This window comes from Lissotriton vulgaris, chromosome 7, assembly GCF_964263255.1.
Source record: "Lissotriton vulgaris chromosome 7, aLisVul1.2, whole genome shotgun sequence".
In the NCBI taxonomy this organism is placed as follows: domain Eukaryota; kingdom Metazoa; phylum Chordata; class Amphibia; order Caudata; family Salamandridae; genus Lissotriton; species Lissotriton vulgaris.
Window position 1 is genome coordinate 1,670,902,482 of NC_141695.1, and position 72,089 is coordinate 1,670,974,570.

The 72,089-nt window shown below is 44.7% G+C and overlaps 1 protein-coding gene across 1 annotated transcript; it reads left to right on the forward strand.

The window, feature by feature from the left end:
- The first annotated feature begins 21,604 nt into the window (after positions 1-21,604).
- On the forward strand, positions 21,605-32,057 carry NRSN2 (neurensin 2). Its single transcript, XM_086932715.1, has 2 exons — positions 21,605-21,778; positions 23,993-32,057. Exons 1-2 carry the CDS (start codon positions 21,605-21,607, stop codon positions 24,311-24,313), a joined length of 495 nt encoding a protein of 164 aa, XP_086788841.1. The 3' UTR covers positions 24,314-32,057.
- Positions 32,058-72,089: the final 40,032 nt, after the last annotated feature.

The following is a 72,089-nucleotide window of genomic DNA, read 5'->3' on the forward strand; positions in this document are numbered from 1 at the left end:
AGGTGCGAGGGGGTCAGGGGCAACAAGCTGACCACATAGGCAGGTTGGAGGGGCTGTGGCAGCACAGAAGACCATGCATGTCAAGCGGGAGGGTCAGTGCCAGCACAATGGCCATGGTGGGCAAGAGGGAGGGGGCAGGGGCATGCACAAAGGACCGTGGAGGACAGAGGATAGGGGTAAGAGATGGACACAGACAAAAGAGGGCAGGGGAAGGGGCTTTACATCAGACCACGCAGGGCAGGCAGGAGAAGCAGTTGCAGCACAACAGAGCATGCAGGGCAGAAGGGAGTGGCAGCAAAATGGACCATGGAGGACAGGGGGGAGGGGATTGGGGCATAAAACCTGGATAGGGAGGGGGCGGGGACACATGGTAACCATCAGACAATGCTAGGCAGGTGGGACGGGCAGTCGCAGCTCAATAGAACACTCAAGAGGGGTAGCTTCATGGGACATGGTGGGCAAAAAGGGGGTATTGGGGGCATACACACAGACATCAAAGGGCAGGGGGAAGGAGAGTAGGCGCAACAAGCTAAGCACAGAGGCTAATCAGGAGGGCAATGATGGGACATAGAATTGGGCAACAGAGGGCAGGAGATATGGGCAGAGACCTCAAGCTAAATGGAGGGCAGTGGCAGCACATCGGATCATGCAGGGCAGGAGGGAGGGGGCTGGTGCAGGGACTCCTACAACAGAGGGCAGGGAGGAGTTGGATGGGGCAGCAAGCTAACTGTTTAGGGCAGGCGGGAAGAGCATTGGCAGAACAACGGCCACACACTGCTGTAATGAGGGAGCAGGGTCATAGGTGTGGCCAATAGATGGCAAGGATGTGGTCTGACGGCTAAATTGCCGACTTTGGAGCTGGGAAACCAAGGTTCGAGCCTCGGGTTGCATCCACATCCTGTGATTCTGGGCAAATCACTTAATCTCCCCGTGCCTACCAAACAAATGAATGTGCCCATGTGTAACGTAACCGGTGCTCATGTAAAGTGCTCCAATACCTTTGGGTCGAGTTTGCGCTATATTAATCTGCAAAACAAAAGGAGGGGCAGTTGCAGCAAGCTTGTGTGGGGACAGTACAATGCCAGGCTAGGCCCTGCGCCCAATCCCCCCGACCATGCATTGCAATGAACATCTTACTTGACTTTAAAATAAAGCCAGAAATTCACTGAAAGAAACAAAGGTTACAGGGACATTATAGTTAGGAAATAGAATTTAAAAAACTCAGAAATTTACTGAAAAAAACAAAGATTACAGGAATGTAATAGTTAGGCTCAGATTTCACTCGTACAAAAAAATGAAATCCAGCAGTTATATTTACCTGAGCTAATGATAACTTATGCCCCTGCAATGCACTGCTTATGACCTTATAAATTACATCACTCATGACATGGTCAGTGACATCACTCATGACATCTCAAATTACATTACTGATGACATCAGTGATGACATCATCCACAGAACCACTCACACATGCACTCAGACACCCACCCAACCACATATGTTCACCCAAACAGCCAATCACACACCCACTCACTAATCCATCGAGCCATTCACAACCCCAGTCACTCACCCATACAGCCACTTACACAACCACTCACTTCCCATACACTTACTCACACAGCCACTCACCCATAGTCACACACACAGCCAATCAGTCACCCATACATCTACTCACACCCACTTATCCACCCTTACAATCACTCACACACCCATACAGCATTTCAACAGAGCAACACACTCACCCATATAACCACTCAAACACCCCCCCTTGTGAGCACACACGTGCACTCACTCATCCATACAGCCACTCACATAGACGCTCACTCTCCAATACAGCCACTCAGACAGCCAATCAGTTAACCAAACACCCACTCAAATAGCCACTCAGTCACCCATACTGCCACTTACACATACAGTCACTTACACAGACACTTAGTCACTGATACAGCCCCTCCCCTATCCACTCACAGACCCATACAGCCACTCATACACCCACTCACTCACCTATACAGACACACACACCCACTCACTCATCCATAGAGCCACTCACACACCTACTCTCTCACTAATACAGCCACTCACTCATCAACACAGCCAGTAACACAGCCACTCCAATACCATTACTCACACACCCACTTATTTGCCCATAGAGCCACTCACACACCCACTCACACACCTATATGGTCTCTCAGACATCCACTCACACACAGATACACATTCATATAACCACTTACATAATAATGTTAGAAATAGTATCACTCATTAGTAGAACACAAAGTACAGTAATTTAACTTTTGCAGTAGCTTAGTATATATGTTTAACACTCATAAACGTTTAAAAAACTCTCAAAATCACTGGATGATATAATCAGTGATATCATGAGTGATGTCATTTGAGATGTCATAAGGGATGTCACTGACCATGTAATGAGTGATGTAATATGCCAGGTCATAAGCAGTGCATTGCAGGGGCGTAAGTTATAGTTATCTCAGTTAACTATAACTGCTGAATTTCACTAGTTTTTTATGAGTAAAATCTGAGCATAACTATAACGTCCCTTGTAAGCTTTGATTTTTCTAGTGAATTTCTGAGAGTTTTTATAATTCTATTTCCTAACTATAATGTCCCTATTACCTTTGTTTTTTTCAGTGAATTATATATATATATATATATATATATATATATATATATATATATATATATATATATATATATATATATATATATATATAATCTACAACATCCAACTCCTTCACATACGAAACCGGACACCGACACGGGGAGATTTTGGCAATAAAGTCCTTTATTCCAATATTTTGCTGCGACACGTTTCGGCAACAACTGTCTTGATCACACAGTGATCACTCCATGTTATGCATGCATTTAAGTCAAAACCAGCAAGGTGACCCGATCACATGACCGAAGTTTTCCAATGGATATAGAAGGCAGTCTTTCCTATTGGCACATCAAAACAGTTGAAATCACTCATCTTGTTTGAGCACGATGCGCTCAGTAGATTTGGCGATACATTGATAATCTATTCCATCATAAAAAATATATTCAAATACATATAACAATTAAAATTTAATTGTTGAGTATTTTTAAGGTTGGGTTGAAAAGTGCATGTGCAAAAATACATTGTCTTTCCTGATTTCTACATGATTATTTTTGTATATGTATATATATATATATATATATATATATATATATATATATATATATATATATATATATATATATATATATATATATATATATATATATATATATATACACACACACACGCAATGTAAAACGATAGACTAGAGCCTAAAATCCAATGTTAAAACCCACATCAGAGGCACTTATTTATATATAGTCGAATTTGTATTGCGCATGGCTGCCCGAGCAACGGGGCGTCCCAGTGCCACCAGAGACCATGAGCGTGAGCATGGAGGGAAAGAGTTAGAGTTAGGCCGGGAAAAGCCAGGTCTTTATGGCTTTGCGAAATGCAAAATGGTTCTGGATCTCTCTGATAGAAACAGGAAGCGAATTCCAGAGTTTTGCAGCAATATTGCGAAAAGAGTGGCCTCTGGCTCTAGCTCTCAAAACTCGAGGAATACTGACCACAGCTTGGTCAGCAGACCTTAAGGTGCGCTGCAGCACATAGAACTCTAACAGATTGGCCAGCCCCAAAGGTGCCTGTTGAGTCAAATTCCTGTGAGACACACAGAGAGTTTTAAACTGGATTCGCTTTTCAACAGGCAACCAATGTAATTTAGGAAGAACATGGGAGACAAAGCACGATCTCGGAAGTGCCACCAGAATGCGTGCCGCTGTGTACTGGATTCTCTGCAGGTCCTCCTTCAACTTTTCCAGGTTGACACTACATTTCTTAGAGAAGGCGATCACAAGTTGGGTGTCGTCAGCATACGACACCAGTGACAGCCCTCTTCTTTTAGCCACCGATGCAAGGGGTCAAACATAAATGTTGAACAGTAAGGGGCTCAGTACTGAGCCCTGAGGCACCCCCTGTTGCAAGGCAAACTCCTGCGAATAGAAAGGTGGCACCAAGCCTAGAAAGATCTCCCCTCCAAAAAGGACCAAAGCCAGGCCAAAGCCAAACCCCTGATTCCAATTTCCTGTAGGCGCTTTTAAAGTATCCAGTGAGACACAGTGTCGAACACAGCACTTAGGTCCAAAAGAACTAAGGCTGCGGTATCGCCGACATCCAGATTCCCCCGGATTTCTTCTGTCACAGCCAACAGAGCAGACTCTGTGCTGTGGCGCGCTCAGAAACCGTTCTGCGAAGGATCCAAGATGGCATTGCGCTCAATAAACAAAATTACAATAGAATCTAAAAATAGAACAATAGAATTGTGCACATCATTCTATCTACAAATACAGCATAACAATTACATCGCATTTTCATTAAAAATCATGAAGTGTTGTACATCATACTACTCAATCATATTAACATTTTTGACAATAGAAGGAGAAATATCCAAAACCCAACCAGTGGCTATTTCATACCGTGAAAAAAATTGAAAACATTGTCAAACATTTGAAGGTCGAACTCTTGAACCCTCACAGTGAAGCGAATTTCGGGTGTCGATCTGGTGTAAATGTGCAGCTTCCCATATGCCTCCTAGGGGTGTTTTCAGTTTTCTCATGAATTGAGCATACCAGGATCTGAGGGGAACGTTTTAAAATTTAAGATAAATAAATACCAATGTTGAAAACCTGGTTTACAGTTCAGTCCAAATTACTTCCCTGTCTGATAATGCAAAATTCTGCAATAAAGTGCTAGTGCATGACAGTACCAACCGAACAATCATGTAACTGCCAATATTCCAGTGTCTGGTGCAAGTGCAATCCATTTCCTGTTTTATTGGCGTTTATGAACAGGGCAAACTAACTTTCCATAATAAAGTGCTAGTGCATCACTTTACTTGTTATATATTCTAAAAGACCAGTTATTTCATTTCTTTATACTTCTCTACAAACCACAATTAAGACATTCAGAAATCATTGTTACTCTTTCTATTCCCCAATTGGGCAGAACCTTTTGCTTCTAATTACAAGATATACATCTTCACTTCCAACTCCATAGGGTACAGTACGCCTCAACAGTATCAGTTTTCAAATAATTTCTCTCACTTGTTTCGTTTTCCCTAGTACATGCCTTCCTTCACCCAACATACGACTGTCACTTTGCTTTACAACAATTAAAATCTGAAAAAAGGATAACTGATTTAAAATAAATGGACATACAGATCTTCCTCATCATTTAATCCATTTGGCGTCTTTGTATTAAATAATATAATGTACTTCGACTCCAATTGACGAAGTCTACCCTCTCTGTCACCTCCTCTTTTGGGTTTGGGACTTGGTCAATTGCAAAAAAGGACAAATCATTTAAATTCCCTTTGTGTAATTCATTTAAGTGACGTGCTACCATATAGTTCTTGTCATCATTTTTAACAGCCCGTAAATGTTGTAGAATGCGAATATGAACCATATGAATGGTGCTGCCCATATACATTTTTGGGCATGAACACTGCAAGATGTAAACAACATATTCCCTTCTACAATTCAGAAAATGTCTGATTTTCCATGGGCTGTACAGTAGTGGTGACATCACTTGTTTCTCACGTCCGATCTTACACACCTTACATTTAAGAAATCTGTGAAAACCTGGGACACTTTTCAATCAACTTTCTGTTTTGCTGACTTCAGGATCGTTGGATACCCGATCACCTCTCATTGATTTCGCCCTGTTGAAGGTGATCCTAGGCTTTCATGATACCATATCATTTAGGATTGAGTCTCTTTGTATTAGGTGCCAGTGCCTACACAGACTGTCTCTCACTCTAGACCGGTAGGCATTGTAACCCGTTATCATCCTTATTTGATTCCCTGCACTAGAAGTCTTTCCCTTGATCTTCTGAGCATCAGGTTTCAAAAGAGTCTGTCAGGGTTGTAGCCTCTCTCGACAAGTCTCTCGGTCAGAGAGTTCCTGCTCTTCTATTAGTGCTTGAGCCTCACTACAGTTGTGTTTCATCCTCAGATTCTCGGCATGAGGAATACTCATTTTGAGCCTTTGCGGATGAAAGCTCCCAGAATGAAGAATTGTATTTCCTGTGGTTGCCTTCCTAAATGCTCTAGTGTGGATCTCTCCTTGTTCAACATATACCTCCAAGTCCAAAAATGCCACTGTTGTCTTACTGATGTTTTCTGTAAATTTCAGATTCAGATCGTTGGCATTGATGTCTTGTGCAAACCTCTTTGCCGTCTCCCAGGACCCATCACTGATCACAAATAGGTCATCTATGAACCGGGTCCTGTTACAATTTTGGTAACCCATGTTTGAGTTTGAGCACCTGCTCCTCCCTCCAGCCCATATGCAAATCGGCATAGCGGGGCGAAGCAGGTGCCCATCGCCGTGCCTTGTAACTGCCTATATGTCTCCTCACCAAACATAAAGTGGTTGTTCATTAGGCATAGCTTGCACATTTCTATCAGCATCCCTGAAGTTGGTACAAACTGATAGGGCGTGTATTCAAATAGTGTCGGGTTGCACGGAGACCATCATCATGAGCTATATATATGAAATAGCTTCAAAGTATGTAGTGGTATGATGAGTAAATATATATTTTTCTATATATACTTACCTTCTTGATCAATGTTTGCTGCGATAAAATGATAACACAATATTTTTAAAAACTTAATATTCTTACATGTAATCACCTCACCATCATTGTCTGAATAGCCTTGGGCTTGTTTGTTTACCCTTCTACTGGGGGTAAACCAATGAAGTTTAGATGTTCTGGGTTTCCTTGACAGGAATAAATGCCTTATATCTGCTGAGGTATGATAGCTCACTCCTAAACATGTTTAATGACCTATATGCACATACCTTTTGGCATAAACAGGTGATCAGGGCGCAATTTGCCTTCAAGGATAGAATCATAGACCTTATTTTAACCAAAGTGTCAATATAGTAAATATTGAAGGCTGGCCATTAGCACAGTCTGATCATCCGAAAATTATTTTTAAACTTCCTGTCCACATGTGGCCGATCAAGAGGTATCCCTACCCTTGCTTCTCTGAGAGACATGTTCGTTGGCTCATCACTGCAAAAGCCCTGACTACTGCACTGGGAACACCATTACCTCCTTGAGCTTCGGAGAAATTGAAAAGTGATCATCAACCACAAGAGATAACCCTTGAAATAGCCCTGGGAGACTATGCATGTGCGGCGGACCAAGTATTACAAGACACAGAATGAACCTCAAGCACATTAGATGTACTACTGATAACCTGTTGACACTAGCTCATTGAGCTAAACATCTAAAGGCATGTATGCATGCAAACCCTTAGGGAAGACCCCTTGACTTGCTGGGCAAGGTTTACTACAACATTTTCAAACCAGCACGGAAAACCTGTCCTTGCCAAAAAGAAGCACTCAGCCCACTACGTGTTCTCCCTCCAAGGAAGGGGGAATAACCTCTTGATAAAAAGTGCTAAAAGGAGGGTAAATCTTCTGTGGGAAGCACTCAAATGGTTGCCAATGCACTCTGTAATACTGCACAACCCATGGGAGGCAAGAAAATAGATCAAAAGGAAGAGTCAAAGGGAGTTTTGAAATTACGTCGGGGCAAAGGTGCTGGACGACATCAAGACAAACAACTCCGCAAACTTTTGGTGGACAATAAATGGATAACTCCCAACTAAAGCTTCCTCCAACATCTCAGAGCCAACCTGGTATCAATTCCTGCTCGACCACTTTATTTCAGCTGCACAGCTGGATCAATCTAGTGTACTGGCAGATGACTCAGATCCTGCAAAAATCCTGACGAAACAGCATATGCAAAGCAACCGTAAATTAATTTGGTGCACTGTCTCCACAATTACAATACAGAAGAAAATTGCAAAGGGCCACAGAGATGGGGCGCCGGGCCCGAACGGAATCCCACCAGCCATATACAAGGACGACCCAACATTCAGGGCTATACAGCCAACTCCGCTTTTTTCAGCCATCTTTAAGCTTAATCGTATCTATAAACAATGTTGCCAAATACTTCTCAGGAATGTTACTGGAAAAGCTACAGCATAGGGCTGAGGTTAACACCACCATACAACCAAATCAAACTGACTTCACCAAGCATACAGGGACGTCAGTTAACATCATGCACTCACCCTAATAACCGACTCAGCAAAGACCAACAGCCATCCAGTCTACTTAGGCCTTAACGACTACTAATCTGCATTGAACAGGGTTGAACGGGAGAGGCTTTAGGGGATATTGGCTAATCTAAACATCTCGGATGGCCTGCTAAGGGTCCTGGAACTATTGCATGCATATACAAGGGTCAGAATTAAAATTGGGGATGGCTCCCATTTATCGAGACAAATTAAAACTATGCAAGGTCTGAAGCAGGACTGTGTCCTCGCTCCAACTTTATGTAACCTGTTCTTATAAGATCTTGCACCCATATTAAATGCAGTGAACTCCCAATCACCTAAACGAGGGGGCTTTCAGCTCTCAAATCTATTGTATGTGGATGATCTAGTCCTGATTTGTAGAACCAAGGTTAGCTAGCAATGCCTTCTTGACGCAACATTGGCCTACTCATTAAGTAATGGACTGACAGTCAACAGAAAGAAAACAAAAATCTTAGCAGTCCAGGGAATAGATCTCAAAAGCCCACATGATTTCTGGGCCAAGAAAATTTGGGTTGACATAAAGCTTCAAGTATCTCTGAGTCTATTTCAACGGGAACGGGAGGCACAGTGAACAGCTTGAAGAAATCAGAAAAAAGTGTAATCCTTTGGCCTTCGGCCTAAGGGCTCTTGACAATAAATGTAAAGGCCCAATGCTCACACCGATTCTGCAAGTGGCCCTAGCAAATGATCTTCCAACTTTTACCTCTGGAAGTGAGGCTCTTAGGGGGAGAGACAGGGCAGTACTGGGCAAAATGATACTTAAGGTGTATAAGTCAATCTTACTCATCTCCATCTCAGATTAGGCTGGAGTTTGGTATTGCCAAACAGTCACTGGCCCAGAAGGAGTCCTTCACAATCTGCTGCCACAAACTAAAGCTGGCCATGGAAGGTTCCCTGGGCCATTACCTCTGGTCCAAATTGGAAGCAAAGCTTAGCTCTCTGGCTTTGAGCATTCTTGGTTTAACCAGTGCCTGGGAACTATAAGTCACATGGAGTTTACAAACCGGTTTAAAACAAACACACTTGCTGTCATTGCTTGAGGACAAAGACTGCCTGACTAGAGGTAAACATGGATGAATGACTCTCCATAGTTATTCCAAGCTGAAACCACATGGCTATTTTAAAGTGTCCTATAGTGATTGAATTAAGGTACAGTTCCTGAAGTACAGGCTGGGGATACTACTGATCCTAAGTTACTATCCCCCATCTCCCTCCTCCCTTACTTAGGAAAGATCTTGGAGACCTATGTCACCCGCTGCCTGAGCTCCTTCATAGAGAAATCCTCCTTCCTGGATGCCCAACAAGCTGGCTTCAGACCCCTCCATTCCACCGAGGCGGTCATAGTAGCAGTCATGGATGCCCTCAGGAAAGGTGCCGACAAAAACATCTCTCAGGCCCTTGTCCTTTTAGACCTTTCGGCAGCATTCGACACGGTCGATCATGCCATCCTGATCGACCGTGTCCACAATGCTGGCATCCAGGGAGTGGCCCTTGACTGGCTTAGATCATTCCTTGACCAGCGATCACAAGCAGTCCACCTGTCCACCTTCTCTGCACCCTACACATCCCTAACCTGCGGTGTCCCACAGGGCTCTGCACTATCCCCCCTTCTATTTAATTTGTATTTGCAACCCCTCTTAGCTTCCCTCCGTAATACCCCGGTCACAATCTTCAACTACGCAGACGATCTTCAGTTAATTTTTCCCATTGATTCCCTTCCTTCCTCCCGTCTTAATTTTCAGTCCATCATGTTGGCCATCGCAGAGTGGATGTATCATAGCCAACTGAAATTGAACCCCACAAAAACTGAGCTAGTACTCGTGGGGGGCCACCTTTTGGCCATCATCCCTAGGGGCGGCACCCACTCCAGTGAGCACAGTGAAGAGCCTGGGGGTGATTATTTCCGAAGACCTCTCGATGAGACCACAAATTAACTCAGTCACCTCATCCTGTTTTTTCCATCTCAGGCGGATCCGCAAAATCAGTAGGTTTCTCACTAGAGATGCCCTGATTCAAGTCATCATCGCTCTCATTACCTCCAGGCTCGACTACGCCAACATGCTGTATGTGGGGATCCCCGCATGCCACCTCCACCGGCTGCAACTGGTGCAGAACCAGGCTGCCCGCCTGATTTTCCGCCAGCCTAAACATCAGCATGTTACCCCCCTTCTTTGTAGTCTTCACTGGCTCCCTGTTTCCAAGCGCTGCACTTTTAAGCTGGGATGTACAGTTTTCAAGGCCCTCTCTGATGCAGCCCCTGCCTTTATCTCATCTGTTTTGACGCGCTACATCCCCCACAGAGCTCTCCGCTCAACATCTCTTAACTACCTCGTGGTCCCCAAATTCAAACGTAAAAAGCACGGTGGTTTGAGTTTCTCTGTTCTGGCCCCCTCCACCTGGAACTCCCTGCCATCCACACTTCGTCTTTGTCCCAGTTACGACTGCTTTCGCAGACGATTAAAAACTCTGCTATTCCAGTCTGCATACGAGTAACTCCCTCACCCTTGATCACTGTACTTTGTCAAGAGCGCCATGAAACCGTTGGTGAAAGTGCGCGGTACAAATATTTTAACGTAACGTAACGTAACGTAGAAAAGACTGGAAGGTCAAAACATTTGTCGGCTATGCAACCAGGGCCAGGAGGACATCATACATAAACTCTGCCTGTGCAACTCTCTTATGGAGGATTGGCGGACGCTCATGCAAAATTTTATGACCGAGGAATAAGGTCCTGCAGAGAGGCACTGATGGCCTGCTTTGAATCATCGGACATCGGGTTGAATTGCGCAATGGTGAAATTATTACGGAGATGCAGGAAAATGGCCGAGGCCAGGGCTACGGTAGATACAGGGGGGTGATTAGCTTATATAACTTAATAGCTGAAACAGTACAGCTTAAAGTATTTCACCTACACTTTAGACCAGTGGGGTTGCAGACCTTAAATCACCTGCAATCCCCCCAATCCCTCACCGTTTCATGATCAGGGAGTCCATGGCTAAATTTTCAAAGTCGCCTGCCGGTGTCGCCCGATGCTGCACTTAATACCACTTTTTATCTCATATGAACTTACAGGCACTACTGGCACTAAGGGCCATATGTATCAACACATTTCCCCATAGACACAGAATGGGCAAAACCCTTTGATACATGTGGGCCTAAGGCATTTAAACTGCTACACTCACACTTTGCATCAATAACACTTATTGCACCTTAATTGCCACATTTGCACCTTCACGCTTCTATAGAAAATAGTATTCGCTAGCAGTGCGAGTAACGTTCGCGTCTGGGGAAGGGGAGGCACTTCTAGAAAACCATCTTCACATTACAAATGTATTTTATTCATAAACACCTACTGCCAAGCCACTTTGTCACCAAAAACTCTTGGGGAAAACCTATTTTAAGATAGATTTTAAATCATCTTGGTCAAGAGGGTTTTATGCTTTTTAGTACTGATGGTGATAGCACCATTTGCACGTTTAATATTTTATGTATTTTAAATGTGTTTTACTGTGCATTGCATTGCAACTGTTTTAATAATCATGCTATCAACCTTTACTGGAAAATATGGGTGTATAATAAAATATATGCACCAAATGACTGCTTGCTATAAGGACAATGGTGTGTTTTTCTTTATAGCCCTGTGTCCCTTCTCTCCATTTCCTTGCAGGTCTTCAAAATACTATTCGGTTCTCTCTTTTTCGCTACGTGGTCCTCAGGTATATCTCTGTCCATATCCTGAGGGGTCTTAGTCTTGTATTGTTTGTGCTTTCTTGTATCTTCCTTTCTCTAATGTCTTTCTTCATTTTTAGTCTCGATTTTTGGTTTTGCTTCATCTTTCTTTTATGCCTGATCCCCATAATTTCTAATGTTTCTCTCTTTCTTCCTAACCTTCCTTGCACCAGTCTCTCTTTAGAAAACAGAAACTGAGGTTAGCTTTTGTTTCTGTCTACTCCACTGCTTTGTGTGTTCTACTCTTTATACTAATCCTTTCACCAGTAGCCTTTCTCTCTTAGTCTCTTCATCCCCCCCAGTTCCTCTCTCCCCAGCCTCCCCTCCCTGATCTTTCTCCTCCAGTTTCTTTCTTACTCCCCCCTTTCTGTAATGTTTCTCTTCCTCCGCCTTTTCTTCACCGTTGCCCTTTTTCATCCTTGCTACAATATCCCTTTTCCTAAGAGTTCTGCATCACTTCTCATTTGTCTCCTATCCCCAGTGTCATTGGACCTTATTCACAAACTGCACTTTGTAGTACGTTTTGTAGTAGTAGTGCTATAAAACTTGCTTCAAAGTGCTATTCATAAACTGCACTTTGTAGTAAGTCCTTAAAATAAAAACGCACAGGAAATATTGTTATATTAAATTAGGTTATTTAAAATAGTTAAACATATAAATTAATATTAAGAAGTATATATAAATAGTACACATTATTTAATAATAAACTATGTAATAACATATTTTTGTTTAAAAACCTAAGGCCTAATTATACGTTGAAAGTACGGGTACTCAGTTGCAACGGTGATGGAATACCCTCCCCGCCAACATATTAGTCCACCTGCCAAATTTAAAACGGCGAACCATAGATAAGCGACAGCAGAGACTACTCAATCTCTGCTGTGGATACACTTCTCCGATGACCTGACAGTGTAGGGGCATCAGAGAATTGACTATGTGTCCTCCCACCCATTTAGATGGGCGGAGATATCGCCGTTATTTGCTGCCTGTCGCTGCTAGCAAAACCATAGCAGTAAGTAAAAACATTAAAATGGGCAGCTCCTCTTTTGATGTTTGCGCCGCCAGGTTATGGAACACTCTCCCCCTGCACTCAAAATTAGAACCAGCTGAGGCCCCCTTTAGGAAATATCTTAAAACTTGGCTGTTCAAACAAAGTAATCTTTCCTACCGTTCTAGCACTAGATCCTATGTGGTCCCTTGTCTTTTTCTTCCTTTTTGAGGTCTCTTTTCAATCTTGACCACCTTCTGATTCTTTTTGTTTCTGTCATAATAGCAATCCTAGCACCTGTACGCTCCAGCTGGAGTAAGCTGGGTACTTTTGAAAACTTTTTAACATAACAAAACATAACAAATGCTCCTGTGCCATAGGAGATAACTCACTTGGTGAGGGGAAAATGGTTTATTTTTAAAAACAACTTCACACTTTAGGGCTTTGTTTTTTAAAATAAAAAACGTTGTAACCTTGCTGTACGGTTCTGTCGTGTTTGATGGAGCCCTATGTCAAAGTTAAAATGAATTCACAGGAATCTCCTTGATTGTCCAACAGGTATTTTTTAATTTAGCAATTGGGACTGCCACCAGGGTGACAGCATATTGTACAAGGTCCCTCTGGCGGAGGACGGCCCAACCACAAGAATCTAAATCAGGGCTTTAATGTAACATTATTTTTTCAAATAATGACATTAATTTTGATTACTTCTGTACATCACTTTTAATAATTATTCATGTATATTTAAAAAAAAGATTTACAGGAGGCACCACATTTTTCAATCTAAACTTCAGAAAAATAATTTTAAGGTAATATATTTCCATTAATTAATATTACAATTCAAAATTAATAGTGATGTAGCATGGTATACTGTTACAAATGAGGGTGGGGTCGCACACTACTCACACACCGGCGGTGTCGCCCCTAAGGACTCTGGTCAATGTAGGAAAGTGTTCGCGATGCATCATCTTTCGATCTTCTGCAATCTTCGCTGTCTTCGCCATCCCTGGACACGTGTTTCGGGGTATTACCCCTCATCAGCAGGGATAGGCAGTGTTCTGGGGTTGCCGATGGCTGCCAATATCTGCCAGGTATAGTACCACTCCGGCGCGTAGGTGCGGGATCCCAGGCTCGTCAGCCCGCTGCTCAAGGGAGCTTTAAAGTTACAAATGGGGGTGGGGTCGCACACTACTCACACACCGGCGGTGTCGCCCCTAAGGACTCTGGTCAATGTAGGAAAGTGTTCGCGATGCATCATCTTTCGATCTTCTGCAATCTTCGCTGTCTTCGCCATCCCTGGACACGTGTTTCGGGGTATTACCCCTCATCAGCAGGGATAGGCAGTGTTCTGGGGTTGCCGATGGCTGCCAATATCTGCCAGGTATAGTACCACTCCGGCGCGTAGGTGCGGGATCCCAGGCTCGTCAGCCCGCTGCTCAAGGGAGCTTTAAAGTTACAAATGGGGGTGGGGTCGCACACTACTCACACACCGGCGGTGTCGCCCCTAAGGACTCTGGTCAATGTAGAAAAGTGTTCGCGATGCATCATCTTTCGATCTTCTGCAATCTTCGCTGTCTTCGCCATCCCTGGACACGTGTTTCGGGGTATTACCCCTCATCAGCAGGGATAGGCAGTTTTCTGGGGTTGCCGATGGCTGCCAATATCTGCCAGGTATAGTACCACTCCGGCGCGTAGGTGCGGGATCCCAGGCTCGTCAGCCCGCTGCTCAAGGGAGCTTTAAAGTTACAAATGGGGGTGGGGTCGCACACTACTCACACACCGGCGGTGTCGCCCCTAAGGACTCTGGTCAATGTAGGAAAGTGTTCGCGATGCATCATCTTTCGATCTTCTGCAATCTTCGCTGTCTTCGCCATCCCTGGACACGTGTTTCGGGGTATTACCCCTCATCAGCAGGGATAGGCAGTGTTCTGGGGTTGCCGATGGCTGCCAATATCTGCCAGGTATAGTACCACTCCGGCGCGTAGGTGCGGGATCCCAGGCTCGTCAGCCCGCTGCTCAAGGGAGCTTTAAAGTTACAAATGGGGGTGGGGTCGCACACTACTCACACACCGGCGGTGTCTCCCCTAAGGACTCTGGTCAATGTAGGAAAGTGTTCGCGATGCATCATCTTTCGATCTTCTGCAATCTTCGCTGTCTTCGCCATCCCTGGACATGTGTTTCGGGGTATTACCCCTCATCAGCAGGGATAGGCAGTGTTCTGGGGTTGCGATGGCTGCCAATATCTGCCAGGTATAGTACCACTCCGGCGCGTAGGTGCGAGATCCCAGGCTCGTCAGCCCGCTGCTCAAGGGAGCTTTAAAGTTACAAATGGGGGTGGGGTCGCACACTACTCACACACCGGCGGTGTCGCCCCTAAGGACTCTGGTCAATGTAGGAAAGTGTTCGCGATGCATCATCTTTCAATCTTCTGCAATCTTCGCTGTCTTCGCCATCCCTGGACACGTGTTTCGGGGTATTACCCCTCATCAGCAGGGATAGGCAGTGTTCTGGGGTTGCCGATGGCTGCCAATATCTGCCAGGTATAGTACCACTCCGGCGCGTAGGTGCGGGATCCCAGGCTCGTCAGCCCGCTGCTCAAGGGAGCTTTAAAGTTACAAATGGGGGTGGGGTCGCACACTACTCACACACCGGCGGTGTCGCGCCTAAGGACTCTGGTCAATGTAGGAAAGTGTTCGCGATGCATCATCTTTCGATCTTCTGCAATCTTCGCTGTCTTCGCCATCCCTGGACACGTGTTTCGGGGTATTACTCCTCATCAGCAGGGATAGGCAGTGTTCTGGGGTTGCCGATGGCTGCCAATATCTGCCAGGTATAGTACCACTCCGGCGCGTAGGTGCGGGATCCCAGGCTCGTCAGCCCGCTGCTCAAGGGAGCTTTAAAGTTACAAATGGGGGTGGGGTCGCACACTACTCACACACCGGCGGTGTCGCCCCTAAGGACTCTGGTCAATGTAGGAAAGTGTTCGCGATGCATCATCTTTCGATCTTCTGCAATCTTCGCTGTCTTCGCCATCCCTGGACACGTGTTTCGGGGTATTACCCCTCATCAGCAGGGATAGGTAGTGTTCTGGGGTTGCCGATGGCTGCCAATATCTGCCAGGTATAGTACCACCATGGCGCGTAGGTGCGGGATCCCAGGCTCGTCAGCCTGCTGCTCAAGGGAGCTTTAAAGTTACAAATGGGGGTGGGGTCGCACACTACTCACACACCGGCGGTGTCGCCCCTAAGGACTCTGGTCATTGTAGGAAAGTGTTTGCGATGCATCATCTTTCGATCTTCTGCAATCTTCGCTGTCTTCGCCATCCCTGGACACGTGTTTCGGGGTATTACCCCTCATCAGCAGGGATAGGCAGTGTTCTGGGGTTGCCGATGGCTGCCAATATCTGCCAGGTATAGTACCACTCCGGCGCGTAGGTGCGGGATCCCAGGCTCGTCAGCCCGCTGCTCAAGGGAGCTATAAAGTTACAAATGGGGGTGGGGTCGCACACTACTCACACACCGGCGGTGTCGCCTCTAAGGACTCTGGTCAATGTAGGAAAGTGTTTGCGATGCATCATCTTTCGATCTTCTGCAATCTTCGCTGTCTTCGCCATCCCTGGACACGTGTTTCGGGGTATTACCCCTCATCAGCAGGGATAGGCAGTGTTCTGGGGTTGCCGATGGCTGCCAATATCTGCCAGGTATAGTACCACTCCGGCGCGTAGGTGCGGGATCCCAGGCTCGTCAGCCCGCTGCTCAAGGGAGCTTTAAAGTTACAAATGGGGGTGGGGTCGCACACTACTCACACACCGGCGGTGTCGCCCCTAAGGACTCTGGTCAATGTAGGAAAGTGTTCGCGATGCATCATCTTTCGATCTTCTGCAATCTTCGCTGTCTTCGCCATCCCTGGACATGTGTTTCGGGGTATTACCCCTCATCAGCAGGGATAGGCAGTGTTCTGGGGTTGCCGATGGCTGCCAATATCTGCCAGGTATAGTACCACATACTGTATACTGTTTTGTTCTTCTAATCGAAGGTGGGGGAGATGGAATGTCGATCCATTCACTTTCCAAATTAGCATATATTAATCAAAGGAGAATGGATCACTTGTCCTGCTCAACCTTAGGTATACAGGAAAAACGGAGGATGTCCCAGTATAAAAAGACCCTCATGCATGTGATGGGTATGGTGGTATCTGAAGCGGTATATCTTGGTTCTCCGCTTATGGATCACGTGTGTGCATAATCAATAGGTCTATTTTAGGTTATGCAGCCTCCACCAGGAGGTTCTTACCCAAGGTTGAGGCAGGAGCATGTTAAACAAATGCGCGAGGTACCATAAGACCTCCAATACAGAGAAACAGGTCAACAACCTTTTTTCCTTCACCTTTTGAGCACTTTAATTATACTATCTCACGTTATTTCACTAACGGTCCTGAATGAATGCCCGTAAGTCCTAAACCCAGGCAATTGGGGCAGAAACATGTCGCCCAATTTTTAAACACCCCTCACTACCCCTGATCTTTCGATACTCTCAGTGCACCTAATACTCATAGCCCAGTCCACAAGATGCACTACCACAGAGTTTACCAGACCCAAAACCAGGCATAATAAAGAATCCGAGTTTCTGGCTTTTTTTTCTTTTTAAATCCCCTATCACTGGCTCACTACTGCGTCAACCTTGGGTAAGAACCTCCTGGTGGAGGCTGCATAACCTAAAATAGACCTAATGATTATGCACACACGTGATCCATAAGCGGACAACCAAGATATACCGCTTCAGATACCACCATACCCATCACGTGCATGAGGGTCTTTTTATACTGGGACATCCTCCGTTCTTCCTGCATACCTAAGGTTGGGCAGGACAAGTGATCCATTCTCCTTTGATTAATATATACTGTTTTGTTCTACATTTAAAATAAATATGAAAAATGAATTTGTATTCATATTTACCCTATACTTTCCCATGTGGAGATTTGCACCCTATATGTGGAGTCTTCCTTTTGTAAAGTATAGGGAAAATGTGGTAAATGTATTACAATCAAAAATAAACATTAAAATATGTAATTTTTAATAGTATTGGATTTTCCGTGAATAATACTGACAGCCATTTGGTTTTTTAACAGACTGCTGTGAGAATAAAATAAGTAAAATGTGTTAATATTCCTAAATTGTTGTATAGTGGTACACTGGGAATGTTTTCTGGTCGTAGAAAAAACATTTCTGCGTGGAATAGATTCCCAAACTTATATGAACTATTGATGGTTCACCATTAGCTTCAGCAACCACAATTAGAGACTTTTGCTCCATTTAAAGTATTATTTGGGGATCACACACTAGTGTTCTTGTTTTGCTTTGCTGCTCTAGTAATAATACATTCATTTTTGGAGTTACTTGGTTGAAGAGTTATATTCTATTTATCAACTGCTCTACTCGAACAGTATCTTTGTCATCACAGTTTTTTATGATCACTGCTATATCTTTGGAAGTAATTGCCCATTGGGTGATGGGATTCCACTTTGAAGTTATTGGAGGCTAATCTTTATTCTGTACTACTTTAGTACTACACATTTACCCCAGTTGTTTTTTAACCCTAAACTTTGTTTACTGCCTCCCATTAGGTAGTTGGATTGTACCTTACCAATTGAACCTGGCACTGTGGTTCCTTTTTGACATATGTATTCCCTAACTGAGAAAGAGAAATGATTCTAAAGGATTATTTAAAGTCGAATTTGCAGAATAGGTTAATTGTACTCTCTCTGTCACCTGCTGGAGCACCTTTATTATTTGTACACAAGAAAGATCAAGACCTTTGACCATGTATTGATAATAGAGGCGTAAATCATATCACAATCATAGATAGACGTTCTTTGCCTGTTATCAAGGATATTCTGGAGTCAATTCATGGCACACAATTTTTTGTACTAAACCTGAATCAAGCAGTGCTTATCATTTTTCTGAGAGAAAAGTAAAGTGATGAGTAAGTAACAATGTTTTATACATCAGTTGGGAATTTTGAATATTGCGTAATGCCATTTAGGTTGTGCAGAGCTCCTGCCATTTTTCATAGATTCATAGATTTTATATTCTCAGATGACTTGAACCAGTTGTGTAGCTCTGTTGGAACAACATTGTAGTATTTTCAAACTTCATAGTTCCATCAAGGTAATTTAAATGGTGAGGTGCATCTTCAGGGCTATGATGTGACATGTTATCTTGTTCAGGGGGTGGTTGCTATCTTAGATGCATTTATGGGGGTTGTTCTCATTCGACTCCTTTATAATTGTAGTTGTTGATTATTATGTCAATAAAAGAACTTTAAAAAAGAAAATGTATCAGGTAATTTCCTCTATGCTGTCCTTACATTTTCTCCCATTGAGGTGAAATTTCATTAGAAATATGTCTATCTTCTAAATAAATACTTCAACGAGTCTACTCCGGTGAATTCATACAATCAAATCTGCCCTTACCACCCCTCAAAATGATTACGGTGAGAAGATCAAAATCATCCTTCTCTATACTGTTTTCACCTTTCAAAAGTGAGTGGCTTACGAATGGGGTTGCTGGACTTCCCCCATTGGAACTTCCTTCCTCACATTTCCCATCTTGAATCACACATCTATTTTTTATATGTAAACATAAGTCCCAACTTTTCAAAGTATAGGAAAATACCACTTCATAAACCAGCACCACAAGACGGCTTTCTGCATTAGTGTGCTAAATTAACCTGATTAGATTAGTAGAACCATTGGGTTGCAGGGAGCTTAAGCGTACCACAGTTGGAACTGTGTAACTCTTCTGTAATGTCAAACACCAGTGACAGCCATACAGAAAAAGTATTTTGGAGAGAGTCTGTGTAGGGATTTGCAGGGATGTGTTTGGGATGAAAGTAATAGTTCATTGGGTATAGTATACCATTGAGAATGTGTCATCGAATGATCTAGTAGGATGGTATTATGACATTTTGGCAATGGTATAGAGCTGTGGCAAGGATGGTATATGGGTGCACTGAGGAGGATGTAAATATCAATTAAGGATTTTATAAGTGTTACTGTGGATGGTGCATTTGTTGGATATGTGGTTCAGTATGTTTTAGGGACGGTCTAAGGTTGTGCTTGAGACATGAATTAATGTATCGGATATGGTAAAAGGGTACGTTGACAAAAGTGTAATGTGTTATTGTTATGGAGTATGTTATGTTGGTGATGGTGCGATGTCTTATGTGAATTGTGTAATATCTATTGAAAATCGTATGTGGGTTATTGAATAATGTCATGGGGATTTGCTGGGAATGGGATGCCTATGTGTTGGAGGTAGTGCTAGAACGTGTTGCAGATGACATATGGTGTACTAAGGATAGTTTATCAATAGAGTTTCATAGATTTATAGGTAGATTGGGAGAACGAGGAAATACTTTGTTGGTTCTTTTCAGGTCCATATTATCGGAAGAAGGCTGCTTATGGACCATCCAGCCATCACAAAAATGACCCTCTGTCAAGCAAGTACTTTGCAAGAATCACTGCCCTCCAATGTTAAGACCCAGATCCTCTTAAAAGTATGTCTTGATGTAACAACTCAAAATACAGAATTACTTGGTTTATTCTCACCACCATACATGTTTCTAAAGCCATGGGATATGACATAAGAGAATCCTCTCCTTTTGTTAATGGTGATGTCGTATGTCTTAATACGGTAGCAGTGCAAGACAATTTGACTTTCAGCTGCCAATCAGTTATGCCACAGATAAGGCCCATACTAAAATTAGGTATGTTACATTCTCCATAAAACAAATCTTCCATCTCGCAGGGAACTTTCATTTCAAGCATCCAGGAACTGCAGCCCAAACCTCCAGCATGGCCAGCCTAACAGCAGTTGTGTTCCCAAGTCAAAAAACATTGGACTCGGAGGTCCTTCCCAATAATAGGGCTTACCGAGGATGTGCATCATCTGAATGTGTGTCTTTGTCTATTACATGAAAAATACACTATCTATATTCTGTTTTGTCAGCTTGGCTCTTAACCATCCCCTCCGAGCACAAAAGTGTCTATTAGAACCATGTGTCAACGAAAGACCGTGCATTGGCTATTCGGTTATAAGGTCCCCTGTTTACAGTATGCAGAAATGCCTCATCCAAACTAGACATGCAATATAAAACAGCAACTTCAAGAGAAAGAATCAAGAATGCAGGAGAAATGGGGTTTACTTTAAGGTGATAGATCCCTGGCACTATGATTTGCCCACATTAGTGTAATATTTGACAAATGCATCTCAGACCAAAAAAAAGACATAAGGTCTCATGTAGATGTGGGTAGTAATGGTACATCAGATGTCCAGTTGACCGACCTCTTAATTCCCTGTCTCATTTAGAATGTAAGTAGATGTATAGCAGGATTTAAAAACCAGAACTTGTTAAACAATCCCTTGTAAAGCAGAGCAGTATGTTTTGGGGGATATCAAAACAAGACTGGGCTTCTGACTGTTGGGAATATGGATATGTTGGCTGTAGTATAGGGATGTCTTTGGTTAAGGATGTGTTGGGTATAGTACACAGGTGATTTGAGTTTTGAGCAATCGTGTATCCAGGAAGCTGGTTTTGGCTCTACTAAAATATCCATTGTGACATGGGTTGTGTCTCAGTCCCTTTTCGTCTCTATTTACCTGACCCTGTAGAGCCACACATGGCCACCTGTAGCTGCCGAAGGGGTCCCAATGTGGAGGAAGGAAAGTGGTACGGTGTCCGTTCTTACCTACACCTCTTCTACGAAGATTGCGCAGGGGCCATCCCTGACGATGACACAGGCAGTGTCCAGAACTCGCATCTCCATCGTGGCTGCCATGCACTCCTCTGGAAGGTAAAGCTGCCCTCCAGTTCGTCAGGTACTTTTTTCACTCCGCACTGATCAGCATACCAAGGAGAGAGCACCACACTCTCTTCTTCATCTTCAGGATGGAGAGAGGGAGGATGCATGGCATGTGAGGGTTCTGTGGACAACCAAGGTGTATGCTAGTAGGCGAGGTGTCTCCAGAAGACAGACGACTAGTGGTACCACAATAGTGAACAGACAATGGGCCAAGACTAATAACTTGTGCTGCTGGGAGGGGGACTTACAAGGGCACTAACTCACAAGGAAAATACTCCCTGACTTTGGAGAGGTTTTCCAGTTTTGGATTGTCTATGTGTCATGTACTCTTCCAGTAAGTAATTTGATTGGACATCCTTGACTTGGGGCTCATCATGTTGGGTTAAGTCCATGTGTCAGTGAATATGCAATTGATCATCCTTGATGTCTTGGAGACTCCTCGAGAGGTGTTTAATCTCTTTCCTATAGTCTTACAAGGATTGATTGTGGTTATGATCGTCCTTGACTTTGGGATTCCTCATGTGGAGATTAGTCACTGTCTCATTGTCTTCCAGTACTTGATTGAGGCATTTATCGCTCTTAACTGTAAGACTGCTTTTGTTGGCATTCATCATTGTCCCTTTTTCTTCCAGTGATTGATTGTGGATTTGTAAATCACGGAAAGGAGATTGTTCCTCTATGTAGCCAATGCACTCAAGGTTGCTATCTGGCCAGGAATCAAGTCACTGGGAGATCTGAATTTCAGATCATAATGCCCTCACGCACCTGTTTGGGTATCATGCTTCATCATAAGCAGTCATGTGAAGACAAAAGGGACGACGAAGACGCAGAGACAAACGAAAAGACAAAGAAAACCGGATCCACATGATTTAAGAGGAATTCTGACAACGCAAAAGAAGAGAAGCCCACTGATCCCATAGAGGTCTTACACGCCAAAGAACAAGAATTCAGTTCCAGATAAACTGATTATATGTACCAAAGTCCTACGCTGAATCTCCCAGCCCTGAGGAAGATCTCCTGAAAAAAACTGAAAGTAGCCCCCCCAAAAGGGGGGGGGGGGGGCAGGGGACTCCCTGTAAGGTGAGGATGTCTGAATGAAGTGTAGCTGATCATTTGAATATGCAGACGCTGGGGAGATGCGCAGGTGAGCTGACATTTCACGACCTATGCATAGGTGGTCCTTACAGTGGTCGGGTCCCTCCCCTTCGTTTATGAAGTAATGTACCTCCTCTTATTCGGGATCAGCTACACTTCATTCGGACATCCTCAACTTACGGGGAGTCCCCCAGCCCCCCATTTTTTGGGGGGCTTCTTACTGTTGTTTCTAAAGGTCCTGATGAAGTGCCGCCCGACGTCTGGGCTTCCAAGGCATGAAACATGTTGACCATGCACACATAGAGCTACCCTGGTACCTAAGGACCTCCTGGTAGCGCCACTGTTTTTACCCATTTTGAATTAAATTGTTCCTGAGTCCGGTGCCTATTTTAAGTCACCTTGCACACATAGCAATACTCTATCTTTTAGCCCACATGCACCCACCATATACGGCGCCCTCAGATCTGAAGAACTCCGCTAAAGAAGCCACCAGGCCCGTCAGACATTGCAGCGCCAGTCTGACAAGGAGCGCCCTATGATGAAGCATGACACCCTATCAGGTGTGTGTGGGCATTATGATCCGAAGTTCAGATCTCCCAGCGACTTGATTGCTGGCAAGATAGCAACCTTGAGTGCATCGGCTACATATTGGAACAATCTCCTTTCCGTGGTTTACATGAGTACAAGGAGGAGCACAGGAGTAGGACCTCTTAAAATAACTAGCTCTTCCGTCCCCCTTCTGATTTAACGTACATGATTGTGGATTTGATCATCCGTTACTGCTTGGAGACTCCTTGTGTTAGGACTAGTCTGCATTTCATGCTCTTCTATTGAATGATTGTAATGGCATTGATCATTATTGACATGCTGAAATAAGCTCTTGACTCCTCTTTTTCTTCTGAGTTACTCCAAGTTTGTTCTAAGCTTGTCAGTTATCATATCTGGGTGTCTTTGAGCCTAAATTATTTCTAGTTACGGCTCCACATATTTTTCTTTCTATGACCTCCTAATAATAGAATTTGTTACTCTCTTCACTAGGTGTGCCTGCAATGTGAATTTGTTGCAGAGTAGGGAGAGACCTCCTAATGCTTGCTTTTCTCTCTTTACCAGGTGTGCCTCTCCACTGGAATGCTGCTTCTCCTGATTGGTATGGCAGCCTTGGCTACAGGAGCCCTTGTGCCACCACGGCTGGAAGGCATAACCGAGGGGCAGTTTGTGGTGGTAGACCAGAAGGCAGTGGAATACAACCAGGCACTCATGATCTGTAAAGTGGTGGGAATCATCCTGTGCGCAGCAGCCGGGGTGCTGGTGGCCTCATCTGTTGTCTCCTCCATACTGTGCAGAGCAGCACGAGATGCTCAAGAAGAGGAAGAAGAGCAGCTATCCCCCATACTTCGGGAGAGCCTCCCAAAGAAGAAGCCCCACTCCTGACTCCATCAACAGTAGACACTTCCAATTGTAATAGGGTGTGGTCTGTGCTACCAGAGTGGAAAATATGTATTGAAGTCCCTTGCACTGTCCCGTCTTCCCCAAGCCATCTGCTCCAAAAGGAGGTATTGCACACAAACACCTTTGCATACCTATCCCACACATCCTTACCTTTACTCCTCACATTAATCTCTATACCCACACACCTAGCCAGCACTCACCCCTAAACACTCATAGCACTTAGCTAGTACCCCTATTCTTCTAACAACCCAATCTCCTGCAGCTGGAAGTGGTTAAACCAGTGGCGGAATGAAACTTGAGGGGGCCCCCCTACAAGTTACATGGAGAGGGCCCCCAAGCTCAAGACCCTTCAAGTCTGCGGCTCGAGCACAGTAATAGAAGGGCCCCCTGGAGCTCAGGGGGCCACCGCACTTCAGGGTCTGCGGGGAAAATCTTCATGCCTCTGGGTTAAGCATTGATTCCTGCACGCTCCACAACATTTTGTGAGCAGGAAGGAGATACAAGTGAAGATCAGTCTTCTCCCAGAACCCCGTAAGGCGTTCTAGCCCCTCCCGACCAAGCCCTCAGTTTCTGTGAGGTATTTGACAACGATCATTGAGCTGGAGGATAGGTCTGATGTCAGAAAGCAGTAAAGCCAAATCTTCAGCTAAATCAGAATGAAGTTGAGTCCAACTCAAGGCAGGTGAAAAGGCAAAAGAAACTGCTGACTGTATTTCCTCCACCATACTATGTCCCTGGTTTAGAATTTAGTGGACAGGGTACTACATTGCAAATGCAACAGAGTACTCTGCCCACCAAACCGTCAGTCTGTCTGCTTCATTTAAAAATGGAGGGACCTTATGTTTCATGTTGGCGAAGCCCCTGTTGGCTCCGTCGATGGAATACTTCTTCCAGCAGTCCAATTCAATATTGGCTGTCAAGGGAAGTACGTTGCACCCTCCACCCTATTTACATTGGACAGAGTAGTGCCTTTTTTCCAATCCATCACTGCAGGGAAAAATCTGGCAGTTAGGTGCAGGAAAAAATACAATAATGATCCCACATCTTGGGAGAAAATTCTACTTTGGGAGTTTTTTTCTAAAAAACAAAAAATGTCGAACGTTTGGTGAACAGCCATCAGAAAGGACAGCTTCCATCCACTAAAACATTTAGTACATTAAAATAGCCATCATCAGTTCCTGCAGGGTATAGATATTACCACTGAGCCCATGGTCATCTCTTAAATTTGGCGGGTGGAGTACAGTTGAGATGGCGGAGGTAATGTACTCCGCCATACTAACAGGCACTACTATGTCCGCCAAACACTAACTCAGTCCCTATGTCTGTGATGGGGTAAACTCAATTGGTAGGGCCTTGAAATATTTAGAATTGCCTCAGAATATAGGACCCATTTCAGTTACCACCACAATATAAAGAGGCTCTAAATCTGAGCATAAGGGCCCAGATGGTGGCTCACCATGAGGGCTTCTATGAGTAGAAGGCACATAGGTTGAATCCTATGCTGAATTTGTAGAAAAATGAAACGTCGTCTCAGCACTTCTATTTTTCTTCTTGGCTAATATTCACCTCCATAACTCTGGACAACTTTATTGGTCCGAAAATCTTTCTTTACAGGCATTTCAGAAAACTCACAAGTTTGTAATGCACAGAGGTGATGTGCGTGTTTCCAAGTAGCACTATACAGCTCCTCTGGTAACTGTTCATGGCACCTCAAGGGCAGTAGGATCTAGACACTCAGCACAGCATCAAGGTGGCACTCTTACATATGTCAGCACTCTCAGGTTGAAAGAAGCCCACACTCCCCAGGGTCAGAATGCTGACACTTCCAGGAAGTCAATTCAGGGCATTCCAAGTATCCCATGATCGTTGTCAAGAGCAAGCTTATACTCATTCCTACCTTACTGGCAATTTTATAGAGCCATAGGAAAGACTAAGCAAAGTCTTTGTAGAGAAGAGTGATCTACGGCACTGAAAATAGAATAACAATACATCTTCCAATCTTGGCACTTTTTAGAACGAAGGGAAGACACGGATTCCTGAAATTACATTTGTAGCAATTGGGTTTATGCTTTCCCTGGATCAAGAAACTCAAACTCAAATAAGCTTAACATTCATCCCATGTTGTTTAACCCAACTTATCTTTCTCTCACAAGTTTGCAAACAAATGGAGGCTGCAGACAAGATACTATGTAACAGTTGTTTCTCCAGGAAGTCCCTTGACTTTGCTCACCTCCTGCACGGACAGCATATGCCCATATCTTCATTTAAAGACAGAAATGTGTGAGAAAGCCTGCAGGTCTTCTGCAGTCTATAAAGCCATCTAACTTGAAGTTACATACCCACATAAATAAAACATCATCCTCCTTTTAGTAAACCTCCAGCCAGAAGAGTTGAGTAATCGCATCACAGCATGTGGGGATACTAGGCCATTAGTTATAGTGCTAAATGGTCTTAACAAATGGCAAAAGTCAGTGAGGGTTTTATTGTCTATCACTTTATCCTTATACCCTTCCAAGGCAAGGACACTTTGGTTGATCGCTTTCGATCAACCAAAGGATCAAATTTAAGGCCATGCTAACCTCCTTTAGAGCACGGCATCAAAAAGAGCCTTTGTGTTGGCAAAGAAGAGTCAAGATGCACACTCCTGTGAGGGCTCTTCTCTCCTCTAATCAAGGTAGGCTATGCCTCCCGAAGATTCTTAGAGAAAGATCGAGTGGCTGATCTTTCTCATTTCTGTAAACAAAATTACGGAATTCTCTGCCGATTACGGTGAGATTACTTGATTCTGAGCAGGTTTTAAATATGGATGGAAAACTCTTCTTTTCAGGAAATGTTATTTATAGTTTTAGCTCTGCCTTTCTATTGGCATGAGTGTCGGTATGCTTCCCTTCGAAGCAGCTGTGTTTAATACAAATGGTTTTTCATTCAGCCGGACGCACTCAGGAAGGAGTGGACTGTGAACAGTTAGGATATTCAACTTGGATGTGTTTCGCCATGACCATTGTTGGACCATCATTAGATTCTCAGCCGCAGGACACCCGCAGAAGGTGCTGCTGACCACCTCATTTGACAATCAGATATGCCTTTCAGGCACAAGACAATGCCTGTAATTTCTACATGACCTAAATTTCACAATAAGAGATAAGGTTCCTGTAGATGAAGATCCGCTTCTGAAGAGGGATATTGGAGGGTGAGGTGACCGATCAACTCTACAGAGACTGCAGATGGAAGCATTCACTCGTAGACAACTCTCTTGGTGAAGACTGGATTAATTAATTAACTGGAAAATAAATGAAGATGAAATGAAGACAATCTGATTCATTGGATTTAATTGATGGACTATGATATTGACTTTTTAGCTCAGGATATACCATTTGTTCCACTCGTAGACAACTAGTTGATGGGACTGCTGGGTCCTGCTTGTACTGCATGGCATAACATGGCCATGCAGACAGTGCTGACCTCTGGTAAGTATCCCTGTGCCTAGCAGGCACCACAAGAGGAGAACACCCTGGGCCCCAGCATGTACTGTGGGTGTCTATTGACACCCGAAGAAGACCTTGACCTCACTGTTGGCAGTACTGGTGCCAAAAGGGCATTACAGGCAGAGAATAGCCTTGTGGAAAGGGTGAGTACCACTAACTCCACTTAGCCACTGGTGTGACAACCAGGAATAAGAGCGCCAGCTATTTCTATTATAGCTTGTAACTCTATGTTATCCTCTGTGATAGCCTTAATGTGATGGGTGGAGGTTTCTAAAGAAGTTTGAACCAAACTGGAAAAGGAAGTGGCTACATTTTTATCAGGGACCTGTAGACAACATTCTCTCCACAAGAGTGAGAAGAAGGCATTTTTATGTAGTTCTCGTCTGGTCCGTGGGCAGACACCAGCTGTGACCTAAGAGGCCTGGCTACCTCGGTGGTTCATGGAAGTTCCTTTTTTTTTTAAATGTATTTTATTGAGATGGTTCCGGGTATCACAAAATTACATTAATTAACTGGATAAAATCAGACATTGAAATTGCTATAAACATCTTATACATCTTATACATCTTAAAATTACATTTTTAGATGACATAAAACCATGTTTGTTTCAGACAATTGTACATAAGGGAGTCAATCAACATCGCCTGTGAGTCTGCTTACTCTTATTCATCTAACTTCTCTCCAGTTTCTAAGAGGAGCCCATATCTTCTTACCATAGTCTCTCGACCTCTTTCCTTTAAAGTTGTACAAACATTCCTCTATATTATGAGTTCCCAACAGCCTAGTTAACCACAACTAAAAAAATAAAAAATAGGTTCATAGGAGTTCCATTGCTAAAAGGGCAGAACCTTCAACAAAGTGCCAGTTGTCTAAACCCTGTTATCCTCTGGAAATATGTTGGCACAACATTGGCAGAATCCTCATTGACTTCTAAAAGAGGTTGTTGGTGTGCCAAGAAGGGGGCCTCTTGCTCAGCCAGCATTGGGGGACAGCAAGAAGAGATCCCTACCTGCACATTCAGATTTCTGTCCCCAGCTTTTAAGCCAGGATCAGTATAGGTCATATTACTTGTGACAATATGCAGCCTTCCTTGTGCAAGTCTTTATTTAGTTTAGATTAATTACAATCCTTCACAATAATACAAAATCCAGTATAAGCATAAAAGACATAAAAAGGTACCATACTGTCTTACAATACTGGAAGTAAAAATCATATGATCATAATTCATCACGCCTAGTTTGATCTTAAAATACAATTATTTAAAATCAAATAAAAATTCAACATGGAGTATTACAGAATACAGGTACTGTGTTGGCAGATGCTTTAGTTGTCTAACTGTTCATGAAAGAAATCAGGCCACTCTGTAAGTCCGATTATTCGATCTCTGAAAGCAAAGTTCTCTTGCTTCTTCACTCTGCGGTAGTTGTGTTCCTTAGAATTTGTCTAAGCCAAATCCATCTTTTAGCCAATAACTCGCTACACAGAATGTTTGAGAGTTTCGTCTTGATTTTTGCATAGCCTACATTGATTGTCATCTATTACTTCATCCTGCCATGACCCTTCAAGTACATAATAAAAGCCAGTAAAGTAGGCAATAGGGAGGAAAGACATACATTGAAAGAAGATTGTCTCTGAAAAGTATGACACCAAATAGGTTTGCGTTGTTTAAGATTACCGTTCAGTTTCACCTCCACCACATTTTTACCAATTTTTTTACTTTATGTAAACACTGAGGGGCAGATTACAAGCCCCTTGCATCTCTTTTATGCCGCTGTTGCGTCACTTTTGTGACTCAGCAGCGACGCAAAAGATGTTCCATACTGTGGGGTATTTACAACGTCCCATTGTAAAGCACTGCGCCAGAAGGAGCTGTTCCTGCACGGGGGGGTGTTCCGGCGCAGGAACGCATCATAAAAGTCATCATAAAAGTGGCTGAGTGAAATCTACAAGATTTTGAGCCCATTCTGCATCAAAACCCTGCACCTGCTTGAAGCAGGCGTAAGGATTGATGCAGCATTGGAAAGATAGGGCCCCCCACAGCATTGCTGCAGCTGCATCGCGCTTGCGATGCAACTCCAGCAATGCGCCACCTTTACGGCAAATATGCATCACGCATCTGTGCCGTTTATGCCCCATGGTGCGCCGCATTATAAATGCAGCGCTTCTATGGTGGCAGAGGCGTGGCGCACAATAACTGGCGCATCCCTGCTGATATGCAGGGATGCGCCAGTTATTGTAAATCTGTCCCAGAGTCCCTTATCATATGTTGTGCGGGGAAAGTGTATCACAGAATTGCCAATACCATGGAGTACAATAATTGAGTGCAGCAATGTGATTTTTTTTCCTGTCCAGTGGGGAATAACATTGGGATACAATGTTTGGACTACAATTCCTGCATTCTGTTTCCTCATTCCACCCTTTTTCTCTGCACATATTTTCGCCAAATTTTGTCTGCCAAATTGTGGTGGTCAAAAACTTGATAGGGCAGTGTTTTCAATTACTGAAGACTGCATGGTTAGGATCCTATTAGGAGAGAAAGAGAGAGAGAACATACTGGAAGAAAACACAAGGATTTAGTCGCATGCACCTCAAGTCTCCCTTAGCCGGCTATATTTTCCAATACTTGGAAACACCCTTCTCCCTTTAGTAAACTCAAGAGAACTACGGAAAAATGGGCACAATTACTGGTGGTTTTAGTTTGCCTCTATTCTTATGAGTGCACTCAGACAACAATGACACTATAGCAAGCAGTTAGAATATTTGCAGTGAGTCAAGGTTAAACTTTCAAAACATTTAGGGGGAGATTTCCCAAATTTACACTCAACCCAGCGCAACCCCCGCGAGGCTGCGCTGTGTTGTGTGACAGGGAGGGAGGAGGAGAGAGCCATATTTTCAAAGATATTGTTCTCTCTACCCCTTTCCCTTGTGCCGGCGCTGATTACAACTGCTGTGTGCCACACACATTCACCTTAGGATCATGACGCTAGGGCAAGTGTGTGAGTACAACATAGGTTTTGTTCGGGAAGGATACCCTTCATGTACAAAATACTATGCCTAGACACGAGGGAAAGTTTTTCCCACTTTGTATGCGTGCTGCACAGTGCAGCACTCATGTAAAGTCGGAAAAGGAAGGAGAAATTAAAGCATTTCTCCTTCCTTGCGCCTATTTTAAAAGGGCACAGTTTTCTCACGCTAAACCCGATCTACTGTATTTGGGAAATTGAGTTTAGCGTGAGAGACCTTGGGTGGTTGCATGGGAACACGATGCGCTGCTTAGCATTACTTTTACGTTATTTCCAGCGCTAAACAAGTTTAGCGCTGGAAAGTTAATTAGGAAAAAAGATTTTGCCTCGTTTTGCGTGACTTTTCTGATGCAAACATGGCGCAAAATCTTAGTAAATCTCCCCTTAGTTTGAAATGCATTTGGTTGAAAACAAATAAACCTTTAGTTCAAAATTCGATAGAATTCAGTACAAACTACTTGATTCAGAAACAATTACAATCAGAAACAGAACCTTTTTTTAGAAGGCGGGCAAAAAGGAACACATTTCTTTATGCTTTCTTACATCTTAAAACCAATGTAATCAACTTTATTTTATTTTTTAAAAAGCCTACTTTTACTATTTTCACTTCGCCATAACTTTAACCATTATCTGATCTTACTATTAATTCAACAGGGGGTATTTGCTATTCTAACTTCAGTCCTAGCCAATGTGACCTATAGAGCCAAAATGTTGTAACTGTAAATTTCAGTCAAAGTTAGAATTGCAAACTTTTCTCAAACTAAATATATTCAAACAAATGTTTTTTTAAGTACACGTTTCAATCAAAATGCTTTTCAAACTATATACCTTGACGAATATGATTATTAGATATGGAAAAGATCATTACAATCACATTATTTTACACACTAACGACAGTTTTTCTGAGGAGAATTTGTCGCCCATTTCCTGTTCAGTTGTCCCCATATGAAAACCTACTTCTGCCTCGGGGTAAAGATAACTTGACATGGTGCTGAAAGCAGAGCTAAGTTCAGCCATCAGTAGATTCCCAGGGAGCTCTAGGACAACACACCCCTCATTTGAGGTGTCTTTCTGGAAATCTGCACCCATTCTTCAGTTAGGGCCTCTCTGTATAATCCTGCACCTATCATCCAGCGCCCGGGCATATCCGTGAGAATCTGTTGCAGCAACTGAAACTCTAAAATGAGTGACTTTACCACTGAATAAAAAACCTTGCAGTCACAGCACCCGGCTCTCTCTATTTTTTCTCTTGTAGAGGAATGGCCTCTAGCTTCATTCAGTGAGGTGGCTAGTGTGAAACACACCCATTCTCTTTTCTCTCTCTATCTCCCTCTCCATCTCTCTCTCTTACACCTTTTCTCTTTCTGTGTGGGTACCTACCATTTACTTTGATTAAAGGTGTCTTTACTGTTCTACCTTCAAGGCCAGTTGAATCACCTTGAAAGTTGCATTTTAGCGAAAAGTAAATGTTACTGCTTTAAAGTTTTGACAAAACACAAACTCTCAAATAGAGAAATGCCACAAAAACACTGTGTTTGCAGACTAAGCTCTATACTTGTGTCCCTACAAAGACATTCTTTGACTACATCACCATGTTAATCTGGTCCCCTTAGTGATGGTGAGTCTGGCTAATCAAGTAGTACTTGTAAACCACTAGCTACTAGCTGCCAACCACATGCTGTTACTCCCAACCTGATCCCGCCAGCCTATTATGTGACTAGAGTAACTGGCTTGAAAATTCACGTTATCAGTTGGACTTCACAAAAACATGACATGTATGTACATCATAAAAGGTTAAAAGTAAATGCTTCACAAAAGAAGTTAGATAACCTGTAAATCTAGTGCATAGAAACTAAGATCAGTCCTAAAAAACTGCAATTTTAAAAAACAAGCCTGGATTTTCAAAGATATGATCAAGGGCTATATAAAACTTTACAAATAAATAAATAAATAAATAAGTAGTCATATTGTTTTACTATACAAAAAATGTTGGAACCCCTAATATGGCATCTGTAGTGTCTTGTAAATGAAGAAACGCTGGAACTCTTTTGATTCCCACTGTACAACGTAGACCTGTAACCTAACCTTTGGAGGGATGAGTTGAAGACAGGCTTAGACCGTCGAGCTCTGCACACACAGCAAAATGAAGACGTGTTCAACTATTCTTCATGTGTGGCTTGGTTATCGGTTAGTACTGGGGCTGGTAGGATGCTACAACTGGCGACAAGGTAGGGGATTCGAAGCCTGTACACTTGAAATGCTCTTTCAGAGAGTGGTCCCGCAAACTGCTTGTGCGTGCCACATGTGTGGCAGTCGAAGTGCAAAATCGACGCTGGCAATGGTGGAGTCACAGCACAATTCCAGCCTTTGTAAATTAGTATAAGATAAAGAAAGCAACATTGAAAGTCTACATATCAGTGATCGGAAAGTGAATGAACCGGCCACAAATAACTGATACTGTGCAACGGCACAAATTAATGTCATATGCTAAATAGAGTAAAAACGCTAAAGGCGAATGTAGCCAGGTTACGAAAACAGCGCACAACAATAGCTTAGTACAGATTAAACTGAAATGCACGTGCTATGAAGTGAAAAGAGATTAACCAGGTGTTTGTGAAGAAACATTTAAGCACAAAGCTGCCAAAATATAACGTTATCTGCTTTCATGGATTAGTAGTATATAAGGGTAATCTTCTTACTGAAACCACTAATGACTCATCGTGCAACAATGTGCTATGGAGTGGCCCCAGAAAGAGAGTTTGGGCTTGTGCCTGAGGCGCGGGCCCCAGACGAAGCAGCCCGCTTCCTAGGCTGGCGCAAAGGGGCCTAGAACAGCTCTTTAGACAGCCCTATGATAAAGAGCGCCAATGGAGAGTCAAGGCGAGATTCAAGCTCCAAAAGTCATTAAAGCTAATCCCGAAGATAGAACATCACAAGTCGATAGAGAAGCTCTGCCTGATCTAGTTCCACAAGAAGCGCAGGAGACTACTGTTGGCCAACGTGTATACTGGTGCTGCATTCTTGAAACCGCCATCTGCATTTGATTGTGCCAAGAAACCCAATATTGACAATAGATGGACTGTATAGAGACTTTTGAAGATTCCATAGATGCAATAGATTAAAAAGATCATTAAGCATCTGAAAAACATGGCTGGCAAAGGAGTATAATAATACACTAAAATGTACCACAAGAAGGTGAAGTGACGCATGATCGAATTAAAACAGCTTGAAAGTCAAACTTAATTTGGTACCAAATGTAGATTATGAAAGATACATATTCATTCAAGAACCCCAGGGAGCCAGATGAAAGAATCGATGTGTTTGTTGAGAGACTGGATGTTTTGGTGAAGCACTGTAGATTCAATGAGTTTAACAATGAGTAAGCTACCCGCCTCAGAGTAATTCATGGATTTCTGTCAGATTCCTTTTGATGATGAATGCTGAAGGAAATTCTGAGCTTTGAACAAATGCCAGGTGGAGCTGTCCTATGCAGCTACAGAGGAGTCTGGCGCTGGTTCACCCCCTTGGCCGTCACCTACCCAGCTGGTCATCTGACATTGTTTTCCTCGTCTCCTTGTCTGTGTTTCCTTCCCTCCCCTCCTCCCTCTGTGATTCTTTGATTTTACTGATGTAACTATGTAACCTGTAACACGCTGATCCTTATGTAAAGTGCTCTGATACCTCTGAGTCTAGCCAGCGCGATATAAAACTTTGCAAATAAATAAATAAAGTCCTCATGGCTGCTATCATAGTAGAGCACAGCTTTCCAAACTGTGTGGTGCAACACGTTACAGTGTCGCGCCCCAACCGTAGGTGTGGCGCACGATGCCACGCGATGAAGTCTGCGGACTGAACTTCGGGGAATACGACTTGAGCCTCAATCAGTGATTGCGATGTGCAAGGCGGAAGGCGGGGCAGCAGCGGAGCGGCGCCTCATCGTCCGAAGCTCGATTCCGCAATACCGAGGCTCAGTGGGGGCTTTGCCTGAGTCTCAGCGGCAGTCTCAGCGCGGAGTGAGAGGCCAGTGGAAGTATTGACCCCTCCTCCCCCTCCGGCAGTGCTACTGGCTGAGCGCGCGGCCTTGTGACACAGTGGCATCGGAGCCCCAGGCACTCACTCGGTACATAAGTAGTGAAATGTAGACATTTTTGGGACATTTTAAAACGCTGATGGCATTATTATGGCTCCAATCATAGAGGCGTAGTTTGTATCCCTTCCCTGGTGCTAGGTAACTTAACTAGTATGGTGCCTATCTCGGAGGTGTAGTTACTACACCTCCGAGGTTGTCACCATACTAGTTAAGTTACTTTGGTTCAGCACTTTCCCATGCGAGTAACGTGCTGAAAAAACGAAGGTCCCCTCATGTCTCCTACTTAGAGCAGTCCGTAATGGCTTCTGTAAAATGATCCTAGGTGTTGTGTGTAGTCAGCTGTGTCCACTCTAGGACACCGTATGTTTGCATACGCGTCTATAAAAATAAAGAACTCACTTTCACCTGCTTGCCCGATAGAGTTCTTAACACTAGGCAAGAATAATAGCAACAAAAAGACCCCCCCCCGAGGTATGTGGCACTGTACTTGTGAGGATCAAGGGTCTTACTCTAGTGCTGCTATTGCCACTGCTGAGCCACTCAGTCCTTTTTCTCTCGGCCATGATGGCTTACTTGAGGGTCAATAAGGACTGTAAGGGTGGAGAGTGCAGGGGAGGGGAAGCAGAGCGGGAGCCAGGTGTTCCATGGTTTCAAAATAACTCCTGGGCCTCGTAAGAGGGGATCTTTGGGAGACAGACATGAAGACGTGATGCAATGCGTCAAGCGTCAGCCATACTGGGACACCCTTTGATCTCCCAGAAGCAGCCTCAGTCAAGGAGCGTGGGCACTACAAATATTGTGAGAACGATTAGGGAAGAAGCGGTACAGTCTAGATATCATACACAAGCTGAAAGTTAGCACTGAGCTCACAGCAACATTTTGAAGCGTTCCTGTTACAGTAAACATGGTCAGTGTGCATGTGAGTTGCTCATAGGAGAACGTGGCAGGAGGGGCTTGACGCTCGTCATTCAATGCTTTGCCCACTACCTTTTCAAAAATTTCTAGGGGGGACAAGAAATTGAGGTGGTTCGGGCTCACTTGCTGCGCTTGCTCACGGTACCGTGTCTCTAAAATAAGATTGACAAAAAGGTGTGTCACCAACATGAAAAGTTTGGAAAACTGTGCTGTAGAGCATGCTGATCGTCAAGCGACTGACATTGAGGCTGGAGGTGCCCAAAGAGCGTCAGTCATGAATATGAAGGTTAAGAAAAAGTATAAGGGTGAGGGACACAAAGTGATGTCTCCACAGAAGAAGAAAATGTTATACAGATGTGTACTGTCACTTCTACACTAAGGCAGATGTCCTGCAGAAAACAAATATGCATCAGCTGTTGTCAAGCAACCCATTTTGTGACAGCTTGCAAGGCAAAGAGAAAATTAAGTGTGTCACAGCCTGAAGACAAAAGGGCCAACTAAACGCTACCTCAGCAGTGTTTGAGGCCAAGTGGTCACACCAACTGAGGCTAATTGGCATCAAGTCAAACGTCGTCTAAATGATCGATAATGAATTCCTCAGTATCAGTTTCTAGTGAAAATGACAATAAAATCGTACATTGTTGATAGTTACTTCAGAAGGGCATGCACATGTGGGACTACTCAGATGTTAGGAACAATTCAAAGCAAAGAAGAATCGACACGAAAAGGCACCACAGACATTCAAACATTGTCTGAAGATCACTCTAAAGATAAATGGGTGTTCGATTCCATTCATAATTGACAGTGGTGCGTCAATAAATATCATGCCTGGAGAGAAGTAGCAAGAGTTATCTCCATTACCTCAACTTACAAAGTGAAAGACTAAATTATACATGTGGGCTGCCTCAACGCCCTAAACAGGCAAGGTTCATTTGTAGCTACAATGAAATTTAAGAAAACTGGTACAAGCGCCTATTCATGTACTTCTGGGAACAGCCTCAAGTGCCTGCTTGCTGAGTTTAATACTGCTGCTGATATTTGTGAACTACAATATAAGTGCTCGTCATGAAATTGTAGGTCAATTTCCTTCATTATTTCATGGGTTAGGAAAACGGAAAACAATGAAAGTCAAATTACATATACATGAGGATGTTCTTCCTGTTGCACAAAGACACAGTCAAATTGCTTTTTGCTTGTAAGAGGCCGTTGAAAGGAAACTTAATGTATTGCTTAAACATGACATCATTGAATCCTCCACTGATCTAATGCCATTGGTTTCTTCCATTGTAGTAGTGCCTAAAAGAGACAGGGTACTAGCTGTACGTATATACATTGACATGCGTCAGGCTGACAAGGTGATTGAGCAACAGAGACATCTAAGTCTGCACATTGTTGATATGATAACTCAACCGAGTGGTGCGAAATTCTTTAGACTGGGCTTAAATAAAGGATATCACCAATTGGAGCTTGAAGAAAAATCCTGGTACAATACAACCTTTTCTATGCATATTGGTCTGTTTCTCTACAAGCAATTGAGTTTTGGTGTATCCTCTCCTGCAGAACTTTTCCATGACATCATTCAACATATCATGCATCCTGTAGTAAATGCATTTAACTATAGTGATGACATATTGGTTTTCGGAGCCACACAGAATGAGCATGACAGAGCTCTTATACAAGTATGCATGTTGCTGAACGATGCAGGTTTAACTCTAGATGCTGACAAATGTGAATTCCACAAGAAAAGGCTTGAAATTCTTTGGCCATGTATTTTCCGATGGGGCTATGAAACCTGATCCAGTTAAGGTGCAAGCGTTGTCTACTGCCAGTCCCCCACAGGACATTTCTATGTTACAATAATTTCTTGGAATGGCTAGTTACTGTTCTAGATACATACAAGACTTTGCTACAGTCAGTGTACCGTTAGGAGAACTGACTAAAAAGAATGTGTCTTGTCATTGGTTACATGATTGTGAGTAGAGCTTTCAAAAAATCAAACAAGCTATTGAGAATGCGCCTGAAATGGCTTACTTTGATCCCAAACTTTCTACAGAGGTTGTAGTTGATGTGCGCCCTGTTGGGTTAGGCGCAATCCTGGCACTGTACAGCAGACAGCCGAATGCTTAGAGACATATTGTGGCATAAGCCAGCAAAAATCTGTCACACATAGAACGTGCTTACTCGCAATCTGAGAAAAAAGTTTGGCCGTGGTCTGGGCTTGTGAATATTTCCGTGGCATAGCTAGCGGGTGCGGGCGGCAGTCCACCCGGGCAGCCCTTTTTTGGGAGCGGCAGAGGTGAGCAAAACGTGTCTAACAACTACCCCCACCTATCCGCCCCCGAGAATAAGTCATCTGTTAGCCACCAACCCCTCCCCCACTCTTACCTGCAGTGGCAGTAAACATAGGGCAAGCCCCAGGTGGCAGTAGGTCTAGCTATGCCACTGGAATATTTCCATGTGTTCTTGTATGGAAAGCCTTTCACAGTAGTGACTGATAACAATATTTGGCAATCCCAAAGCCAAAATACCTCCTCGAATTGAACGTTGGGGTTTGAGGTTGCAAGAATACAACTATACAATTCATTATCCAGCGAAAGATCAGAATCCTGTTGATTATTTTTCAAGAGTGCCATTGCAGTGTCCTGGTACCTCATCTAAGACAAGGGAAGCCTGCATCAAATTTATTGTGAAATTCGAGCACACCAGATTCCATTTCTTTAGAATGAATTGTCACTGCCACGAGCCAAGATAGTGACATGCGAAAGTTAAAAGACATGGTTGCTCATCACTCATGGGACCAGCACTCTCGACCTCTCACTAATGCAAGTGAGTACTTGAAGTTCAAAACTTTAAGAGGTGAACTTTCAGTGACTCAAGAAGGCCTCATTCTGCGAGATACACAAACTATGATTTCCGAGAGTCTACGACAAGTTATTGACATCGCCCATAAGGGACATCAAGGAATAGTTGCCACCAAGAGAGCTCTCCGTGACCGAGTTTGGTTTCCATATGTCAACGAAAGGGTCAAAAAAGAAATAAAGACTTGTCATATATGTATCTCAAGTCATTCAGCACCCTTTGAATATATCAGAATTGACACAGCATGCGTGGGACACACTTGCTATTGATTTCTTTTGTCCTCTTGAGAATGGACATTATCTTCTAGTCATTGTTGATGAATACTCCCATTTTTTACTGGTAGAGGTCTTTTCATCCACTACACATGAAAAGTAAAAGTTAGATGGCGTATTTGTGACATGTGGTGTACCTGCAATCTTGAAGTCTGACAACGGCCAACATTTTAATAGTCGAAAGTTAACAGACTTTCTAAATCACCTCAATATAAAGCATTACAAAAACGCTCCTTTTTGGCCCCAGACCAATGGTCTAGTGGAAGGGTTCATGAGAACTCTAAAGAAAGCCGTTCAGCGTGGAGAAGCTAAACCTCAGAAGTGTTTTGAACATTACTCTTCGAGCTTACCATTGGGCCCCTCACTCAATGACAGGGGAAAGCCCTGCAACTCTAATGTTTGAAAGAGCCGTGACGATCAAGCTGTCTCAATGCACCAAGCTCTGAACCAAGAATGAGAAGGACATTCATACTATGGACTTTGGTCGCAAAAAGAAGGCATCATCTTTAAAAGAGGAGATCGAGTGCTTGTCAAATAACATAGAAAAAGAAAGTTTGATGCTCATTTTGAGGCTGAATCATTTATCATCACTTATACCAATGGACAAATGGTTACTGCCCAGCGTACTAGGAAGTCCCTTACAAGAGACTCCTCTCACTTTCGACATGTGGCCCATCACTCCCCAACATCGATGTCAATGTAGAGACTGGGTCCAGACAGACTGTGGATGACTCTCTGCTGATGATTCCACCTCACCTGTGCAGATCACCAACACTTCCACGGCCAGTTCCCGGTTTCCAGTGACCCGATTAGGACGTGTGATTCAGGTACCATGACAATTAATTGAAGATTTATAATTATTTGTATATCTATAATCAACTGTGTATTTATTCATGTATGTATTTGTGTATTTATTCATCTGAAGTTATTATCTGTTTTGTAAAGTAAGACATTTTTATTCAACAAAACGGGAGATGTTGTTTCTTGTAAATAAAGAAACACTGGAGCTCTTTTGGTTCCCGCTGTACCCTGTAGGCCTGCGGCGTAAGCATTCTAGGGATGAGTTGAAGACAGGATTAGAATGTGGAGTTCTAACTTACCTGCAGTACAATAAAAATGTGTACAACTACTCTAAGTGTGTGGCTTGGTTTTGGTGAGTACCAGGTCTCGTAGGACTCTACATCATTATTTATGTCTTCATTCATGTCGAAGCTAGCATCTCCCAAAATCAACCTGGATGTTCAGACATAGCTATATAAATTAAGTGAATGGGCAGATTTTATGCCATTCAAGATTGATATCTTACAGGACTTTCTCAACATCCTTTAGACCCTCTCCCTGCACAAGCAGTGTCTCCACTGTAGGTGAGACTACTTTGATCAAGTTGGCTTTGAAAAGGTGACCGCGGGCCTCCAGTAGACATTCTGCCATCCAACCTGTATATCTATTGCTAGTGGGCGGTGCTGATGTGTAGAACATCAAGGCCACTTTAGAAGCTTGTGTCAATGGACCCTCTTGTAAGGCAGCTATATTGACCCCTCTTCTCAAAAAGACAGAATTTATGTTTTAGTCTTAGCTAAGAATCGCCCTGTTTTGTAGCAGCCAGCAGCCATACACATTGAACGTCATGAAAAGGGGGTTTTAACAAACTGATATCATTTATTGTGGTCAACCATCTATTGCATCCATTGAAGGTCAGCTTTCAGCCATAATCTGAGTGCCAGCACACTGCTAGTGGAGTAGTGTGGCTCACTGGTTAGAGGTGGCAGACCCAGAAGCAGAGGTCGGCCCGGGACCAGGGTTCAATTCCCGACGAAGCAGGGTGTTGGGCCAATGTCAGCAGGCTTGATAAATCTCGCCTCGTACCACTTTAACCATGGGTCCCACTCAGCAACTCTGGGCAATAGCTTGCTTAATCTCCACAAACGGCCCCATCAACGCCGGGGATGCCTGGCTTCACCTTAGGGGTGCGAAGCAGTGACCATCTCACAGGGAAAGCCAGGGCGGGTTCCCCAGCGTTATACAGTGCCAGGAAAAATAGGGTAGCAGAGCGCTTTACAAGCTCAAATACATTTACACATTTACATAGTAGCTGCATTTGATCCGCTTCGCAGACACTGTGATGACGGTGGTACAGCAGTACTGGTTTAGACCTTTCAGCTGTGTTTGATATCATTGAAAACCAGCTGCTACTCACTTGTTTAATGAGATTAGTATCCATGACACAGTGGTGCCCTAACTCCATTATTCCAGGACAATCCATCCCAACAGGTTTCACTAGGCCAAGCCCACACTGTTTGCCTAACCTTGTGCACTTAGATGTGGAGACCCTCTGGTCACTGTGGTTGATTAGTATTTATCTGCGCTCGCCCTTGCACCCTTTATTTAGTTGTTTAGCTTTGCTTTTTATATGTATGCTGAAGACACACAAACTCAGCTGAAAGTTGGGAAAGCTATTGACACCACTATAGCAATTACCAAACTTGCCTCCCTGCTTTTGCCTCAAGGATGTCTTCCTGTCATCTGAAATTAAATATAGCTACAGTTCAATGAACGGGCCCAGTACTCTAGTTCGTCAAATGCGACAGTGGAAGCATTTATAAAATGTGGCGGTAAAAAGTGATGCTTCTCTATCCATGACGACTCAAATTGACACTTTTGCAATTAATAACAAAAATAAACAGGGCATATAGTTGTTAACTGTCTAGAGACTCTTAGAAATCAGTAATAAACTAATGGAAAATAAAGCAGTCAGCATTTAGATTAAATACTGTGAAATGTATTAATGTAAGCTTGATTTTCATGTTGCAGAACATAATATAAACTCACTGTGTGTTATATTGATCACATGTATCCATTTTAACTGATTGACTGGCACATGCAACTCAAGTAGGGGAATACCCAGAGTAGAAAACACATAATATTCCCAGAATGATAAGGAAGGATATTCACACAATGCTATTTTTGTATATTAATGTAAAGCTATGTGCATAATTATAAATGAAGGAAGCGAGGCAATTATTTTAATTTATTAATTATTGAAGCTGAGTATAAAAATTATATGTAAAAAAAAAAAGTGGCAAACTATCCCTTTGTGAACTTTTTCTTTATTTGACATCAGAAAAAGGAGGAACAGTTATTTGCCTATCATGATGCAATCTTGTCACGTTCACCTTCTCCTAGATGCAGAAGCTGACATAGATTTTCTAAGAAATGTGTGTTGAACCTGCAGATGGTAGAGGAGCCGTTGATGAGAATGACAGAACTGTAATAGCTTGAAGAATAGCAGCAGTAGCTGAGCTTGACATCATCTGCTGGATTGTCGACATTGAAGGTTGAGTGCACACATATTGGAGCTCAGAATTGAGCGAATGCAAAAGGCAGACACTGCTGTCTGGCTCTTGCCAAAAGTGAGTATCTTGAAGGTGATTCTCGCCTCGACGGGGAGCCAGTGGAGTGTGCGCAGGTACTGGGAGATGTGGCAGTGTTTTGGCATGTTGAACCAGTCTTGCGGCGGCGTTCTGGATGTTCTGTAGCTTGCGGGTCCGGTTTTTGTTTATTCTGGAGCAGAGTGCATGCTCATAGTCGAGTCTGCTGGTGACCAGGGTGTGAGCAGTGGTCTTTCGGTGTTCTAGGGGGGTCAATTTGAAGGTCTTACAAAGGAGGCAGAGGGTGTTGAAGCAGGAAGACGAGACTGAGTTGATCTGGCGGTCCATTTTGAGCTCAGAGTCCAGGATAATTCCCAGGTTACGTGCGTGATCCATGGGGGTTGGCGGGTTTCCGAGGGCGGGGGGCCACCAGGTGTCGCTCCAGGCGTCGGGGTTTGTGCCCATGATGAGTACTTCTGTATTGTTGGTGTTTAGTTGCAGGCAGCTGTTTTTCATCCATTTGGTGACGGCTTCCATGCCTTCTCAAAAGTTGTGTCTGGCGGTGATGGGTTTGTTGGATAGGGAGAGGATTAGTTGGGTGTCGTCTGCGTATGACACAATGTTGGGTCCGTAGGTTCTGGCGATGGGGGCGAGTGGAGGCATGTAGACATTGAAGAGCATCTGGCTGAGGGAGGAGCCCTGGGGGACTCCACAGGTGGTAGGTGTAGGGTCCGAAAGGAAAGGGGGGAGTCTGACCCGCTGAGTTCTGCCGGAGAGGAAGGAGCGTGTTAGAAAGATACCAGACACAATCTGAATAACCTTCTTCTTTATTCTCGGCCTCCACAGTCACCAGGATAGCAGGACACTTCAATACATCTCTCTCTTCAAGAACTGTCTCTCTTCTGTAAACATTCTAGAGCAGCCTCCAGGGGTAGGAACATTCCAAAGGGGAAGGAGAGGGAGGGGTGGAGGAAGATACCAAGTTCTTTATATAACCTCATGTATAAAACACATACCTTAACCTGTGTAGGGCTAGGGTATAACCCCACCTGAATAAAAGGATATTAACAACCTGTAATGAGCCTGTAAATACATTGTAGATCATAACACATTAGTCAACCTGTAAATGCAATAAGTACTTCTGGATTGTAACAGAGCGGATCTAGTCGAGGGCCTTGTCCTGGATTCCTGCGTCGTAGAGTCTGCATATTAGGGTGCGGTGAGAGACTGTGTCGAACGCTGCTGAGAGATCGAGGAGAATGAGGGCTACTGTTTCTCCTTTGTCCAGTAGTGTGCGGATGTCGTCTGTTGTGGCGAGGAGGGCGGTTTCTGTACTGTGGTTTTTTCTGAAGCTGGATTGGGAGTAGTCGAGGATGTTGTGTTCTTCGATGAAAGTGGCGAGTTGGCTGTTGATGGCTTTCTCGATGACTTTCGCTGGGATTGGGAGCAGGGAGATGGGTCTGTAGTTTTTTATGTCAGTGGGGTCCACTGAGGGTTTCTTCAGGAGGGAGTTGAACTCGGCATGTTTCCAGCCTTCAGGGAATGAGGCGGTCTCCAGGGAGCAGTTGATGGTGTGGCGGAGAATGGGTGAGCTGGTGTCGGAGGCTCTGTTGAAGATGTGGTGGCCCCTGAGTGGATTGACTTTGTTATCTTCAGTGTGTCTTCGGTGGTGAGGGCTATCCAGTTGTCAATCGCTGGTTTCCGGTTGTCGGGGGTGGTTGGTGAGGGTTCAGTGTGTTGGTTGTCTTCGTTGAAGTTGTCGTAGATGCTCTTGATTTTGTGGTGGAAAAAGGTGCTGAATTTGTCGCAGAGGTCTTGTGAGGGAGGAATGTCAGTAGGCTCGCTGGTGGGTTGGGCGAACTCCTTGATGATGCTGAAGAGTTCTTTGCTGTTCTGTGCATGTTTATTTATTTTATTTATTTATTTATTTATTTAATTTGTATAGCGCGTTATAACCACCGGGGTCTCTAAGCGCTGTGTGTGAAGATTCTGTCTTCAAACGCTTTTTTCCTCGTTTCTCTAATGAGTTGGTGGTAGGCATTGGTGGCGGCTCTGAAGTTGTTGTGGGCTTCTGTGGATTTGGTGTTCCTCCAGGCCTTTTCGAGGCGGCGGCAAATGCGTCTGGACTCTCAAAGTTTAGTGGTAAACCATCTAGCTTTCTTGGCACAGGTATTGTTGTTTTTCTCGAGGGGGCTATGGTGTTGGCGCTTTTTGAGATACATCTATGCAGGGTTTGGGCTTCGGTGTTGGGATCGTCGTGTTCTGCGAAGGTTGGGATGGAATTGTTGAGTGAGGAGATGAGCTGGTCATCAGTGATTTTGGTCCAGTTTCTTTTTGAGAGCAGGTGCTGGTGTCTGTGGATGGTGGGTGTTCTGAAGGTGAAGTGGACGCAACGATGGTCGGTCCATGGGAGTTCGGTGGTATGGCTGAAGGTGATGGAGTTTCCTGTAGTGAAGAGGGGGTCGAGGGTGTGTCCTGTTGAGTGCCTGGACTCGGTTACAATCTGGCGGAGTCCAATGTTGTTAAGGTTGTCCAAGAGGGATGTGGTGTTGGTGGAAGCGATGACTGTGGGGGATGATGTCCGTGATGGAGTTGGCAAAGGGTCCGCGGGGTACAGGGGGTCGGTAGATGAGGTTTCCTTGGAGGGTGGCAGTGGGCTGGTCAGTATCTTGAAGTGAAGGTGTTCCATCAGTTCTGTGAGCACATCGGGGAGTGTGCTCAGGCGGAGGGTGGATTTTTGGATGATAGCGATGCCTCCTCCCGGGCGGGTGGGGCGGTCCTTCCTGGAGATCTTGTATACTTGGGGGATGGCGATGTCCGGTCTCGAGGTGGTGTTAGTCTAGGTTTCGGTGAAGAACGCTACATCCGGGGTGGTGCTGTTGAGGAGGTCCCAGATTTCGGTGGCGTGTTTCTGGAGGGATCGAACGTTGAGGTGGATGCATTGCAGGGTCTTCGGTTCGGTTGTGTTCTTGTGGGCGGGTTGTGCTGGATCCGTGTTCTTGGTGGTGCTGCTTGTGTGCAGGCAGCGGTGACAGCGGAAGGGTCCATAGGTGCCAGCTGGTGATGCTAGCTCACAGTTGTTGTTGCAGCCTGGGTTGAGTGCTGAAGCAGCAGAAAGCAGAACAATAGATTTGGAAAGAGGGTGAAAGTTTGTGAAAAAACGAGTGAAAAAGAGTGAAAACGGACCTGAAAGCGGGAGACAGAGGTCCACTGGACCACCAGGGATGAGGCGGGTGGAGGAGGGCCTCGAACACTCACACTAGAGAGTGCAGGGGCTGGGGGATGCCTCCCTCAATGGTGGAGTTGCAAGGGTGGGAGAGCAATTTCACTGACAAAGAGTCAGTGGTCTTGCTTGCCTGACCCCGCAGCGGCCGCCATTAAGTATGGGTCGGGAGGGCTGGACAGCTGGGGGCGGGAGGGGAGATAGATTGGTCGCGCTGGTCATGTTGGGGGGAGAGGACACGGGGGCAGCAGCGGCAGGGGAGAAATGGGCAGGAAGGGAGGAAAAGTAGGTAGAAAGGGAAGAAGAGAAACAGCAGAAAAGTGCAGAAAAATAGATTAGGAAAGAGGGAGAAAATGAGTGAAAAAACGGAGCGGAAAGCGGGAGACAGCATTCCAGTGGACCATCAGGGATGAGGCACAGGTCAACCTATGTGTGGAGGAGGGCCTCGAACACTCACACTAGAGAGTTCAGGGCTGGGGAGGTCTCACTCAATGGTGGAGCTGCGAGGGTTGGAGAGCAATTTCACTGACGAAGAGTCAGTGGTCTTGCTTGCTACTGGCCATAGCGCAACTTCATTTGAATCAAATGCAGTCAGATTATAAATACCATTTTGGATCATTGTATTCGATTCAGCATCAGTAACATTTTCTTTCCATTGCCAATTTAGGAATTGTTTCATATTAACTTATGCAATAAATTATGATATTGTTAAATCCCCTGTGGACACAAACCGCATGCATGTTGTCTGCAAAATTGTCAGGAGCCCGAGAGGATTTTAATTCCCTAGAGCTTCGTGAGGCCTTTGTTATACAAATTAGAACATTCTGCCCTCTAGGGGGGAATGTTCTAATAGCCTTAGAGCCCCCCTTAGTGGGCTCCACGGACCATTGAAGGCCCACTCCCTTGTTAAAGACCCTGGAGCAGGCCTTTAATGGCTGGTAGAGCCCACTACGGTGGGCTCTAAGGCTATATAAGACTCCTCTCCACGTGGGTTGGAAATTTCCATGAGAGAGGTAAATGAAGAAATGTCAGTAGAAAGCGTTGGACTCCCTTTAAGGAGATTACCAGTCTGTAATTAACCTTTACAGCCTCCTCTTTCCCCCTCTTCCTTATCACAGTACTTATAGACTGAGGGTATGCAGAACCAAAGCAGGACCCGATTCTTGCATCTCTGATTTTATTTCTCTTCTTGCCTCTTTATGTGTGCTATAGTGTCTTAGGTTTCACCAGTCTTAGAATGGGCTTTGGATCAGCCTACTTTAAGGATTGGCCTATTTGGTCGGCCTCTTTCAGCCATTGGCTTCATACTTAGCCAATCACAATTTAGATCAGCTCGTAGATTACTGGCAACCCAATCAAATGTTCCTAGCTGTTTATCTATGTCCTTATAACTCCTATGTATTCCTTATCCACAGCTCAAGGACACTCACAAGTATTCTCCATTCTCTCTCCCTTCCAGCACACTCTCTTCGCTTCAGAACTGCCATACTCTGGTACTCAAATGCCCCCATCCTGGCCCTACTTTCTCGCTCCCTGATTTCTCTCTCCCCCTTTTCACTGGTTCCTCATCCACCAGTTGCTCATTTTGTCAGTGTTTTCATAATTGAGGTTGAAGCAGTGACAAAGCCAATTGGGGTGAGCGACCTTTTCAATCTATAACAAAATGTATAACAGAATACATAGCAAAAGCTATTTAAAAATGGCTGCCTCTGTCTGCCTGCCATATTGGAATAATGCTTGTTATACTTTTGACAAAACCATATCAAAATGTCCACCCGTGCCTTTGGACACACGAGTGGCCATCTCTGAATGGTTTTTGTTATGCTTTGTAACAAAAACCATTCCAAGATGGCAGGCTGTGTTTGTGTGTGAAGCCACCTATTGTCTGGTCGGGGGTTGAGGATAAACAGTTTGGAGAGTTATTCTCGAGTATTGCATGCAAGGCCTTCTGGAGCACGAAGAACGTTTTACTTGGACCTGTTGTTTAACAATAAAACTAGGCAAAACAGATCACTGCAAGAGAGAGGTGACCGAGTCTAGCAGCAACGTTTTCAGCTACTTGAAGCGTTTTCACCTTTTATGCGCAGACCTTTGTCAACATGAGAGAAGCACAGAAGGGTCAAATGCCATTGGGTGATGAGCCAGCAGTACAGGATGGATCCCACAGAGACAACTTTGTTAGTGTGTATGATGAGGGATATCTATGAATTAAATGTAACCCCAAGATTTCTTTCTGAGATTGAAGATGGCGGAGCGGCCATGATAATGGGCCAGTCAGATGTGACCGCCTGTGGACCACCAGAGCCTAAGAGAATAATACCAGCTCTGCCCGTTCATACAGACAACATTGGCAACCATACAAATGCCTACATTGAGGAGACCGTCACTGGCAGGGCTATCACTGCCCACATCTTTCAGGATCATGAAATGGATCTGCATGGTTTCAGTATACAAATGATAGACAATGGTATGGCTATTGAGGATGGCCAAGAGAAGTTTAAGGTATGTACCAAAGAAAAATGGCAAAAGGAAACATCCTCAAGGTTCTCGCCACTGATCACTTTGGAGGGGATCTAATTTTAATTTTGTGGATATTATTTAATGATAAGATCTCAACCAGAGCAGCCCGGGTCCCAAATTACATATAAGTCTTCGGGATGGGTGAGTACCTGGCTCGCACATTATCTGACCACAACCCTTTGCTGCTTTTCGTGTGTTCCAACTTGGCGTTTGCGACCGGATACCCTAGATAATTTGTTATTTAGAGAGGCCTTGGGTGAGTGAGTGACTCAGTTCTTTGAGGAGAATGGTGGCACTACGTCCACCAGGGCGATGGAGTGGGATGCCTTTAAGGTGGTGGTCCGAGGGCATTGCATTGGGGCCACTGCGGGTGCCCGCAAGACATTGTTGGATGATCTTGAACGTGCGGAGCGGGGGTTGCGGAGATTGGAACGGGAGCGCCCGAATCATCCCGAGCTTCAGGAAGCAGTGGCGGTGGAGTTGGAGTGGCTGCGTAGTTTCGATCACAAAGTCTACCTGACCAGGACGCATGCGGAGGGTGACAAGGCGGGGACTATGCTGGCCTGGCTTGCTAACCCGCTTAGGCGAGGTAATCCAATCGTGTCCATCGAGGTGGAGGGGGGCGGGCTTTGCCACACCCAGGCCGGGATCCTGGATAGGTTCAGGACGTATTATGAAGGATTGTATAGGAACGGGCCGGTGGGCGGAGAGGAGGAGCTTGAAACCTTTCTTGGGGGGGGCTGCAGTTGCCACAGCTGAAACAAACAGAGGTAGAGGAGTTAGGCCGCAGTATTACGATAGGGGAAATAGGATGCGCGGTGAAGCAGATGGCTCGAAATAAAACCCCTGGACTAGACGGTCTGCCGATAGAGTTCTATAGTAAATACCTGGAGTACTTAGCCCCGCAGTTGCAATCGGTTTACAATGAAGCGAAGTCGAGAGGGAGACTACCTCACTCCATGTGTGAGGCTCTTATGGTCTCTTTGTTGAAACCTGGCAGGGCGAGCAGTGACCTCTCCTCCTATCGCCCATTATCCATGCTCACAACAGATTATAAGATTCTGAGTAAAATTTTAGCTAATAGATTGCTCACCCACATGACTGGCCTGATTCATAGGGACCAGTCGGGCTTCATCCCTACACGGAACACCACGCACAACATCCGTATGCTGACTCGACTGCTGGGCGCTCGGTTATCGGGAGAGACTACACCCCTGGTGTTCTCCATGGATATCGAGAAAGTGTTTGACAGTCTGGAGTGGGTCTATTTATACAGAGTGATGAGGCAATTTTGGGCTGGGGGAGGACTACATTAACTGGACCAAGGTGCTGTACACGGAGGCCACGGCGAGGGTTCGAGTGGGCTCGCTTATCTCGGGACAATATCAGGTGCGCCGTGGCACCAGACAGGGTTGCTCGCTGTCCCCCCTTCTATTCGCGTTGGCGATGGAACCGTTCGCAGCCGAAGCCAGATCGGGACGCTATTATAAGGGACTGGTGTATAGGGCCAGACCACACGCCATTTCACTGTACGCGGACGACCTGCTGATGTTTTTGGCTAATGCGGATGAGGAACTGGAGGGGGCGAGGCGCCTTCTTAGGCTTTTTGGGAGGTTGTCGGGCCTGAAGGTCAACTGGGCCAAATCCTGTTTATTCCCGTTGCGACGGGGGGAGCCTTGCCCTCTCACCACTCGGGAGCTCAGGTGGGAGCCTCATTGCCTACACTATCTAGGTGTTTATGTATATCACACAACAGCAGATATGCTGGATGGTAATATCACCCGTTGCATCAATGCCCTGAAGGGGAACATGGACTTCTGGGCCACTTTACCACTCTCGATGACGGGTCGTGTCTCCTTGCTGAAGATGGTAGCGCTTCCAAGGCTGCTGTATTACTTCCGAACCCTACCAGTGTGGATACCGGGTTCCGTCTTCTGCCGTTTGAGGTCGATGGTAATCGCATTTCTTTGGGGTACGGGTAGGCGACGTATAGCGCTAGCCACTCTCTTGCGGCCGAAGGATGAGGGGGGTATGGCAGGTCCTGACTTTGAGTGCTATTATTTGGCGGCACAGCTGCAATCCTTTATCCAAGAGATTGCAAGGGTCTACCGAGGCCCGGAGCAAAATAGGGACGAGGGTATCCCGCGCCATGTGCTTGCATACATTGCCCTTCACCAAAGGCTTCTAGTCAGAGACCTATCTGTGGAGGAGCAGACATTTTGGCTTTGCTGGAACCGGGCGCGTAGACGAGCGGGAATTCGGCGAATGTATGCACCGGAGATTCCGCTGGGCATGATCACGGCCCTACCTCATGGCAGGGATTGGTCGAGACTGCAGGGTTGGGAGGATGCTGGGTTGCAGGTGCTGGGCGACCTCTATGAGGACGGGGTGTTGCTTCCGTTCCAGGCTCTGCAAGACCGGTTCGACCTACCCAGAGGGGACTATTTATTACATGCGGCAGTGAATGGGGCCATGCAGGAACACTGGGGCGAGGGGCTGCAAGAACCTACCACTTGTATGGCCTGCCAATACGCGATGATGGCGGCGGGAACCTTTAAGGCAGTGACTTGTCTGTATTCCCGAATGCTGAGGGAAACCCTGCAGCCACTCACTGCCCTGAAAGCTAAGTGGGAACTGGGCCCCCAAATGGAGATTCCCGATACCACCTGGGGTCAACTGCTGCGGAGGGCGCGGAAGAGCACGAGAAACGCCAGATTCCAACTTATACACTTCTACGTTCTTCACAGGGCATACCTTACACCAGGGAAACTGAAGCAATACTTCGGGGTGGAACAGGCGGCCTGCCCTAGATGCAACACACTGGAGGCAGATCTGGGTCATATGGTATGGGATTGCCCACAATTGAGGGATTATTGGCGGGAGATTGGGGAGGCAATGAACAACGCCACGGACAGGGAGTTACAATATACCAAAGCGGTGGGGGTGCTGCACTGGTTTCCTCACACGCCTAAAAATAAGACGACCAGCAAGTTTATAGATATGGGGTTGATATTGGCGAAGAGGGAAATCACCAGGAATTGGAAGTCCAAGAGGGGGCCCACGTATAAGCGTTGGTATAGTGAATGTCTGAAGTGGGCGGCGAGTGAAAGCATCTTGCGATACCAACTGGCTAGAAGGGCTGGGGATGAGAAGGCCTTGGAAAGGGCGACAGCGTGGGAGATACTAGTGCAGGCACTCTGAGATGGCACTGGAGAGGAGGAGGGTGATGACACGGACTCTGATATAGATGACCCCAACAGCACGCCGAGAGCACACTCTTAGCGAATGTTACATTTCTTCTTGCACATACTGGAACTTACATTCTCTAGTATTCTACTGCAGCGCAGCCACGGGGGAGGTTTTGGGAAGTTCGGGGGGTTGTTGATAGGGGGAGGGGGTGGGGTGAAAATTCAAAAGCGGTCCGCGTCATCCTGTGCTTTCAGCCAAAGTGAATCGGAAGAAGTTGCAGAAGTTGGACATATTGCCGTCGCCGCCCGGCATTCTGGATGTGGGCATGCAGGCTGTGTAATAGTGTCCGTTGGACAACTGTGTATTACAACACTGCATTGATTAAATATTTATCATTGTAATGTATACACAATATTTTGGTACTGCAATAAAAATGGTGTTAAAAAAAAAAAAAGGCTTCGGGAGGAGTGACACAAATGCTGTGGTACCCATTGATGAAGGCCACTGACAAGTGAAGAAGGTAGCTTATGTGCTGAACACGGGTAGGTTAAAATATTCCTGTTAGGACATTCTCGAAATTTCCGTGCTAAAGTTCTTTGATCCACTCTGGGGAGGGGCAGAGATTCAAGTCAGGGGCCCACCCATCTTTCAGTGTTCCTCAAACAGATAGCAGGTTGACTTCCGCAGCCGGCACTTGAAGCTTCCTTCTTTATTTATTTATACGTTTTATATAGTGCGAACATGACCCAAGTGGGTATCAGAGCGCTTTACATTCGGTTGGAGGAGACATAGGAACACAGCTCAAGGAGACAAATCAAGGTACAAGTAGGCCAATGTGCAACAAGAGCAAAAATCACATAATGGTGAGAAATAGGGAGAAGGCTAGGGTAGAAAGAAAATTAGGGCAATGTACATCAAGAACAAAAGGGACATTATGAAAGGCGACAGTAGATCACAACAAATGACATGTAATAGCTAAGATATCCAGAAAGTATCGAGGTAAGAGGAGCAAAGCTTCTAGATCAGCGCATTATCGACTCCAAAACTTGTCCAGAAGAGCTAGTGGGCAGAACAATGGGTGTTACGGTGTTTACTGGAAAAGCACTGCTAGTGTCCCTGGTCCAGTGCTCCTATCCTCTCGCATTCCTTGTGTTGGGATGGAAGATCTGCCGTATAGAGTGTGTTCATAGCTACCCACCCACCCCAGTTGACAAAAGTGAACTTTCCAACATTTGATCCTTTTCTGTAGCTCTCACACGGTCCCATAGGTCAGGCCAGTAGCTCTAAAAGAACTCCCCCGCCTCTTCTGTGGCTACTTCAAGAGAAGGAATAGGAGCCACACACTGCTGAGATGAAACAGCAAAAGGTTTTAGTGATAGCCGATCTCTAAAATGGGGGAATGACAGCTCCCTGCCCAGCCGCCTCCTCATTTCCTTGCGTTGTCCTATCGCCTTTTTAGCCCCTGAACCTGGAAGATTTTGTGCCGGGCTAAGGCCACTAAGATGTGATAAGGACGCTGTTTCACCCTAGGGGAAGGTATCAAATGTATTAAGCCGCTTTAGATGGTTTCAGGTGTGCGAAATTTCGTATCTCGAAATTATAAAGGATAAATAGTTCATTTAATTCCGAATATTTTTGAAAAGCATTCGTTGGTCGTATAGTTTTTGTCGGTGCTTCGCTTAGATTATAGATGAGGCTAAATTACCCGGAGAACAAATTAAATAAAATAATTAGTTAACTTTGTTTCATTGGCCAGCAGATGGCAGTATTCCTCAATTTGTTTGCCCTTTGCTTTTTTAGCAACTATTTTATCTTTAGGGCTGCTGTTATCCGTGATCTTCTGATTTGCAAAAGTTAGTAGGTCTGGTGTTATCCAGGATCTTTTGATTTTACGAAAATTATATGCATAATAGACTTACGCATCGGAGCTTTCAGCCAGCTGTCTTCATCCATTGGTCTGTTGTTGTGCCATATAATCTTTCCTCCACCCGCTAGACCAGTGGTTCCCAAACTTTGGACTCCTGAGGACCCCCACTGAATCACTACTGGAAGCCCCCCAAGCAATTTGTAAAATTTCAATTTCAAAAAATTAAAACAGTACTTCGCAAAAAATACACAAACAAGTACACACCAAACAAATACGTGCATCAATAAAGCTTTTATTATTTTATATTGAAAAATATGCAAAAATCAAAACATTTTAATGGGAAGGGTGGTGCTGCATCTCGGCTACTAACTTTTCAATGTTTGGTTTTATTTCAGAAAGTTGAATCCTTAGGTCAGATTCAACATTTTGCAAGCGATTTCTGCACTTATTTTTAAGGTACATAAGATTTGAGAAAGCCTTCTCACATAAATATGTGGTGGGGAAAGGAAGTAAAACCTTAAGTGCCTTGTACGATAATTCAGGGTAATCTGTACGTACATGCAGCCAAAAATTTGTCAGACTCATAGCCTTTACCTTGAATTGAAGTTTAAGTGCACTATCTGTAGAGATTTCAATCAAACCGTTTTCTTCAGATGCGGTCAGCCCCATTACATTGTCAATATCTACATTAAAAGGATCTTTAATCCAGTTTTTGCTTTCATCTGGAAGTGGAAAGTACTGGCGAAAACTACACCGCATATCTTGGATATGCTGAATAAACATTTCTAACACTTTGTTCGATAATTCATCATCAGTAGATTCCAAGAATGTCTTCAGGTTCTGAAAAGAATCAAAATTTCTTTGTGATAAGCGACGAGCCCATACTTCTAATTTTTTTATCATTGCCTCAATCTTGTCTTCGACATAAAAAATTGTGATACCTACTCCTTGCATACTCAAATTGAGTGCATTTAAATGGGTGAAGATGTCTGCCATATATGCCAGCATAGCTAGCCAAGTATAGTCATGTAAGCGCTCATGAAGTGGAAATGGAGATTCCAGTTCAGTGAAGAAAACTCTGATTTCATCTCTTAATTCAAAAAGCCGAGACAAAACTCTACCACGAGACAGCCATCGGACATCCGTATGCATTAAAAGCTGATGATGATCACTATCCATGGACTGACAAAGCTGTTCAAAAAGCCTTGAATTTAGAGACCTAGCTTTGATAAAATTTACAATTTTAACTGACTCATTCAAGACCTTTTTTAATTCCTCTGGTATCTTCTTGGTGGCTAATGATTCTCGATGAATGCAACAATGATGCCATACAACTGAAGGGTTAATTTCCCTTATTCGTGCTACAAGTCCAGTTAGTCTCCCAGACATGGCACGTGCCCCATCTGTGCTGATTCCTATGCATTTGGACCACTGAATTCCATTTGATGTCAGAAAATCATCGAAACAGTTGAAGACCTCTTCAGCAGTGGTATGTATCAAATAGCGACAGAACAGTAAATCTTCAATAATGTTCCCCTCAAAATCATATCTAACGTAGCACAGGAGATGAGATTTATTTGCTATGTCCGTAGTTTCATCTACTTGCAGGCTATAATGCAGACTCTTACAAATTCTTTCTATCAACTGTTCCTTTATGTTGTCTGAAATGTTGTCAATTCGCTTTTTTACAGTGTTGTTAGATAATGGCACCAAATGTAAATCCTTTGCTGCTTTTTCTCCAACCATTGCTGTCACCATGGCTTTAGCAGCAGGTACTATTAGTTCTTCAGCAATTGTATGAGGTTTTCCAGCTTTTGCTATGAGCATGGACACTTCATATGAAGCTTTCAGAGCATTTTCATTAACAGATCCTGTTGCAGTTTTCCTAATTATCTTTCTACTTTTTAGGAGCTCTTGCTCTTTATTCTTGAAGAATTCTATGGATTTAGTTGCATGTTCTTTATGCTTAGTTTCCAAGTGTCTTCGCAATTTAGAGGGTTTCATGGCCTCATTTGACAACATTTCATAACATAGCACGCATTGTGGTTGCAGTTCATGTTCTGAACCTGAACATGTGAAACCCATTAGTAAATATTCACCATCGTACCTCCGGCACTTCCTTTTCTTTTCACTTAAATCACTTTGTTTTGACCATGATGGCCCATCATTGATTTCTTCAGTGGCTTTCCGCTTAAGGTTAAGCCAGCGATCCATCTTCCTTATGTTTGGGATACAAATGACAAGTCTATTTCACAGCAGGTAATGGAATCAATTTCTTTCCAAGCTTTTTGGTGAGGCACGTAGTAGACCTTCACTACTTTACCTACTACAGGTTGCCCTCCTCCGATATTTCCGAACTACATATGCTTTGACGTTTAGAGATGAAGCAGCACCTGTAAGAAGATTTTAACACTGTATCAGCACTTGTTGAAAAGACAGAGGACACTAGCAAATCATATGCATGGATATGAGAATCTTATGTACACTGATTCAAGATAATTCCACTTGCTCAGTTTAATTAAACATAGCTCATTCATTTGGCCTCCATTGTGGAAGCAGTCCATTGTTGATTGTTGTTAATATTTGAAAATATGATCAGGGTTTGAGTTAAGCGAGAACACTTCAGGAATTCATTTTGTGCAAGAGATGTCAGTATGGTATCCGCACAGGAGGCATATTGTTTCAGGAAGATCATGGAGCAATGTTATTCCAATTACCATAAACACCTGTTAGGCCTAATCTTTAGTCACAGACAGTAGAACAATATTTTACCACCAATGGGTGAGCAGTGCATTTAAGGCATATTTTAGAGAGGCCTCACATGGCACCTGACAAGACCCTTTCCTGTTAAGGTGCCCACTGCCTCCATCCCCTGCCAACAACAAACCACAGAGGCTATTAAGTGGTCCTGCTAAGGGAGCATATTGCACAACCGTTCAGGCATAGACAAATAGGATTTTTACACAGGAGCAACTCGTAGCGCCCCGAAGACCCTAGCAACTGGGTCCTCCATGTTCAGACCTGTGAACCTTCATAATTTTTTTTTTTTTTAAGAGTTCTATATAGCGCAAACTAGACCCGAGGATATCAGGTATCAGAGAACTTTACATGACCACCAGTTTCGTTACAGAAGGACACATTCATTTTTGTTAGGCGCAGGGAGACAAAGTGATTTGCCCAGAATCACAGGATGTTGAGCGTCCCTGCTGAGACTCATACCCGGTTCACCAGCTTCGAGGTTGACCTCGCATAACAAGACTGCCCTGTTCAAAGTCAGAAGGGGAGTAGGTCTTTGTTAGTGTGCAAACAAATCCCCAAACATAAATATATTACTTTGTCAACCTGGTGATCAGTGATATGTAATTGATTCTTTTGTCGAAGCAAAACACTTTTTGAATTCCAGCTCAGTCTCCCCCTGTAGGGTCAGTGGTACAGTCCTCTCTTCCGTGAGTCTATCAGATGAGTATTTCCATTACAGTCCTCTTTAAATTTAGAAGCAGGGGCGAGGTGGGGCTGAAAGAACAAGCATTGGCATAGCCAATAGGTCTCGCCTTTGGGACCTTATAAGTGTTTAGCCAGAGATTTTGATTTTGACTTTGCCTATGTTTTTAAGCTGTGTTGTACAGAAGTCTGCAGCATGCTGGAAAGTTATAATAAAGAGATGGCAGAAGCAAACTCCACCCAGGCTTAATTGTGGGTTAGGCACAGGGCCCGGCTGGCCAAAGGCTGTGCACATTGGGAAGGGAACACTTTCAGAAGTTGAGTTTACTTGTTAGTATAGTTTGACAGGGGGAATTTGTTATTCTAAAACGAAGTACTCTTTTAATTAATTTTTTTATTGAATTGAGAAGAGAAGATCTAAAAGTGCAACAACTACAATCCAATGATAACTATAATAAAATAATAAACGACCGTTTGTGAACCCAAAAATAAATGGAGACGCACGAGGTTAACAGAGGCGAGAGAGCGCTTACTGACAAATGAAAGACTGTGGTACAAATATGGGAAATTTCAAACTACACATTTGGCTAGATAGGCGAGATTATAGTAGGCAGTTTAAAATCTCTACCAAACTGCGGAATACGTCCAGTTCATGTGAGGCAGTCGTGTGAGTCAGGCGCATGCACATCAAACACCATCAGCCTCGGTATCAGACTTCGAAGGAATCTGCTCCCAAGCCGCTCCCCCACCCCCCCGCCACAGCAATTCCGACAATGTTTACAGTAACCTTGCTCCTCAAATGCTGTTGCTGTGTTGCCATCTCTCTAGGTACACTCAGCTTGAAAACACTCGACTTGCTAGCTGCAATGATGTCTGCCCTGCCACCATTTACTTTGGATCCTCACCGCCTCACCCACCCTCACACAACCTCACTCACCGTCACTCACCCTCACCCACCCTCACACCTTCACCCCCTCAACCCCTCACCCTCTCACCCTCACACACCCTCTCACCCTCACACACCCTCAAACCCCCTCACCTCACGCCACACACTGCGGCACGCCACACACTGCTGCATGCCCCCCCCCCGTCGTGTGTGGCAGCCCAGGATGAGATAGACCCCGGGCACACACAGAGCCGCACCCGAACGTTTAACAGGTCTTTAAAAGACCATTTGAATGTTAATTAGGCCTTGCTGTTTCACCCCTTGTTGGAGGCCCTGCAGCTCAACTCTGCCTACTGATCAAAAGTTCAGCCCCCCTGACATTTTTTCTTAGCCCCCCCCCCCCCGAAATTTGGCTCTAGTTGCGCCTCTGCCTCACACTGCTGCATGCCTCACACTGCTGCCCACCTCACACTGCTGCTCGCCTCACACTGCTGCTCGCCTCACACTGCTGCCCGCCTCACACTGCTGCATACTGCTGCACACTGCACACTACCGCACGACTCACTGTTGCACGCCACACACTGCTGCACGCCTCAAACTGCTGCACGCCTCACAACACCACCACATCACTCTAGAACACCACCACTTCACTCTGGGACAGCACCACATCACTCTGGGACAGCACCACATCACTCTGGGACAGCACCACATCAATCTGGGACTGCACCACATCACTCTGGGACACCACCACATCACTCTGGGACAGCACCACATCACTCTGGGACAGCACCACATCACTCTGGGACAGCACCACATCACTCTGGGACAGCACCACATCACTCTGGGACAGCACCACATCACTCTGGGACAGCACCACATCACTCTGGGACAGCACCACATCACTCTGGGACAGCACCACATCACTCTGGGACACCACCATATCACTCTGGGACACCACCACATCACTCTGGGACACCACCACATCACTCTGGGAAACCACCACATCACTCTGGGACACCACCACATCACTCTGGGACACCACCACATCACTCTGGGACACCACCACATCACTCTGGGACACCACCACATCACTCTGGGACACCACATCAGCACTCTGGGACACCACCACATCACTCAGCCCAACCACATCAGCACTCCGCACCACAAAAGCATCACTCAGCACAACAACAGAACTGTCCTTGCTTGCTACCAACAAGCATTGCCATAGCCAATAGGACTCGCATTAGGAAAGTGTAAGCTATTGGCTTTGTAAATAACAATGCTATTAATTTATATTTTTTCAAAGCCAACACATATTTAAAAAAATTGTCATTTACAATACAAAAAGCTCACACTTTCCTAATGCGAGACCTATTGCATTGCAAATGCTTGTTTAAAAATACAAGCTTGCCTTTGTCTCCACTCATGGTGTATGGCAGGTACCACTAGTCAGAGTGTCCACTGCTGTGTTAGCACGCTGGATTGTCCAATTCATGATATCTCTCTTTTATTTAACATCCAGCAGATGCATACTGTGCGGGCATCTTGGTCCAAGCACTGCACTTCTGTAATGGGCTCACAGCCCATAATTAATGTTAGAAGGGTTATGCATGTAACAAAGGGCACAACCTATGTTAGGGGATTTGTGGTGCGGGGGGCAACAGGAAGAAGTTGAGAGACTAAAGCAAACCTTTCTGCTACAGTGGAAATGCTATTTCAAAGTGGTAGGTGATCATCGAAATGAAAACTGTGGTAATATTCACACAATCCTACTATTTTCAAAGTTGTAAGTCAGCAAAAACAAATCGCAACAGTGCCCTGTGTTAAAACGTTTCCTTCATAAACTTCAATGGTGGGGGCTAGCATGTAATGTTGGTGAGCCAGAGGCTGTGGTCAAAGCAACAGGCTTAAGTATTGCGCCTTCTGATAAGATGGAAAAACCACTGCAAAGAACTCGAGTGGAACACTTTTTTTGTAAAGGTCAACTGGAAAATAAAGACTAGTCTCTATGTAACTGCTCCACCTCGTAGCAAACATCACTGGCAAGTAATTCCACAGGTGAAGTATTTTCAGACAAGATGGGCTCTGGTCAGTGATTTTTGTTTAGTATGTTAGCTACTTGCATAATGTGTTGTAGCGCCTGAAGACCGCAATAAAAAGCAAAGAGCGGTTTATTTAAAATGAACCTTGAGACTGAAAGTATACCCAAAACTCTGTTGTCCACCGGACAGAGCAACCGTGCATATAGGATAGCCATTCTTGAGCATTAGAAAGTACGTGACAGTGTGGATACATTATTGTACACATGTAAATATAAAATACTGGGGCGAGCCAAAGAGGCCTGATGGGCACGTTTTGCAGGTTGTTGATACTGCTGCAACAATAAAAAAGAAAGCTCTCCTTGCACTAGGGGGCGGCAAAACCACGGACATTAATCTTCATTTATTTATGACTGGTTGCCTGGAATTCTTTTATTTTCTCACATGGTCTTTAATCCGGGAATGCCAGCTCGTTCTGAAGCTACACTTATGTTTGTTTTCAGTGAAGGGAAAAGATTAAAACCCATAAATCATTTTAACTAAAGGGCAGTTGTGACAAGCGCACTTATTTCCAAATATAATCCACTCATTTGGTATGCTGTAGTCCTGAGTGAATGCTTGACAGATTTTAGACTGCTTTCTTAAATGCAATTACAAAAAAAAAAAAAACAACAAATCTACACACAAACACGCACACACAATTAAATACTTACATGCAGTTCCAAAAGAAGAGCCCTTCTGCCCGTTCGACGTGCTCCAGCGCTCTTCAAACTCGCCACGCAGCTGCTTTCAGGGCAAATGGGGACAGATAGCAAAATGCCCACGGCCTGGTCTCAAACAGAACAGGAACCACACGCACTGCTGTGCGAGCTCGAGGTCGGGTGGTGGGCAGATTGATTAACACAATATAAGGGCAATCACCCTTCAGCTTGTACCTTTAGCTGAAGGGTGATTGGCCCGATTTCATCGCAGTCATGCCGCCCCTGGCGCCAAGGACATTCGCACCTCTCCTGTGTGGGGAGCCTGAGGGGCAGATTGTATGGCAGTGTTGGCGCCCGGGCGCCAAGTATATTCACACCTCCTTATGTGCTGCGAGGGCTCGTGATTGTTTAGTTGTTATTCCGACGTTAGGCACTCAAGTCCTGCGGACCCCCTGGGAATGTGTCACGGACCCCTGGGGGTCCGCGGACCACAGTTTGGGAAACGCTGCGCTAGACCATAAATCATGGGACAATAGGATAGCCCACTTCGTCTACACTAGAACCTTAACCATATACCCGGTAGTGGTCACTCCTATTGCGAATACGAACTAAAAAAAAGAATTATCTATATCTATTCTACTATTATAAAGAGAGAACTGGGAACCTTTGAGGCGGGTAAACTCGGGAACCACAGCGCCAATCCAAACACCCGATACATCATTGTAATTGTCAGGGTCTGCAGAGGGACATAGGCTGTATAAAATAAAATAAAATAAAATACGTTCTTTAAAAAATGTACGATAAAAAAAAAGTAGTCCCTTGGAAGTAGCGCCAGCCACGACGTGCGTGCTGACATCAGGAGCGCGGGGAGGAGCGGCGCACAGGAGCGCGAGGAGGAGCGGTGGACATGAGCGCGGGGAGGTGCGGCGGACAGGCGGGGAGGAGCGGTGAGGAGCGGCGGACAGGCGGGAAGGAGCGGTGAGGAGCGTCGAGGAGTGGCGGACAGGCGGGGAGGAGCGGTGAACTCAGGAGCGCGGGGAGGAGCGGCGGCTGAAGTAGGTGAAGCAGCAACGGGTGCGCTCCGGTGGACCCACGGACAACATCAGGGCGGGCGGGGGCCCTGAAGCCTGATTGCTCCCACGGACAACGTCGGGGCGGGCGGGGGCCCTGAAGCCTGATTGCTCCCGGTCAACGTCGGGACGGGCTGCTAGTAAATATATAAAATTGCGCTTACCTGCTCTGACTGCCGCCACCTTGCTCCTGATCCTCGTCTCCCGGACGTCCAGGAACTGCTGCACAATGCGCAGGTTCCCTGATGCCAATCCCAGCACTTCTCTGATGCTGGGAATGCTATTCCCAGCATGAGAGCAGCGCTGGGATTGGTCTGAGCGCCCTGGTTCGGTGCTCAAACATGGACTGGGACCCTGTGTTGGGTCTCCATCCGGCTAAACAACAAAGCTCAGGTAGGAGAAAGGGTAATTGCGCATGACGGTTTGGCCGTCCCCAGAGGGCTGGCCAAACCGTCATGCGCACTTAGCAGTGCTCCCTCCTATCTGGTCCCTGGTGCTGCATGGCCCCTTCCCTCCCTTGGTTTGCAGCCTGCAGGACGAAAAATAAAATGATAATAAAAATGTTTGTTCGTTGCCTCTGCTGGCTTTCTGCAGGGGGGGATGGGGGGGTGATGCTTCTCCACCATAACGGAGGGGCCGCTCCTTTATATACCACACATACTATGAGTGGCATTGATGTTACTTAGCCAATGCCATAAGCCACACCGTAGTCGGACGGTGAGGAGCAACATCCATGTAAGTTACCCTGCCCAAATTCATAGTGAAGGCTAGAAATCCCATAGATATTTAGGGCCTTATTTACAACAAATTGATGCAGCGAAGTGCTGCAAGCCATTTTGTTGTGCCTAGCTGCTCATTTTTAAAGCAAAGGGATGCATCATATTTACCATAATATGACACATCCCTGTGCTTTCCCCTGCACTGGCACACAATTGGCTGCCATGCAGGATGCAAGGGTGCCTGCGTTGGGGGGATTGTTGTTTTTGTTCAGGAAGGGACACCTTCCTGCGCAAAACCAATCACAAGAGGATTTTTCTTCTTTCTAGGTGTGGCACTCATAGAAAGAGGAAAAAACGAGGAGAAATAAAAGTATTTCTGCTTGCTGCACCTCCTTAGGCCTTCACTGGCGAGGCCTTAGGATTCTGACCCATTCTTAGGTTTCCGAAATGTTGTAAATTTGGAAATTGTGGCAGAATCCATGGGTGTTGCGTGGGAACACCCACAGCTACACCCATGGCACACCCCTTTTACTCAAAGTAATGCGTGAAAAGGGCCGTATTTACAAGACCATGAAAAGCCATGCAGGGTGGCTTTGTGTGGCCTTGTAAATATGGAGCAGCACACTGCGCCGCCGGTGTGTCAAAAAAAATCATGCACCAGCGACTCAAGGGGACTGAAAAAAAAATTCTCAAATTGTTACACTATTGTAGGGCTAGCACCTTTTTTAGGTGATTCCTACCGGCTAGATCAGGAAACTTCAAACTTTTTTAATACCAAACATCCCCAGTCCCCCAGTGAAAAGAAGAAATCATCAGGAACCCCCCCTGAAAATTTTTCACTATTATTCTATTAAACTGGCAATGTTTAAATGAGTCTAGACTTGCTTAAACATTGCAGTTAAGTTCTGTTACCATTTTAAAAATGCAATAAAATACATGATTGCCAAATATACTATTCTGATCAGACAGGCCTTATCAACGATTAGAACATTGGAATGTTGGGAGCTCCATTGCAGACAATGGAGTGCTCCCTGCTTCTACGGGCCGGTAAAGGCCAGCAGAGCAACATTCCAATGTTCTACAAAGGCTTCTCGAAGTTCGAGGGGGTTTATGTCTCCTCGAGCTTCGAGAACCCTTTGTTTAATTTGTTAGAACATTCTGCCCTCTAGTGGCAGAATGTTCTAATAGCCTTATAGCCCTTCGTAGCAGGGCTATACCGGCTGTTAAAGTCCCGCTGTTTCGTTAAAGTCCCTCGCCTTCGGCTCAGGCCTTTAACGATTCAGCGGGCCTTTAATAGCCGGTATAGCCCGCTACGGCTGGCTATAAGGCTATAGTAAAAGTATCCACAGTGTTATTATTAGAAATGGGGTTTTGAAGAATATTTGGAGTCTCTTCTTTTTGACACCTTCTCCCAGCCAGGATATATATGATAAAAGATGCTAGTGATGGCCTATTACAGTGCAGCTTACTGCCGCTCATTTTTTTGAGCTGAAAACAAAGCACTGTTATCATAATGCTTCTTTTGGCTAGAGCCTAGCGCCCCCCTGGAATTACTTTAGGCCCCCCTAGGGGGCTCACCCTCCGGATTGAAGATGCTTGGGCTAGATAGTCAACTGTGTCATTGAGGGGAGCCTTGACATGATCTTGTGTTATGGCTTTGATTTATCATTTGGTTACATTTTGTGCAAATATTGTTTAACGTGTAAAGTTATTTAGGCCCACCAGCCGTTTGGCATGCCTGTAGGGTTTCTGGGCTGAGAGGGGGTTGAATGAAACCAGATTGAACACTAGGTACCTTTGTACTGCTAAAAATTAGTGGATGGACGCACAACGGGCTATGGACACCAATGGGCTAAAGACTGGACACTTCCGTCATGGAGAGGGGCAGACAACTAGTGCCGACGCCTACAGAGTGGACCTATACCACCTCCTACTGGACCTTTACCGGGATTAAAAGACAAAGGCAACCAGGAGGGTATATACATTTCAACTTGGCATAACTTCTGCAGCCAGGCGCCCTAAATCACTCACATAACTGAAAGAAGGGGGCACATTTGCAATACTACAGGAGACCCACCTAACCCACTCTGAAGAAGGAAAATTAAGAGTGCCCTGGACACCTGGCTGAAAAGGGACAAATATGAGGCATGCAGGCCACACAATTTTCATAGTGAGGGTGCTGCCATCAATGTTACATCACCCAAGTCACCTAGGCAGGGAGTGGTAAAGATATGGTATGTAGCTGGCTAGTGTGAATTTTGGCCCACACTGCCATAAATATAACACTAACACATGGTTTGGTAGTGCAGCCATTCACAAACAGCACATTCTTTCTTTGAAATGGCCATTAAATGTGCTAGCTAAACTATATAGTGCACAAATGGCAATGTGTGGAAATCGGTTTCAAGTGATTAATTATCATTTGCACATTTCTAAGTAAAGTGTCTTGATTTGTTTTGATCCTATTAAAAAAGGTTTTTGCTCTCACACTTCAGAATTACAAAAATGCTTAATTTGTACTTTCTTAACTACTGATATAGTTTGACATATTTGTGTAGTCCATTTGAAATTATTTAAATATTGTATTAGAAAAGAAAATTGACTACCTACAGCTGTTCCTTTCATGCTTCCTGTACTCCACAATATTTCTGCATAGTTCATTTTACAAAATGTTCCCACTTTGTATTCAGAGACTGAAAAGTGAACACCACTCTCCATGTTAAACGCATGAGCATCAATTTTGTCTGAAGACATTTGTCCTCTTCTCTTGAACGCACAGGAAATGTGGCAAGCAAAATAAAAAATTAAAGGCACTTTTATTGCTCATTCACCTTCTGAACTCCAGCTTAGTTATTTCTGGGTGTGCTGTAGTACCCCCTAAACCTCTGCATTCAGGGCCCATGCTGTTAACAGGGCTGGCGGGTAGTAGATGCTTTTATTGCAAGACCTGTACGAGTAAAATACGTGCAGAGGGTGATCAAGGGAGAGCATTGTTGACAACGTTGCTGGGAACAGAGCAGGGTAGGCCTGACCTTACTTACATCTTTAAAGGTGACTAGGGTTCATTCTTAAGATGAAACAAATGATATATTTAGAGATTACTGTCAACAGTTAAATGGCCGACTCACTGCATCTGACAAAGCTTGGCTAGCAGAGTATTTAGAGATGTCCAGCCTTACACAGTGAGTGAGGGGAGGCATTTGAGCAACCCATAAAGATTTCAGAAATTGAGTAGAAATGGGTAGCAATAATCCACCGGGGTTCACCTGCTTACCAGTAGCATTTTATGAACATTTTTGGGACAGTGATAGGCGAGGCTGCAACCTGCCCCTCTGCTGAACAATGGGTGACCCTCGCCATTAAAGACAAACCTCCAATACACACACAAACAAAATAAATCACACACACAAAAAAGCCACTTACCTGACTGCACTTCTCACTCCTGTCCAGATCTTCTTCTTTCCTTCAGCATGGGCCTAGCCAACTCCCTTAACGAATCCTGGTGCTGCTCTCATGCTGTGAGAGCAGCACCAGGATTGGATGGAACATCCTGTCTAGATGCTCCCTCAGGCCCTTTAGGCCTGTGCTTGGTCTCCACCAGGCCTTTAAGTGGGCCGGGTCTGAGCACTGGCAGTTTTTTAAAGGAGGCCTCGAAACGGGTCTCTATCTGGCTCTGTTTTGTGCCCTGGCACAGACGGCCCGTTTTTTCCGGACTGCAGTGACCGCAGGCACATCGATGTGCGCTCCTGACACTGCTCACTTCTCACTAGTAGAGAAGTTATGACATGATGTCCTGCCAGGTGAGCCTTGTAGGAGAAGGGAAATCCTTTAAAGAGAGTCATTTTCTCTCTGGATTTCCCTTCTCTTTTTGAAACTCAGGAGCAAGGTGTCACAAGGAAAGCTTTTTTCAATACTTATACAGGCCATAGTTGTTGCTTATTAATATTATTGCAACTAACAACCGTTGTCAAAGCCAACAGTCCTGACTTGTTGTAGGTGTGATATTACTTGGTGTATCATATATCTGGATGCAATGACAGAAACAGAAAAATACAAGTCAGGCGGTACACTCTGCTAAGCACAGATTTTTAGCTCAAGTGCTTTTAAGCCAGGCCCTTAATTATATTGGCTGCGCCCCTTGAGAGACCCCCCCGCTTTTTCTTCCCACTTAAAGCCCTTGTCTCCACCCATCTGGCTAAGACAGCTAGGTGGAGAACTTCAAAGTGCGCATGTCACTTAGGCTAGCACAAGACAGCCGGCCAAAGTGGCTTGTGGACTTTGGAGCATCCAGCCAGCCACTGCTTCTGTCCTCTGCTGCCAAATGGAAGCAGAGGACACGCCCCAAATGTCTCTGGGATCGGGGCAGGCTGCCTGCTGCAGCATGCACAACTGTAAAAAATAAAACGGCAGTGAAGTCTTTTCATTGTTATTTTATTTTTTCCTGTGCAGTTCGCAGGGGGTGGGGGCGACACTCCCCTGCCCAAATGAAGCAACCGCTGCTCAGCTGCTCATTTAAGCTCTAAACTGTTACAGTTGTGCTATGACAGGACAAATATAGCACCACTGATAGAAACCACAGTAGCAGTGGCAGTGGTCCTACCCAAACCTGATAACGGCAAATTAGAGAAGACTTTGTTTGCTGTCTTTCACTACTAAACTTAGATTGTAAAATCCTGAGCAAAAGCCTGGTGAATAGACTGATCCATGTGCGGTCTTCCAACACTAATCCACCCAGAGGAAAATGGATTCACACCAGGTAGAGACACCTCTCCAAACCCCCAGAAGACTCTCTCATGTGATAACACCCTCCCCTGTTGACTCTCCATTAGTACCAAAAGTTGGACTTGACAAATACAAAACCTTTGACTCATTGGGTTAGCCCTACCTTGAAAGCTATATTGAGAAAGATGGGGTATTGTCCAATGATGCTAAGCTGGGTAGAACTGTTGTAAAGTAACGTCACTGGTAGGATAAAACCAAACCATGTATATTCATAACACTGGAATGTGCCACAGGACAACCGGCTAGGCTGTCCATTGTCTCCTATACCGCTCGCCGTGGCGATGGAGTCATTATCACGTAACTTTAGGTGATATGAGATGGTAGAGTGAATGATCATTGCAGTTCCTCATCCATTGTACAATATCACTTTATGCAGATAACATTCTTTTGTACTTTATCATCCCTGTCATGCAACTGCAAGAGGAAATGAGACTTTTAGACTGTTTTGGTATGTCGTCGATTTTCCAATAACGAACGCTTTATTGATGATAAGAGGTCTTTATTTGAGCTCAGTACAAACGATGCAACCGCCTGGCAGGACCAACCGCTCATGTCAACATTCCGGAATTCCCCAGGCTTTATTCACTGCCACTAAGCAATAGACTGTATGTGAAGCATCATGAAAGCATGCAACATTATAAAATATCTCCCTTTTTAGGAGAAAAGAAATAGAATATGCTATACAGAGTGTGAGGGAAAGAAACTAATTAACTAAATTGGTCAATGAATAACACAAAATATACATTCTTCGAATCAGTAAAGATGTAGCTCACTCTAGAAATGCAGAATATAAAATTGCAGACTCCTTAAATTTTCTCATCAACAGTGTAGAGAAACTTGAGAACTCTCAAGTGCATACAAAGTCTTCTAGAAGCTCGGGAGGCTTTCTTAGCTTTTGGGAAATATTCTGACTCTCCCTATCAACCTTCACAATATTGTCTCCATGATTACCCCGTCTTATGTTACTATAAAACATTTTGGATACAACAGCATGTCACTTAATCAACTTACGCATGTTCCATCACTTTCCCCTCAACAAAACTTCGTTTCCCTTCCCAGCACTGATCACTTTAGGACAGGACCATTTGGAAAAATCCTTTTTATGACGTTCTATATATGCTGTTGACTATTCTCTCTTGAAATCATGCATTTTTATTACCCTTTCATTATAATCTTTGTACAAACTGATCTTGATAATTATTTACTTTCTCTTTCTACAGTCGCAGACTTATTTTATCCATAGATGATCTCTCCATCCATGCACGAACAGCAGTAGTGCATGCTACTCTTCCCTGTAATAGGAAAAACGGAGTCTCCCCTGTGACTGAGGGTGGTATGGTTCTGTAGTTCCACAATTTCTTTTTATTTCTCGTTTCCACTCCAAGCCCCCACACAATGCTAGTTGAACACATTACCTCAAAACACGGGTTAAACCATTCTACTTAAGCATTCTCTATAGGATGATCAACAGCGATCCAACAGTGTTCAAAATATGCTCCATCCTTAGAAACTTGGTGAATTAAGGTGATGTAAACTGCTGGCCATCATCCGAGAGCAATATCTTAGGACAACTCCCCCTCCTCGCACAAGGACACAACATGGTTGGCTTTGATTTCTTGCAATGTACTTTAGTGGAGGTGGGATGCACACCATGCATTTTATGTTTTGTACTCCATTATCCAACCATGCTTAACTGCTTCAGACATATTTTGGCTTGCATTCTAGATTCGCGCTCCGTCCAGTTGCGCTTGCAATATAAAACAGACACACAGGGACCTTTTTGCGATCCCTCTCCAGCTGCACAGCCATATCCGTTGCTAATGAATCAAATAAATCAATTTTATTCTTCTAATCTTCATTTCATCCATGTTATTTTCTCAATTGTTTTTCACGTTTCTCCTTTTCCATTTTTCATCAATTTATTGTACTCATTCCCATATTCAAATTCAAGATGTTCATAAACAGGAAATGTTTCTGCATGTCACAACTTTATTTAAAAATTCACCCAATGCATTTCGGGATATTTCCCTTCGTCTGGGGTATCGTGGCATGATACTCTAAAACAGGTTACAGATCTCAAATCTCTCAATTGCCGCTTTTTCACGCCTTCATTATTCTTCAAGTGTGTACACTTGAAGACGTGAAAAAGCGGCAATTGAGAGATTATGGTGATTTTAGTGGTCTTATACAACCCTAGAAAGCTTTCTAAGTGGTAGCTGTGGAGAGCAGCCTTCAGGCTTAGTCCAGAAGGAGTGTAAAGCAGCTTATTTTACCAACGCATAATCTAATTGGTATAGATTAAGTGAAAAAGAACCACACACTGTATTTCTAAAAATATGTATTTATTATAAGACACTCACTAAGATATACAAATATCTCCAGCCCGGAGATAAACACAATGCACACAATACTTTGCAAGTTAAACAGGTAAGTAGCACAGATACATAAGGTTGCCAGGGGGAGACCAAACCATTTACTAAAATAGTGGTATGCGAACCATGACTCAAGTCAAGACTATACCCAGAAGACGTAGAAGTGCCGGGGACCCAAGGAACCACCTGAAGTAAGTAACCACGAACCCCACGGAGGCCGTGTTCAGAGTGGGAAAATGATCGCGTGCTCAATACAAGTCAATGGGTACGTCACGGTTGCAATTTTAAAGAAGAAGGATCCTTCCCAGTGGACCCTGAAGAAACCACGTGGAAGACAGATGGTTGGAGAGCCACTCCACCTGTGGATACCCTACGAACCACGATACCTGCACTAGGGAAGCCGGGTGCATAGGTATGAAGTGGCGTCGGCAACTGCCGTCAAACTCAATGGAGGGCTTCAGAAAGATGCCGCTGCTGTAGAAGGTGAAAGTGTCCGGTGGAACCCGGAGGTGGATTCAAGATAAGAATTGCCTGCAAGCAGAGGGGACAGAGTCTATGCAACTCAGGAGTGACCAGGAGGCACGGAAGATGAATGCCCACTGTCTGGTGTTGCAGGAGAGCTGACGGTGACCTTGGAGCTGGAGCTGTACAGACCAGACGATGCTGTGGAAGACCAGGAGCCGTTCATGAACTGTCCCATGTCGGTTGTCGAGAGTTGAGGGGTCGGTGTCCATCAAGAGCATCAACAAGCCTCAGCAACTGCAACCTATGTGGAAAGCGCAAAAGGTGCAGTGCTGGGACCAGCAACGTTCAGGTGACTCGCCACCGGCAGGTGAGCCCACTGAATTCAAAGAAGACCCTCAAGAGGACCCACAGGCCGAAGGAACTGGAGTCGCAAGAGGACCAGCTCACCAAAGATGCAGGCCCATGATGCAAGTGATGTGGTGAAGACAAAGATCTTGGTCACAGGAGATGCTTGAGATTGGGGCTACTTGGAGCCCAAAGATCTTGGTGGAAGGAAGCCAACAGGCCTTTGCAACGGCAAGTCGATGCGGTGCACAGGGGTTCAGTTCCTGCGGCTCCGACGAGGGATACTGGCTTCAATCTTGGTGAGAGGACAGGGCAGGCTTTGAGGATATGAAGAACCATCACCTGTGTTGCTGAGTCTTTCGCAGTCCGTTAGAGCTCAGGATCAGCACCCCGGTCAGCTTCCTTGTTGTGCCTGCAGATGCAGGGAAGTGCCTCCTTCACTTCAAGGGAGATTCCTTCAGGTGTCTTGGATGTCGACAGGCCTTGAAAGGTTCCTGTATGGATCACAGGCATGGACGTTGCAGGAGAAGAGCAGGGCAATGAGACCCGGAGCAGCCGGAGTCTTCCCAGTTCCAGTCTCGGTACCCAGAGCAAAGTCCAGAGTGCCTAGACAGTCAAAGAAGAAATGCTGTCTTGATATGAATCTTGTCCCACGATGAATCTAGGGACCCACTACAGGTAAATGAAAGGGTTGGAATGATTATGGGTTCCCTCGAAGGAGAGGGTTTGGACAGTGGGGAGGATAGTCCCAAGTCCAATGTCCAGTTTTGCTCCAGAGCGGTAGCCAATGACTCCCTGAGCTGGTATGAACTGGACTATGCAAGGAGGGCACCAAATGTACCCCTCAAGCAGACCGAGTGGCACTGGCAAGCACTCCGACCTGGCCCCAATACACTAAACCCTGTCAGGGAGGTGCTCACACCTCCCTGTGACAGGATACCTATTGTTCTGCCTTCCCCTGCTCGAGCTTGGCTGAGTAGCAAGATGGCAGAATCCTATCTCTAGTCGGCAGCAGCCATGTAGTGCTGTCCCGGTCTAGAAGACTGCTACCGTGAGCACTGAGGGCCTTCAGGAGGAGCTTAACAGTGCATGGAATCATACCTCCCACACCGTTTACGGTGTGGGGATATGATTCCAACATGTTTGATACCAAACAATACATGGTTCATTACAGCCAGTTTAGAGATGTCATCGCGTAATGATGCATGGCCACTCTATATATCGTCATGGCTGATGCCCTTACAACCCGGGAGAATGGACTCTGAAAGTTCTAGGGATGTCCTGCTCATGCAGGTGCACTCTCACACTCAGAACCGGACTCCCTGCCTTCAGAATTGAAAGACTTGCTTTGGGGTGACTTATAGGTTTGAAGTGCAGTGACCTTAGATATAGGGAAACCTATATCTGTTGTAAGTGGTGCTAGCACCAGCTTACATAGGCTGCAATGGAAGGCCTATAGTTACAGTCTGAGTGGTCTCCCATGGGTGGCATCATGCATGCTTCAGCCCATGGGGAATCCCTGATGTACCTATGCCATGGGTACCTCAGTGCCATATACTAGGGACTTATAAGGATACACCAATATCCAATCTGGGATATACCTAAATACTAATCATGTCAATTTAAGGGAGAAAGCACGATGACTGGGGTCCTGGTTAGCATTATCCCAGTCTGACTATTCAGAAACAGCATAGCACCAGGCAAAAAGTGGGGGTAACCATAAAAGCAGATCCTACTTTCATACAATACCGTACCTATGACAGTGCCGCGATCTTTATTCAAGCAGCTGGACTAGTTATGGATGATGCTAATTTGAAAAGATGGTAGACCCAGGGTTCCACTGGATAAACAAATAGTTCCTTTGGTTTAATGGTGGATTTAGAGCATAGAACTTTTATATTGTATCACAGATAGAGTATGTAGCTAAATCCACATCAGAGTTCCTGGTAACTATATTTCTGTCAGCTTAGATAGCCCCAGACCCCTTATTGGTAATGGTCGTAAAAGTGAAACGTAGGACATCTAAGTTGGTGTCCATAGCCAAACACTGTTGAAATAGATAAACCCAACTAACTGGGGATCACAAGGCCTATACACTACAAAATGTCCACTTAAACTTCAACATAA

What these genes read in the sequence shown, in the direction of transcription:
- NRSN2 (XM_086932715.1), top strand. Translation starts at nt 21,605, where the DNA reads ATGGCCACCTGTAGCTGCCGAAGGGGTCCCAATGTGGAGGAAGGAAAG. An exon ending in GCCATGCACTCCTCTGGAAG is followed by an intron (nt 21,779 to 23,992) that starts GTAAAGCTGCCC and finishes TCTCTTTACCAG; the next exon opens with GTGTGCCTCTCCACTGGAAT.